We start from the raw sequence: 60948 nt of genomic DNA, 5'->3' as shown, positions 1-60948 counted from the left end.
TGACTGGAACACAGCCACACAATGTCTGAACTTATTTCCCTCAATTTGAACGTCATACTTCAAATTGAAGTTTGTTTAAATTTTTTGTCGTATTGAACGCTAACCTCTAATATTAAAACAGTTATAAGGGTAACAACAGACACACTTTCATTCCCCAATACTGACCACTAAAACAAAAAACCTAAATATGATTTTTTTCTTTTGTTATGAGACAGTTTTCAACAATTTCACTGCGTTGAAATAGGATTTATTTAAAATAGTTCTTTGTTTAAAAAACCAAAAGTTTTAAAAGTTTGGCTTTCAGCACATATCCAGGCCACTGCAACGGCCTTCAGAAATATTAAAATCGTAAACATCAATGAACACCCTAAGTCTTCCTTTAACATAATATGACAAGTTCCAGTCTAGTACTCTTTAAGGCAAAGTTGTGTCAGTTCTCGTAATTCTGACATCTTGTAGTGTTTATAATTTAAGAGATCAATGTAACATTCCCCCAAAATGCTGTTGTAAGCATCATCATTACTTCAAAACTGTGTGTAATACTGTGTACCAGGAAGAGAGAGAAGAATACAGAGGTCTGTCAATTCTGCATTGCATAGAAATAAAACTCTACTAAAATAAAACTCTTAAAAACGCTACTAAAAGCCTTTCATAAAAAAATGTAACAACTTTCTGCTTTAGTTCCCATGAAGCAGGAAACTGATCTCAAAATTTGAAGCCTTACATCACAATGCCTCAAATTCTACGGTATTCTTTTGATTTACACCAATTTTACATGAGGCTGATTGTCCCATTTTAAGAGTGGTCTGAGTATTGTGATTTTCTTTTTTTAAATAAATATTCAGCTGGAATATCCCTGGGCAAGGCCTTACCAATCAATATTTTAATATTGAAGGCTTTAGCATTTAAAACGATATTGTTTGAGCAGAAAATTCCCTTTAGCCTTGAGGCTTCAAGTCCCTAACTTTCGGACCAAAAGCTATCATTGCAATGGGGTGAAACTGAGAGCTGTGTGGTGGACTTTATTTCCCACCTTGGTAAAACTAGACTTCTGCAGATCTTGTAGCTCTGTCCTGTCCGTGTATTCTCTTTCAGAGTCTTACCACTTTCTATTGTAGTTTTCCGGGTAATTTTTAACGGAACTAACTATTGATACACGGCCTAATACAAAAGAAGTTGACAGGAGAAAATTTCAAATCGTTTGCTCAGAGATTATAAATGGACTGTATTATTGTTGTTGAAATGTCTGTCTCAAGTGTGAATCCGTTAGCAGTGAGCCTTGGGGTCCTTGGGAGGTCCGTGGGAGATACAAGAACTTGCAAACTTGGCTAAGGATGTGCAACATCCATCAGTGCCGCCCACGAGGTGTGCCGCTATCGCGTCTCTGCCAGAGTTCCTCCGTGGTGGAAGACGACAGGACTCAAGGCTCGGGAGGGCTGGGAAGGAAGGTGTCCTCAAAGCTTTGACTACTAGGGATTCTCTGGGACTTGGACCCTTTTAGAAATCACGTTGTTGCAAGTAACTATTTCTATTTAACAATGTAGTTTAAATTTATTTGCAGGAAAAACAAAAAAAAAAACCCTGAAACTGCTGCAAGTGCTTTGAAGGAGGGAAGGAAGCACTCAAATCCCCGTTGTGTACTGAATCATGTAGCCTGCTGGTGCGGACTCTAGAAACGGAGTCTCTGAGCATCTTGCACTGACTGGTCTCAGGGAGTTTGCCTCCCAGAACTGCAGAAATCGACATCAGTTTACATCCTTCGGTAGTGCAATCCTTAAAAAGCCCAGAGGTTAGTGCCTAACCACTTTAAGAACGCAACAGAACAGAACAGAACAGAACAAAGGCGACATTTTCCCTCACCAGGGGTGTCAAGAGTCCGACTGGTAGAACTCCACTTGGAGAACTCCGACCTTCAGTTTCTCGATTCCAACCTCACGTAGCTGCCCTGGAATTACGTGTGAGCCTAGAAGGACCAATTACGGCAATGCTCTTCAGGAGACGGGAGGCCTCTGCATTGCAACCAAGGGTGGAGGTGGCCAATTTTCACCCACAGTGGAGATACCCACTAGGCCAGTCCTGACATCAAGCTCCCGTCTAGGATTTTGGCAATAAAACTGAGTTTGATGCATTCCTACGCTAGGTTTTCTATCCAGTCTAGTAAAGTAAAGCACCTTTGGATTAAAAATATTGAGCTCAACAGCAACTAGACTTCTCAGTTTTGTATTTAATTTTCCTTAGGTCTCCATGGCTTAATAGTGTTCTGTTGCCAGAGAAAAATATCAATCTGTGGAGTCCAGACTTTCTGCTGGAGGGGCATATTTCAACCTAAAAGTACCTAGAGAGGGGAAAAAAAAGAGATCAAATTTGAATCACCATAGAATTACTGCCATGATCTGTCCAAAGTTATTTCCAGAGTCACTGGTCAAGATCTGGGTGCTGGGAATCTAGACCACCTGTTCTGACCACTCCCAACTCCCCTGGCTCCACCCCGCAAACTGGACGTTATCTTAACAAGTTTATCAAATCAGAGAAGGGTTGAAAAAGACTGAAGAGTTCCCAGTCTGTTTCTTCATCCTTTGGGAGCTCAGACAGCACAGAATTGGCCCCCTTCCTTGGGACAGGGCAAGGGAGGCCTGGCCGCCACCACAGGCCTCTGGGCTCGCTGCGTCAGGAGATGCAGCACCACCTCTATCAACGGGGGAGGGGGCGCGGCCACAGCCCACAGTCACTCCACCTGCCACCAGACCTGATTCCAAGTTGTCTGTAAAGCTCTCCAGGTGACTAAGGGGCACAGGCAGGTCTGGAACAACCCTCAAAAGTCTCCAGAAAGCAAGTGGCTGACTATCCGAGGTCGCACAGTGAGCAGTCGCAGGCTGGGGCCAGTTTTCCCAATGCCCAGCCTAATTTTTCCAAGAAAAACAGCAAGAACAAGCCTGGTGTGGTAACGACAGCAGACACACACTTGACTAAAGGAGACAAGAAAGAGCAGCAAAGGGGGAAGGAAGAAGATGCAGCACAGAGAGTGAGGACACCACGTAGCCGCCACACAACACCCACGGCCATGGCCACTGCCACTCTAGACGGGGGAAGAGAAGCGGGGACAGCGAGTTCCACCTGTAGCGCCTGAACTCACATGCCACGCCCTCGGTTCTCAGTTAAAACACCGGCGGTGGCACGAAATCACCCATGCTTCCTCCCCAGTCACGTGGCACAAAATAACAGACCAAGGAGCCACTGGGCCACAGCCAGCTAGCCACACTCTAAAATGAGGAGCAGGCTGAAATCACAAAGACAGTCTCAGAACCAAAGCAGCCCTTCTGGGGGCTGCACGGCCCATCAAGAGTTTCGTGCTTTTTCAGAGAGCATTTGAAAAACCATTTCTTGCTTGCTTTAAAAAAAAAAAAAAAAGGAAGTTGACTATTACTTTCACAGAAAGGACACTCCTGTCTGGAGCGCTCCACCTCGGGGGCCTTTACCTTGCCGGTTGAAGTCCATGGACGGCTGCTTGCAGTCCTGAGCGCGGTGACCGGTGGCCCCACAGTTGTAACACGACAGATTCCCGCTCTTTTTGTGACTGGAGCCGTTGCTACTGCCCACCAGGCCCTGGGCCTGGTAGACGCCCGCCGCCCCCATGAAGTTCTGCGCGGGCGGGACGGTGAAGGCCGACTGGCCGCCCAGCACGGGCTCGGGGCCCACGCCGCTGCCGTAGGGCGAGTGCACGACCGGGAAGGCGCCGCCGCCGTACTGCTGGGCGCCCACGTAGCCACTGCCGCACAGGGGGCTGAAGGGCAGGAACGGGAAGGGGAAGACGGACGGCCCCGAGAACGGGTGCTGGAAGTAGTTGGCGTAGCTGACAGTTAGGCCGCTCGAGCCGCAGCTCCCGCTGCAGCCGCAGGACGTGCACACGACGCAGCCAGGGGGCGGGGCGGGCGCGGGCTGCTGCTGATGGTGGTGGTGGTGGTGGTGGCTCTGGGCCGAGGCGGGGAGGTTTCCGGGGGAGCCGCCGCCGCCGCCGCCGTAGAAGCTGCTTTCGGGGACCGAGGAGAGCGCGGGGCTGGAGCTGGGGGCGGGGCAGCTGGGCACGGTGGCCATGCTGGCGAAGGACGTGGCGGGGTGGCTACCGGCAGAGGCAGTGCTGCCGTTTGCGCAGAAGCTGCCCTGCAGGGGGCCCACGGGCCCACTGCTCACCGCAGAGAAGGCAGCTTTGGTGCTGGCTGTGTACAGGGCACCCCGAGGGTTTACTGTGGCAGGGGGCACGCTGGTCTGCACGTTGCCGGAACAGGAGGTTTGCCCAGGCACGGCAGAATCTGCAGGGACAGGCGAGGACACCAGGAGTTTGACGGGTGGCCGAGCCACGTGGAAGACGGTGCTGGAGGTCCGTGCGGCAGCAGTGCCGGTCTCCACCGCCAGGGCCGGCTGCTGTGCCGGCTTCAGCACCCTGTCGAGGGCGGACGCGTGGACGACTGTGGTGCGGGGACCAAAGGGGACGGTGGGCGGCACAGAGCTGCTCTCGGTGAGGCCAGAAAGGGCCTGCATGGGCTGGTGGGGGGCGGACGCGGGCAGCGTGTCCGTCATGCTGCTGCCAAAGCTCTTGTCCGCTTTGATGCCGCTTCTTGGTCCAGAGACTTTACTGCGCTCCTCGAGAGACAGCAGCGAGTGCACAGAGGACGAGAGGAGCTTCATGTCCGCGCCCCCCCTTTCCGCCTTGTGCACAGAGTTCAGCATCCGGATGGGCGCGATGTGCGAGGCCGCCGTCATCATCTGCGGGGGCAGCGGGTGGTGGCCCGACGGATTGGAGCCTGCTTCGTTCTGCACGGGGAGGACCTGGGCTGTGGGCCTGGCGGAGCTCGAAGTGAAATGGTTCAGCAGCATCACCGGCTTCTCCTTGTCAGAGCCCTCCAAGTGGATCTCCACACCTAGAGGGGTGGAAACAGCGTCAGCCCGGCTTCCACAGACCAGGGCGCGGGCGGCACGGCGCGAGCCGCGCGGGGCGTCCTTACGTCTGTCGTTCTCCTCCGCGCTGTCCGAGCTCTCTTCCCGGGCCTGCACGCCCATCGGGCTCGGCGAGGAGCTGGAACACTCGGAGGAGCTGCCTTCCCGGGCCGTCTGGTGCGGGGTCTGCGCCACCTCCACCCGCAGCGCTGCGGACAAGGCACAGGTGACGGCCCAAAGGTGGCACCAAGGTCCACGAGCCGCGGGACACCGACGGGGGCTGAGCCAGCCAGCGCCGACCGCGCCCTCCTCTCCCACCCACATGCATGCCTATCGGGCTCCTCAGCAATCCCAAGGAGCCAGGTCCTGTCCTGTCCCTATTCATACAGGGCTGAGGCTCACAAGCTCGCCAGGCAGCAGACACACACGTGGCCGTGCGCTCAGCCTCCCCAAGCAAACGCTGCAGGACAGGAGAAGGATCCCCAAACCACTGGGTGCTACAACAGCCTACCTCCACAAACAGAGACCTCCGTTTTCTGAGGCCCAGGGACATAAGACCTTTTCAGTCAAATAAGCACTGAAAAGATGGACTGACGTTTTTTCTTCCTGGTTTACTGTCACTCTTGATATTTCTAGTGCGTGAGGAAAACAGCAGAACAGCTGTTGCCGTGGTCCTCCAGCTCCTACCGAGGAGAGGACGGCAGGCAGCAGAGGAGGAAGGCTGGTGGTGCGGCATCAAGGACGTCAGGACGGACCTGCAGGGCGACGGCCTAAAGCCACCTCTCCGCACCTGCCACGGTCGGGGGGGGGGGCGGGGGGAGAGGTTTTCATCTATTTTGCACGCTTCCTACTGTTTCCCTTTCGCCAGAGCAGTTTCTGGGTCTAATGCTTTTGCCCAAACCACTTCAGGCGAGTCACCAGTCTCCAGCTTCTAACCCAAATGTCCCTTCTATTTTCCTGTCGCAGAAACTATAAAAGCTAAAATAATGAAAAGTAACTCTTAAGTACGAGAAAATGGAAACAGAAAAGTCCCCATTTTGGGACTTCCGTGGTGGCTCAGTGGTCAAGAGTCCACCTGCCAATGCAGGGGACACGGGTTCAAGCCCTGGTCAGGGAACTAAGATCCCACATGCCGCGGAGCAACTAAGCCCATGCACCACAACTACTGAGCCCACGAACCTAGAGCCCGTGCTCTGCAACAAGAGAAGCCACTGCAATGAGAAGCCCACGCACCACAACGAAGAGTGGCCCCCGCTCGCCGCAACTAGAGAAAGCCCACGAGCAGCAACGAGGACCCGACACAGCCAAAAGTTAAATAAATGAATTTAAAAATAAACTAAAATAATGAAAAGTAACTCTAAGCACTAGAAAACAGAAAGGGAAAAGGGGCGTGACCTGTGGCCTGGCCCTCCTCCGAAGGGTCCCAGGTTCAGGCGCGCCCGGCCCCACCCACCTGCAGCATGGCTGCTTCGCACCGGCTGCACAGGCCCCACGTGGCTGGTGGGGGGAACGCGGGCCACTCCGCTGCTGCTGACTGGGGGAGGGGCCGAAGGGTTCAGGCACCGTTTCTCTGACTTCTCCCTGTGCGACAGGAAAGCACACCAACAAGCGCGCGTTCAGTTCTGCTGCGGAGCCTCTCCGTGCTTCACAGGCTCTACTCAAGACGGGTGATTGCCATCCAAATAATCTCCAGGGCGGAAGATAACGCATCCTGACTTGTCAGATTCACTCTAAAGGGTCCTTCCTCGCAAACCAAAGCCACATTTGTAGAATTTTAAGAGCATTAATTAAGGTTTGATAAGCAATCAGCAGTAATAAGTCCTAGCATCTGTTCCGCATGTTAGAAACTAAAATGAAGATACATTTCGTAAACAATCTCACTCACTTCTCCAGCTCCAGTTGAGTCTTGAGTTTTTTCTTTGCTCCCATGGTGAGGGATTCAAATTTATTTAGATCTTCTTCCGTAAGGCTCAGAAACTTCCACAGAAGAAACAAATTACAAAGTTTGAGAATTAATTAGGATTCTGAAAACAAAGAACTTGGAGTTTAATTTCATAAATGTATTCTACCTCTAGGATATGTAAACAGATCAAACTTAAGTAGATAATAAAAGACTGGGGAACACTGTAAAACATTTACTTGCTAAATGACTTGGTGTCCAGGGTCCAAAATATAAGACGCTCATTGTGCGTCTGAGGGTCACGAGCTGTGTCCACTGAGCCTTCAGCACAGGCGTCTGAGTGACAGCTGGGTGAAGACTGGGCACCTGGAAGGTCCGTGCTATGCGGGCAGGAGACTGAGACAGTGTTCTGCGTCTCAACTGCTGCAGAGATGCAGCGGGTGGAAGCGTCTCCCCTCCCGGGGCTCTCCCTCCAACAGACAGGAGCAGTCTTCTTTAGTGGCTCTTTTTTCTTGAGATCATGGTCATTTTAGGGACAACAGCAACTTTGCTGGGTAGCCAGTGATCCAGAAAAGTAGGTGCCATCCAGACTAAACGGTGACCTAACCCATGGCCTCATACTAAGAAAAACGATGATACTTGGTTCTCACAACGGTCCATAACATGATCTGTGATCTTAGCCTTTTCAACTCATACATTACGCTAAAACTTTTAAAACTGATCATGACCAAAGTTAGTAAAATCTGTTGTTTTTAAGACTTGTGAATCCTAAACTGAGAGTGTTGAAAATTTACTTAAAATGTGTTTTTTATTAGCAGTAAAAGCTTGATTTCTAGATTCTTCAATTGCAGATTTCTGGACAAATGAAACATTTGCAGAGATAAAAGGCACCAAGTCACTTTATCCAGCAGGGGGAGCTCAGAGTTCAAACATCACATACAGGTCTGATTTACTTTTACCAGTGACACTGAAACTTAAGAAATTTCAGAATTTTTTTAACAGTGAAAAAATGTTCCTTGTCAATACTGTACTGTAAAAGATAACTGCTATGTAGGATTGCTTGAAAGACATAAAATTCATCTATTCCTTTAGCTCTAGGAGGCTATATGAAGGCAGGTCATCAGACAACCCTTTTGCACTGGGCTCTTGTAAAAGGCTGCGCTGAGGGGCGTCTAAGAAAGGGGGACGCGGGGCCCACAATTCACTACCTCTACCCACTGAAGGGCTGCTGGAGACATAGCCCTCAGTCACAGACAGTGAGTGTCTCGTTTGGGAAGACCCCAAACTATCTTAAGAAAGCTGTTTGTTTACAAACAACTGTGATCCAGCTTTTGCTTCAGCTGCAGGTAGCCTCCAAATTCAAATCCATGGCCCCTCCAGCAAGCTCACAGGACTTGTGGGGACACGCATCTGCAGGTGTTAAGGACCAGGTGGTATGACCTCCACGACACATACACTGCAGAAACCCAACTCAGTTCCTCCAGGAATGAGGTCCACAGAATGACGGGTTACCTGAGACAACAAGCACATTCCCCCTGCCTGCTAGTAACCAACGTACCTTCTCCATCGTGAGCTGTTTAAAGACGGGGTAGTACTTGTGCAAACGCAGTTTCCGAAGCCAGTCTAAAATCCCATTTTGCTCCTGGGTCTGCGGGGCCTGCAGGCTAGAAGGCATCAAGATAGCGGGCGAGCTGTCCATCGGGGTCCGGTAGGCCAGAGCTGAGCCGGCACCCGCCGCGTGCGAGCAGTGGGGCAAGGCAGACGTGCTGGCCGAGTGCTGCACGTGATGCTGGGCGCCGCCCTGAGAGGACGGGATGCCGGCCACTCCGCACACAGGCCTGCGAGGACAGCAGACAGGTAGCTTTCAAAGACCATGGCCTCCACCGAGGACCAGCTCCTACAGCCTGGACTGCATCTGCAGCCACGTCCACTGCTGGCGCCAGAGCTACTGCCAACACCACCCTGGGGTGAACGTCTGTAGGCGTGGACGTGTGCATGCACGGACGTGTATGTACCCATCTCGATGCTGCGCTTGAGTACGTGTGTACATATTATATATATATATACACGTCTGTGTGTCACCACCAGACTTTTGGCTTTGCTGCCTAGTTTCTTTCTGTTGCTTCTATCACAGGATGATACTGATAATCATATATTAAAACCAACTCCAAAATCTTTAATATTCAAATTAATTGTTTTTTTGAAAAGTAAATTCTAGAAAGCTGAAGGAGCAAAAGCATCACTCTCTGTCCCTGCCCCTTCCACACTAAACTGCAAACTGACATATTCCATGTTTACACACTCCAGGTAGAGGGTGAAGAAAGTCAGCACCTTCAAAGACCTCATTACCTGACTAGAGCTCACAGAACCATGTGTGTGTGCACGTGCACGCGTGTACACACCGTCTGTGATGTTAGCCCATTTTAATGTTGGCTGTCAGTCCAGATGTGCAGTCTGTCTGTCACCCGAGCACTGCCACCATCACTGTCGGGCCCCGTGCTGGCAGAGGGACCTCTAGAGCAGCGACTCTGGCCCTTCATGGGCTTAATCACTCCCCAGGAGCTTGTAAAAATGAAGATTCTCAGAAATTTTGGTTTCCTAGAATGTGCAGGGCCCAGTAACTGGCATTTGCAATAAGGGTCTTTGGGAATTCTAATTCCAGGGGCTCAGAGAACCACTTTTTTTTTTTTTAAGAAATCAAAAAGTGGATTATCTCTATCCAATTCTTCTCTCAATATTATTATTCAAGACTAAGATCAAGAATGACTTAAACTCTAGAAACAACTATTTACACAAAATGAAAAGTAAGCTCTGTAACAAGGCTGACTGGAAATGTGTTGGTTACATGGTAGAAGTCTCACCTTCCAGACACGCCCATCATGGTACCAACTTTAGACAGGGAAGGGTTGCCAGGACCTACAAGTTAAAATAGATATAATTTATTTACAGATCACAAAAATGTTTCTACTTTTATTGAATTATATTTTACAAACTCACTTGGACTTTGAAGCTGTTGGATGGGAGATGAAGTGCTGAAAAATTTCTTAACATAGTCATTTTTTAATATGTGAGAAGGTAAAGAAGCCAAATACCTAGAAATGAAACAGAGTGGTTTTATCAGCATTAAAACGTGTTACCAAAAAGCAACTGGGAGAGAAATTTTAATTTTCAATTAAGAGATATATATAGCAGAGGAAAACTAAACAGAAGTGCCTTAACCTATATTTTTCTTGCTTTATTCAGTTTCATTCTTAGTATGATTCATACTGTTTCGTGGTGCCCCTTTCCTTATTTACACTGTATTACACTGTATGAATCGAGTCTTTCAGGGCCCACGACCTGGGCCATGAGCACAACTGGGGCCGTCACAGCTGCTGTGTGGCACTCTGATGTCGGCCCCAGTCCCTGGGGCCCTCTGTGCGCATGTACAAGACCAACGCGCCAGGACGTCATCAAGGGTCCAGAGCCACTGGGCCCAGGAGACTTTTTATTAGGTCCTCATTTTATCCTTTCAACTACAGGACAGAAGCAGATTTTATTTCATTAAGACCGTCAAAATTACATTAAATGGTGGCATACACTTTGAAATTCCTTCACTTATATATTCTCAAAATCATGCCTAGATTATTAAGATCCTTCAAATTCTCCATAACTGATGAAAATCCCTAGAGGCAAACAGGAGACCTGAACCATCCAGACCACATGTCACCTGAGGAGCCCCTCAGACGACTAGGCAGCTCACGTGTGGCCCCGCCCACACTGCAGAGGGCCATCGGCTGCTGCAGCACCGCAGAGGGGCTGCTGGCCGTGGCCTTGGGTGGGCTGAGGAGCATTACCTCAGGTCCGCTTCCAGATCCATGTGGTTTCGCTCTACATAAAATGAATCTGGGCCAGCTAAGCAAGGAATGAATTTCTCCAAATTTTCTTCAGGATACAGCTGAGATAACTGAAAGACGAAAAGGCACAGGAAGTATGTCAAAATTCATCTTACAGAACCACAACTCCTCACTGTGGGAAACCCTTGGGCAGGTACTGGCTGCCAACACCTGCTGCTGTGATTCTGGGAGCCACCTGGGGTTCTCGGTCCAGTTGGGATGCGGAAAGCAACAACCCACTACAACATCAAGAAGAAGATCAACACCCCGCACAGCTGTGCCTGCTCTTGAGCCCAGCAGAGGGCTGAGCTGCAAGGCCACCATGTGAACCGAATTCCAAGAGGGACCTGCCCCTCTGAGGACAGGGTACGTGAACTGTCTCAGCCGTGGCAGAGCCTGGGAGAGAGATGGCTGCCATACAAGCAGGTAGAAGAGATCGGCTGGGATGAGCACATCGCCACAGGCTGAGTGTGCATCAGACAGCAGTCAGCCCGGAGCCCAGATACAGGGGGCCTGTGTCCTCATTCCCGAGCTCCCTTCCACAGGCGGGGAGGCTGGAGAGAGTCTGCACAGGTGGCACAGGGGTGGGGCAGCTGCCCCTGGGGGTGAGGCTGGAAACCCCATGCCTTTCCCTGGAGGCTGCTCTCAATCCAAAGCAAAAAGCCCGTAACCCGCTGGGGAAGGGACGAGATTGCTCGTGCTCCCAGAGCTCAAGCAAAACCCCCCATTTCTGGGGGGTGAGGCAGAATGCCTTCGTGCCTCTGGAGGAGGAGGAGAAAGTCCTCCCGGCACCAGGTCACAGGCAGAGATAACCTGCTTCTCAGGGAAGATAAAAACAAAACCCCTCTGGCCCCAAGGAAGGGGCAAGAAGCCCTCCTGAGCCGAGTCAGCTGCTGCTGGGGAAGGAAGGGGCAGGGATGCTGAGAAAGGCCCCCCATGACCCTGTGGCTAGAGCTGAGGCTGCACCAGGAGGACGGGGAACCGCTCGACCCTCACCGCACGTCTATCACCAGGCAACATGTAACAGCAGTCTCCCCAGGGAGGGAGGAGTCAACGGAGCAGGGAGATCCCCTCTGTGCCACAGGTGAAGCAAGACCACTCCAGGCTCCTCTCAAGGCTCAGGGACCAGCAGGCCTCCCTGGAGGAACCTGAGGCCTGAGGTGCAACAGCAAAACCCCACCGGCTCTGCTCCTGGTGAGACCAGCCCGAAGCCCCACCGCTGGTCGGACGGATGCAGCAGCAGGCCCGTTTCCAGGCCAGCGTCTAGACATGACGTCTAACGTCCAGTCAAAATTTATAAGATAAAAAAGAGGGGGGACTCTATTGTCAAGATAATCATCGGAACCGGACTGGAAAATAACCCAGATGTTGGCACTATCAGACAAGGACTTGAAAATAACTGTGCTTAACATACTATAGGACTTCGTTTAAAAAAATGAACAACATGCATGAACAAGTGGGAAACTTCACCAGAGAGATGGAGACTTTATTAAAAGACGTATCAAACAGAAAAGCTACAGAAAACAAAAGAACCAAAACCCCCAAAACCATGGTACTAGAGATGAAGAATTCAGCTCATCAGCAACCTGGACAGAGCTGAGGAGAAACGTTAAGTAAACCTGAAGACAGGGTCAAGTACACATAACTCAAGGCCCAGGAGAAGAGAGAGTGGGGCAGAAGAAATATTTGAAGAGATAATGGACAAGAATTTTCCAAAACTACTGAAAGACAGCAAGGCAGATACCAGGAAGGGCAGAGAACCCAAAGCCAGGTGAGTGTCAGCCACTGCAAGCACCCAGACAAAAGAGTGGCAAGGTCCGCCAGCATCAGCGGAGTCCAGACAGGCGCTTTTTCACAAGACAGGAGGACAGGCACAAAGGAGAGGAGATCCAGTGCTCTAAGTGGTGCAGAGGAAACAGGGAACCCCCGGGGAGGATCAGTAATCAAGCCTAGAAAGCACGGCGCTGGGGCGTCCTTCAGTGTATGGCAGGCCTAAGTAAGAGGCACACTCAAACAACTGCCCAAGCTTCTCAAGCAGGATCCATCAACTCGATCTTCTCCTACAGGATTATATCCTTAATTTTGTAATCAAATTGCAAGCCACACTTTGGAGACACTTCAGCTATGTTATTCCACACAACAAAGGTGACTACTTCAGCTGCACAATTGCGGCAAAGATAGTGGTTCACTGCTCTGGTACAGGCCAGGCCAGGGGACTTTAGACACACAGGTGTGTACGTATATAACACGTGTACATGGGGGTAAAGAGGTAATTCTTTAGTAGTGCAGCTTGTTCAAGTGATATTTGTTGAATCAATTTGAAACCAAACAGGTTGTACATCATCTGTATTTCAATTTTAAAAAATAAAAACAAACAGGAAAATTCAATATGTAAACGGAATAAGGTGGAAAAAGGTGAAGTGTCTGCCCACTGCCGCCACGTGAGCCCCTCCCTCAGCCTCGGCCGAGCTGTAACAACCACCACCAGCCAAACACCCCTTGGGCGCCTTCACACTCACATCTTTCTGTCCCATCTCGTTCTCCGCAACCAGGAGTGTGGACCGTGGCCCTGAGGACCACTCGCCCTGTTGGAGCACGAAGCCCCGGCACTGCACTCACTGCACCCGCTGAAGGCCGCAACCACGGAAATTACTTGGCAGTCCAGGGGTCCGTGGGGAATGAGACCCTTTTAATTTTTGTAAGAGCCCTTAAATCACCTTACCTTTGAAATAAATTCAGTCACTTCAGAGGAAGATTTGGTTACTGATGTTATTGAAGAATCAGACCACAAGACCTTAAAAACAAATAAACAAACAAACCTTAAAAACAGACGCCACATACTTAATTCCCAAAACACTTGTCCAGGGATTCGTGGCCGGTACAGGCGCGGTAGTGGGACGAGCCCTAGTGCGCCTCTTGCATGGAGCGTTTACCTACCCCTCGGCTTGTTACAGAAAGAATGTTCACGTAACTCAAGTCCATTAACGCTTAACTTCCTGTTTTGCGCAATTATTCAGAGATCAGTGTATCACTCAAGCGTGGAGCCTAAGGCTGCTCCTCAAAGCGTTAGAAAGTCCCTGACGACCCCGACTGCGAGTACGTGTGTGAGCACATCATCCTCACGTGGACCTCCTCTGTTCAGGTCAGTCTACGCAACTGTGGATGCGGAATCAAGAAATTACCAGAAATGACCTCATCCCAACAGTAAGGACTCCATACATGTTCAGTGCTGGGGGCGTGCTGACGGGAGGCCAGGTCCCAGCCCTCAGGAATCGGACAGAACTGGTGGGGGGACACAGGCCAGGGCCGTCAGTACCAGAATAGCGGGGAGCATCCTCCATCGCAGGGGGCGGGGGGAGAATGCAGGGAGAAAACACCAGAAAGGTCTTTCTGGAAGTTCTACAAAGCCCGGTGTGTCTGTTTTTTCCTACGACAACAGCAGGCAGTTTTACTTCATGACTCCACAAACCGACTGTAAGTTCCCCAGGGCAGAGGGCTCTCCTGCACCGAGGAAAGGGTGAGCTGAACTCAGAAGGCGCGAGGACGACAGAGGGGACAGGATGAGAGGGGAGGGAAGCAGGGCCCAGCACAAGAAGGGTTAAACCACGACCGAAGACGTTTACCCTAAAACCCAGAAGCAGCGCTGGCCGATTTCAGGTCGGGAAGTGAAATGACTGAGTGTATTTTATCACCAATAGGAAAGCACTGTATGCACACTGAGTTAGAGAAAGCAGAGGTTGGAGACACCAAACAACTCTGATGCTCTCCTGCCACCCCGCGCTGGCCTTCATCTTCTGAGAAACAGCCAGTCGTGTTTGCTGGCTGACAGTCTCCGGGGCGTCCCTCCTCTGTTGAAATTCACGTGAGTTCCCCTCTGCTCTGGTGGTTCACATCACATAACAATCACTAAGGAATGTTTTTCAAGCCCCCACAAAATACAAGCCAATCAAGGAAAGGGACCTCTCTTCTTCATCTCTAAATTCCCTAGGCCTCCCAGAATTTATCAAGGCAAGTGCTGGCATTTTTAAATGAATGTGCTGTGCCATCCAAAATCTACCTACACTAAAATGAAAGTACCTACACCATTTTTTCTGTCTAAAATAATTAAATCTTTTAACAACACTAAAAAGAAGTTTGGGGAGAGTGAGCTGCTACCCACATAAAACACCAGTAACATCCACGATTAAAGGTGAGAACTTTCTAGCGTTAGATGTACGACCCAAAGTACTGCTGACGTGGTTTTCTAAGTAAAATATGCCGCATGTCACGTGGCACGAACGCACCCTAACCCAACTAAAGCATGAAGTCCAACACCCGAAGGGTGAGCACAGCACGGACACACCATTCTATGCTGAAACAGACAATCTGCTTCCCTGACAATTATATATTTTAAATAGGCACAGCTATTCTAGGTTGTCTGCTCCTGGTATATTTTTCTTTGACTTCCAAAAGGACTTGCTGCTCCAACCAAGGGCAAGGACTGGAAACCAGCAGACTTCAGCAGCACTCCGCTCTGCAGGTGACGCAGGTTGGCCTGACCCAGTCCCCTGAGGCAACCCCCTGACGCAGGTTGGCCTGACCCAGTCCCCTGAGAGGGCGGGCCCCTGGAGGGGCATGGACACGGGAGAGCAGCCTCTCATTGTGCCACGTGCTAGAGACACATGATCTACCACGTCCAAGACAGCACCGATCATAAGCTACCCCGCTGCTGATGTACCACCAAGAAGAAACACTGCCAATCAAATAACGGCACAGTATTTTTCTACCACCCATAGTCGCTCAAAGAGCCACTGAGACCTGCTGAGATGGATTTTAATGTATCTTAAACATACACAAAAAAGCATGGGGACTTCCCTGTGGCACAGTGGTTAAGAATCCGCCTGCCAATGCAGGGGACACGGGTTCGAGCCCTGGTCTGGGAAGACCCACACGCCGCGGAGCAACTAAGCCCATGAGCCACAACTACTGAGCCTGCGCTCTAGAGCCCGCAAGCCACAACTACTGAGCCCACGTGCCACAACTACTGAAGCCCACACGCCTAGAGCCTGTACTCTGCAACAAGAGAAGCCACCTCAATGAGAAGCCCGCGCACTGCAACAAAGACCCAACGCAGCCAAAAAAAAAAAGCACAGTATGCACAGAGTACATAAGAGTACTGAGGATTTCTTCACACTCAGAGTCTAACTCCTCTGACCCATTGTCCGTCTCAGCTCTCAGCACCCTCTGGAGAAGGGGGAGCAGCGTTTTCTTCACTCACACAGGCAGCAGCTCAGGCAAAGGCCCTGCCACTGCTCAGGCCACAGCCCTCACGTGAGCAAGCAGCCCAGTGCCACCAGACCTGCCACCAAACCTCTGAGGAGCTCTGAAGTCGAATACAAGGACAGGCAAAGCAGTCACAAAGAACAAGGCAGCCTGGAGGTGGCATGGACCATGCACTCAAAACTCGTTTTTAAAACTAAAAACTATCAACGATATTCTCAGTGAACTAAGAGCAGAAAGCATTGCCAAGAACAGGATGCTATGAAAAAAGAATTGCCAGGGAACAAGAGGTCTTTGTTGTTAAAAACAGGACAGCAGAAGTGAAAAATTCAATTTAAGAGATGGAAGATGAGGGAATCTTCCATAGGATAGAACAAAAAAGTCAAAGGGAAAGAAAATAGAGGAAAAATAAAAATAAAACAGAGGACCAGTCTTGAGGTCCAACAGGCAGACAGCAGGAGTTCCAAAACAAGAAAACTGAGAAAAACAGGACAGAGGAAATCAAAAGGAATGATTCAAGAAAAGGAACTCAAATTAATGGACTTAAGTTAAAAGGGCTGACTTGCGTCTCAGCACAGTGGATGATAACCTACACCCAAGCCTGGCTCTGAGAAAAGTGCAAACGCTTGGGACTAAGAAAAGATCCTAAAACCTTTAGAAATTATAAAACAGGGCCAACACTGGATCAGGAGTCAGAACAGATCCATGTTTCTCAACAGCAACACTGCAAGACAGTAAATTAGAAGCGCTTCCGAGTTCCTAAGGAAAAATGACGCCTGGTCTAGAACTGTATTCCAGTCACATGTCAGGTCAGATGGATGAAGACACTGCCAAACATGAAAGTCAGAAACTGTACCTCCCCAGGACCCTTTCTAAGAAGCTACTAGAACAACTACTTAAACCTAGAACTAACCCAAGACAACAGATGAGCTAAGAGCTGAGAACAGGGTATCAGCGCCGGGAGGGAGGAAGGGACCCCGCGGGTGATGGTACGGGGGCCCCGCAATGAGACTGCACCAGGCCGAGTCCAGGTTGGAGCAGGGCCGTAGCTCCAGAGATGAAACCAATGGAATGCCAGACGCATTTGAACACAACCAGGGAAAACTTTAGGGGTGAATTTGTTTTCTAAGTACTTGTTCACAAGCAACAAACAAACAAAAAGAGACAATTAACTCCAGGTAGAATAAAGTATCGGAAAGGAAAGGTACTAAGCATATGCCACATGGCTTGGGTAGCAACAACCTTCACACAGTCAGGCTAATTATCATACAAGCAATGAGGTGTATTATCACAAGAAACAGTTCCCTGCTCCTCCGGGTGATGTGGGCACAATTACTGGAGTCTATGCACACACAGAGCTGATGAAAACAAAAACTAAATAAAAAAAAGAATAGTTGTCAAGACTCATCCTTAGCTAATAGTGATAAAATATTCAGAGCAGTTAAGATTGTTTCAAGATGAAAAACTTTTAAAGAAAAGATATAGCACTAAAATAAAATGTAATGTCTGGGTTCTTAACAAAGATTGGCGTAAAAAGAATGGGTGTTTTAATTAGTATTGCTCCACAGTTCCTTTTAAGTCAATACAACTCTCCCGTCTACGGGCGTCTCAAGTGTTTGGGTAATCAATCTTCTGAGGTTTTTTTCCCACCCTGTCCTTTGTGTGTAATAAGTATACTTTTAAAAAGTTTTAGTTATTCAACAGTGAATTTGGAAAAGCTGGTAACATTTGGACATTTCACATGTACATAGATATAAAATAATTTTGTATTTTAAAAGATTTTGTCATCTTCTTCCTGTATTTGCTTTCCTCAGTAACTAGTAATTACAACTTCAGCAAAAACAAAACCAACTCCATGAAAAAAAAAGAACAGGAAACTCAAACTCCTGCTTGTAGTTCATTTGTTACTTACGTCTTCCTATAAAAGAATAACCTTTCATTTGTATCCTGGAAAACAATGACACATAAAAACTAAAAGTAGAGATAAACAAAGCTGAGAAAAAGGGGAGGGGGGGAAGTCGCTGACTTCTTGAATAAGTAAAAGCTTTCAGAAAAAACCGCTTCTAGAGTCTTCCTATACTGTTAGCAATAGAGGGTACATCTCACCGTAGTAAGGCAGACACTTCTAATAAAGTTCTTTATTGTTCTGGCCACAGTACAATAGCTATTTATATCCATGCTCAAAAGACAACCTATTTAAAGGACAATTTATCCTAATTATTTAGGGCTCTGTGGACAAAAATTAATCCTCAGGTAAATTTCTTCTTCTGTTTTTTTTTTTTTTGGCTGCATTGGGTCTTCGTTGCTGTGTGTGGGCTTTTCTCTAGTTGCGGCGAATGGGGGCTACTCTTCACTGCGGCGCGCGGGCTTCTCATGGTGGTGGCTTCTCTTATTGTGGAGCACGGGCTCCAGGCACGTGGGCTTCAGCAGTTGTGGCATGCGGGCTTCTCATTGTGGTGGCTTCTCTTATTGTGGAGCATGGGCTCCAGGCGCGTGGGCTTCAGTAGTTGTGGCCCGTGGGCTCTAGGGCACAGGCTCAGTAGTTGTGGTGCACGGGCTTAGTTGCTTTGCAACATGAGGGATCTTCCCGGACCATGTGTCCCCTGCATTGGCAGGCAGATTCCTAACCATTGTGCCACCAGGGAAGCCCTGGCGGGCGGATTCTTAACCACTGCGCCACCAGGGAAGTCCCAATCCTCAGGTAATTTTTTTAAAGGTTTTATTGAGTATAACTGACAATGAAATGCACACGTTTAAAGTGTACAATCTGATCAGTTTGGACATACGTATATACCCATGAAACCATCACTGCAATCAATATAATGAACATATCCATCACTCCCTCCCCAGGAAGCTATTGATCTGCTTTCTATCACTGCAGATTATTTTGCATTTTCTAAATTTATATAAATAAACTCATACAGTATATGCTCTTTTTTTCCGGTTTCTTTCACACAGCACAATTACGCAGTTTCCTCCATATTGCCAAGTGTATCAGTAATTCACTCCTCTATTCTGAACGTTGAACTGTGTGGCTACGATACCACAGTGTATATCCAGCCTCCTGATAATGGATATTTGGGGCGTTACAAATAAAGCTGTTATAAACATTCGTGTACAAACCTCTGTATGACATGTACTTTCATTTCCTTTGGTTATTGACCTAGAAGTGGGACTGATGAATCAGATTTTAGGGATATGTTTGACTTTTTAAAAAACTGCCAAACTGTCTTCCAAAGTAATCTCACCATTTTACACTCCCATGGCAGTCCCTCCACACACCTGCCAGCAGCTGGCGTGGTCATCCTGTCAACTTCAGCCACTGTGACGGGCGTGCAGGATTAGCTCACCGTGGTTTTAATCGGTGTTTTCCTAATGGCCAATGAAGCTGAACATCTGTTCACGTGTGCTAGTTGCCATCCATGTATCTTTCTTGGTAAAATGTTCATTTTTTTAATTGGGTTATTTTCTCATCATTGCATTTTGAGAGTTCTTTTTATAGTTTGAATACAAATCCTCTATCAGACATGCAATTTACAAATGTTTTTCTCCTAGTTCTGTGGCTTGGCTTAATTTTCTCCACAGTGCCTGTCAAAGAGCAAGTTTTAAACTCTGATGAAGTTTAATTCGTTTTGTCTTTTATGGCTCATGTTTTTGGTATCCTACCTAAGAAATCTTTGCCTGTTTAAGTCACAAACTTTTCTATGCTTTCTTCTAGAAGTTTTATGGTTTTAGGTTTTACATTTAGGTCTGTCATCAGTTTTGAGTTAATTTCTATATAAAGGGTGAGGTTTGATGAAGGTTCCTTTTTTTGGCATATGGTTATCTGCTCCTGAACCATTTGTTGAAAAGACCATCTTTTCTTCACTGAACTGCCTTTATACCTTTGTCAATAATCAGTTGACCAGGGCGGTGTGGCGTCCGGGGCCCTTAGCCCGAAGCAGACGAGGCCTGGCCTGCGGGATAGAGCAGTCGCCACCGCCAGTCCCCGAGCCCACCCCAGGGCCACCACCCTGCAAGGAGCCGCGGGCAGCAGGAGCCTGAGTTGCTGCCAGTGCTGGCACCAAAACTGACAAGCTGCTCCTAAAATTCACGTGGAAATGCAGTATCCCCAGAACAGCCAAGACAATCCTGAGAAAGAAGACCAAGCCTAAGAGGACTCACACTTCCCAATTTCAACGTCAAAGCCACAGTACTCAAGACAGAGCAGTGCTGGCCTAACGACAACAGAGATGAATGGAACGGAGAGTCCAGAAACAACCCCTCACAATTTCGCTCAACTGATTCTCAGCAATGGTGTGAAGACCCTTCAGTGGGGGGAAGAATGGTCTTTTCAACAAATGGTGCTGTCCAATAAAGATGTTAAAAAAATTATAGAATAAGCAAACAAACAAACAAATGTTGCTGGACAACAGGACGTCCACATGCAAAAGGACGCATTCGAACCCCTACCTCACACCATACACAAAAAATTAATTCAAAATGAATCAAAGACCTAAATGTAAAAGCAAAAACAATAAAATTCTTATCAGAAAACACAGGAGTGAATCTTTGTGACCTTGGCTTAGGCAACGATTTCTTAAATATAATACCAAAAGCACAAGGAATGAAAGAAGTAGGTAAACTGGACTTCATCAAAATTAAAAACTTTTGTGTGTCAAAGGAGAGCATCAAGAAAATGAAGAAAATTCCCACCCAATGGAAGAAAATATCTGCAAGCCACATGGCCCAGTAATTCCAGTCCTAGGTGTGTATCCAAGAGAAATGAAAACATTTGTCCACACAAAAACTTGTACATAAATGTTCACAGCAGCATTACTCCTAAGAGGCAAAAAGTGGAAACAACACAGAAGTGCATCAACTAACTGCTGAGTGGATGAACTAAATGTGGTCCATCCACACAGTGGAATATCACTCAGCCGTAAAAAGGGGAGCACTAATACATGATGTAACATAGAGAAGTCTTGAAAACATTATTTGCATGAAAGAAACCAATCACGAAAGACCACATATTGTATGATTCCATTTATGTGAAAAATTCAGCATAGGTAAATCCACTGAGGCAGAAAGTAGGTTAGTATTTGCCAGGGACTTGGGGAGGAAAAGTGGGGAATGACTGCTAATGGGTATGGGGCTTCTTCCTGGGATGATGGAAATATTAAAATTAAATTGTGATGATGATTACAAAATTCTGAATAAATAAAAAAAGCCACTGAGGGGCTTCCCTGGTGGCGCAGTGGTTGGGAGTCCGCCTGCCGATGCAGGGGATGCAGGTTCATGCCCCGGTCCAGGAGGATCCCGCGTGCCGCGGAGCGGCTGGGCCCGTGAGCCATGGCCGCTGAGCCTGCGTGTCCGGAGCCTGTGCTCCGTGGCGGGAGAGGCCGCAGCAGTGAGAGGCCCGCGTACCGCAAAAAAAAAAAAAAAAAAAAAAGCCACTGAACAGTTTAAATGGATGAATTTTATGTTATGTGAAATCTATCTCATCAGAGGTGTAAAGAAGAAAGTCAATTAGAAACTTTTAAAACCGTCTAATCTCTAAAATTGCCATCAAGGATATTCTCCTAAAGTCTTCGAAACCACCAGCTGAGCGTTTACATGTGAGTCTAGCTCGGGCCCACTGCCTCGGGGCACGGTGTCTCCTCCCTCTCAGCAGCGCCTTTAACAGGAGGTGCTAAAATCAGGTACTGGGAGTCTTCCAGTGTTTTCTTCGTTTCAGAATTGTTTGGACTGCTCTATAGTGTTCTCCTTATAAACTTTATTTTATTTACTATTTATTTATTTACTCAGGCTGCGCTGTGAGGCTTGAGGAATCTTAACTCCCTGACCAGGGACTGAACCCGCGCCCTCGGCAGTGAAAGCACAGAGTCCTAACCAATGGACCACCAGGGAATTCCCTCCATATAAATTTTAGAATCGTCTTATTTCTTTTTTTTTCTTTTAAATTTATTTATTTATTTATTTATTTATTTATGGCTGTGCTGGGTCTTAGTTTCTGTGAGAAGGCTTCCTCTAGTTGCGGTGAGCGGGGACCACTCTTCATCGCGGTGCACGGGCCTCTCACTGTCGCGGCCTCTCTTGTTGCGGAGCACAGGCTCCAGACGCGCAGGCTCAGTAGTTGTGGCTCACGGGCCCAGGTGCTCCGCGGCATGTGGGATCTACCCAGACCAGGGCTCGAACCCGTGTCCCCTGCATTGGCAGGCGGATTCTCAACCACTGCGCCACCAGAGAAGCCCCTCGTCTTGTTGATTTCTAAAACAGAAAAATGCTACTGGGACTTACTTTTGCTGGGCAGTCATGTAAGATGACAGAAAGTTTGTAAGTTTAACGGTACATGGAGTGATGTCCTCCCGCTGTCCACAGGTTCTCCCTCTTACAGAACTGTAGTCCTGACCACAGCGAGCTTGAGAGACTGGGTTAAACGCCCAAAGCTATGTAACTACAAGCCGCTTCACTTTTCGAGTGTGACAGGAGTCCCAAACCTAAGCACATGCATATCACACATTCGTATCCTACAAGCAGCCATTTATTTACGAGTAGGAGAGTGCAACTCACCTGCAGAGAACAAGCACACAGCTTAAGCTGTGCAAATGAATGGTGCGCTTTATAAATAAGAAGATAGTTGTGTTTTTTAAAAATCTTCCTTGTATCTTTCCTTTGTGCCTCAAATTACCATCAACAAATGTGTGGGCAGTAAATCCCTTAGGGCATATCAAGTTAGTATCCCAAAAGAAAATGAGTGGGACTGCTGGCTAGTGAAGGATTATCACCTTCCTAAACACAAGAATCCTTTTATCAGTTATCACATCAGGAAAAGCAAGCTTTTCCGATAACCAAACCTTTTTCTGTAAGTACCAAAACACTTCATTCAGCTTAACCATTTGGGGTCAGAAGCGTCTTAAACTGAACGTTAACCTGTGGGACAGTTATCTCAGAGCCGCGACCGGCCTCCAGGCGCCTTTTGCAGCTGTCCACTGCTTTCAGAAGACTCACGGCGCCCCATCCTGCCAGCCTGCCGCCTCCCCACCCTGATCACAAGGCCCTCCTCTGGGGAAAGGCCAAGTGTCTACCCTGCCAAAGCTCATTTCTTTGCAGAGAGGCTGTGGACTGGGGCCAAGCCCAGTTTGATCAGACGGGCTGTGAGTGGGATCTGAAGGGCTTGACCCTCAGCAGTTCCCACACAGGCAGGCCCTGTGCAGGGGGACCACGCCCGCCACCAGCCCCTCAGGGGATATCCGCCAGCCAGACTGCAAAGGAGAGGAGCCAACACACCGAGCGTTTCAGGGACTCACTGGGCTCCCCAACCCCAGCAGGCCTTGAAGATGCTGGGGTCCTGAGGTTCTCTGGTTGCTGACACTTGGCTGCTGGTCGCAAGCTCTAGACAACCTCCAAAACCGAAGGGAAGCCTTTCCCATACATTTTGAAAAGACACATCTATGGAGTAACAACTGATTTGCACAATGCAGGACTTCCCAAATCAAATGAGGGTTTTATCCTTGTGGTATTAAAAGTACCTGAAGTATTTTGATGTAGCTACACTCTTTGCAAGGTTAGTAAGCTGCACAGTGTAAATACTAGATACTAACCAGAAGCTGCTATGCCTGAGAACACTCCCCAGTAAAGCTGGAAGCAGATTTTCCTTATCAACCAGTTTCCAACGATGCCTGTGGTCAAAGGAGAACCCCGCACAACAATGGGGTAGTAACAGAACCCTGGTGACACAGCCAGCCACGCACACAGCTAAGCGGGACCAGGAAACTCAGTCTGGCCAGTGAGACATAAGTGGAAGTGTCTAGTGGCTTTTTTTTGCCACATCTCGTGACATTTGGGATCTTAGTTCCCCGACCAGGGATCGAACCCGCGCTCCTGGCAGTGGAAGCGAGGAGCCCTAACCACTGGACTGCCAGGGAAGTCCCTCTAGTGGCTGTTTTTAAGAATGCTCCATGAAAAAGAGGCAAAAGTAACCTTTCACTCTCCTCTTCATCCCATGTCCTGTTGCCTGGAATGAAAACGTGAGGGCTGGAGTCCTAGCTGCCATCTTGGACCATGAGGCTAAGGGCCACCTCCCAGAGATGTCAAAGCAATCACCTGGAGGGAGCCTGGCTCCCTGCGTACTTTATGGAGCACAGCTGCCACTCCAGCCCCGGGGCCGACTCCTTGTACACTCCGATGTTGTTCAAGCCACTGTTATCGTAGATCTGAAATTCTAATAAACAGTATGCCTCAATTTTCACAATTCTCTACTTTAGCCAACTCTGGTGACCAGCCACCAGCAGCTGAGCATGTCAGTCTAGAGAATGTTCCCCACACACACCAAGGAGTTTCTGTCATCCAGGAGGTACAGAAGAACAACAGCTCATCTTTGCAGGCACTTACTATATCCAGACCCTGTACTGAGTGCTTTGAGTGAACTGTCTCATTTAATCCTGCCCCAAACTCCATCCTGTTTGACTGAATGGAGGTGCTGGGGTACAGAAGTCCAGCATTGTCCTCGGTCACACGGCGAACAGGGACACAAACAGGACTGCGCACTCCAGGCTGTGCCCGAGCCCAGCCCCTCCCCTTCGTGGAGCCTGCTGAGGTCCAGGGGGAGCAGCCCCCCAGGCCCAACAAGCCCACCGTGGAGATGGTCCACCCGCAGGGCCCAGTCCCCACTTCTATCTCCCGCAACAGTGGCACAGTGCTTCGCAAAAGACTCGTATTTAGAGAAATAAAAGTACCACTTCATGGTAAATGTTTCCTTCCTATCCCTTAGAGGAGAAAAGGAAAAAAAAACTTAGCATCTTACCTCAAAGGAACATTCAACATTTCTTTCATTTTTTTTGTGTGATAATCCCTTCAGGTCTATCTTTTCAACACTCACTGTAAAGGTAAACAAAACAAAACAAAACAACAACAAACAAAATTATAAAAATGAAGTAAGAGCTTGAAGTACATATGATTAGTTTGCATCGATACATTAGCAACTTTTCACAGTACGGCTCCCAACGCCCGGCCCCGTCTCCTCTGCGGTGGGTGAGCTCGCCAGGAACGAGGAGGCTGCTCGCTCGGGAATGGAGGGTGAAGTTGAAAGTGACACAGAAAAAACAGGCAAAAAATAAAAACAAATCATAGAAAAGAAAGAGATCGGTGCTTGAAAATGCACAAGGGCACAGACCATAATTATAACTGAAGATTAGTTATGATCTGTTCTCATTTCTGAAAAACTAATGCTCAACATTTTCCACTGTGATTATTTAGAGACAGCTGCCCAGAACCTCTCACTGGCATCTCCTCGTCTCCTCCTTCTAGGACAAAGCCAGGCTGGAGGTGTGAGGACAGCAGCTGCGGAGGAGACCCTGCAGACCCCTAGCGCTGCCTCTGCAAAACAGAGCCAGGATGGGCAGAGGCCGCAGTTGCACAGGTGGACAGGGATGAGAAAAGGCAGTCACCGTCAGAGAGTTCCAAAGCCATCACCTCTGCATACCTCTCTTTTCACACGCAAGGGTGCATTTTTTTTTTTCTCCTCAAAAAGAAAACGATACAATTAAGCTTCTAAGCCCTTAAGCTTTAAGATGCAAATATTTGAGCACAAATATCTGTTGAAAATAAAACAGCACTTATCAAACATGATGTAGTTTCCAAACTCCCAAACCACATTAAGGTACGTATGTCCTATTTCTGATTCAAATACTAAAGTTTCGGAAGTACCAAGTTAACTGATTCTTCAAGCTTATGAACCTTGGGCAGGCACGGGCAGTCAGCTCTTATGCAAAGACCCCGGCAAATGAGGGAGGCTTTACTTTCTGAACAGCACACACCCCTTCTTGCACTATTTTTCACCAACATTTCCAGAGGTCCCTTGGCTCTGCACTATGGGGATTTCTACAAAGCTTCAAAACCCGTCTAGCAGGACACACTCAACATAACCTATTAAGGCTATTAAGTTACACTTTCTGCAGACGCCCCATCTCCTGGTCGGCCATACCCTCCATAGTTTTCTCCGGGCCACCCCCAGAAAGCTTTGTCCTCAAAAGTTTGGAGGGAAAATCTGAGAAACTCCTTTTTGTAGGCTGCCCATGTACATTTAGCATATTAAAGGCTCTGAGAAGTCCTGCAACAAATAAATCTACATCTTTAAACCACAATTCCTCAACTGCTTTGGCCACAGAACTCTCTCCTCCCCTAACATGTCTGAGCACCCCAGAGAACAACGAGCGGCTCTGTGCACCGGGCTTCGGGGAAGGTTCTAACTCTGCACTGCCCACTGCTGCAGCCACTGACCACACGGGACCACTTAAGTTGGTACTAATTACAATTGAGTAAAATTAAAAATCTCACTCCTCGGTTGCACTAACCCCATTTTAAGCGCTCCCACACGTGGCTAGCAGCTACCACACTGCAGCAGACACAGAAGCCCGGTCATCCCAGGGAGCCCTACTGGGCGGCGCTGCTCTAAGCGAGGGGCAGGCAGGCTGCAGCCTGTCTGTCTGTGTAAACGGGCTCTGGGGCACACGGCCACGCCGTGGGCAGACGTACCGTCAACTGGTGCTCTCCACCCGGCGACGGCAGAGCCCGGCGGTGGTGCCAGACTCCGCACGCTTCCCAGAGCCAGAAATACTGACTTTCTGGATCTTTGCAGAAAAAAGGGTGCCAATCCCTGCCCTAAACCAACAACTGTTCATTCACCAACTCGTCTTACAAAGCTCCTGCTGTGTACCGGGCCACGTTCCAAGGGCTGGGCACACAGCGACCAGCACCGTCGATGTGTTCTCGTACTCACAGAGGTTACGGCCTGGTGGGGAAAAGAGCTTCCACGCCCTGAATTTTTCCCATGAGTCTCTCTAATTTTATAAAGTTACATCAGGGTTGATATGGATCTTGGGAGACACTAGAACCCATTTGGTTTAGAGTATTTTAAGCTTAAAATAGCATCTCACAGGAAGGAATTACTCTAAAGAAAAAAATAAGAATGTTTTCTTCCTTTCTGGCAAAACAAAGAAAACACTACATTTAGCGGCTGTGCACTGCCCGACCTCACTCAGTGAAACTACTCACTGTTCCTGTCTGACTTCCCCAGTCAGATTGTCAGCAAATAAACAGCTCTTATGTTTTCCCAATCACTATTTTTAAAAACTTACCCACAATGACCTCACCCTAATCCAGATCCTTTACTTTTTTAAACAACAGAATATACAAAGTCAATGAATACAGAAAAATGTTATTCGGCATTTTCCCAGGCCACAGAACACCAACGTGTACCTAAAAGTTCCAGGACTGAGTATGAGGATTTATGAAAAAAAAAGAAAAAACCCCAACTGGACTGAAAGCGGGAAGTGACTCATATCTGGACAGGAAAATGTGAAAAGCAGATGAATGTTACTCAGCTGTTTTCAAATAAAAGAGGCATTTTGGACCACAGGACTGAAACGTTTGCGAGACCTCTTCAAAATCACCAGCCCACCTAACTGGGTGCTCTCTGTCCGTGCCATCGGCCCTCTGCAGGCAGCTGCAGCGGCCCCGGTACTGCCAGGATGGCTCTGGACCAGATACATGGCTGGCCGACAAGCTCTGCTGCTTTTCTCTTGGTGCCGCGCCCACTGTGTGGCCACTAGGGGCTCTGAGGGTGGGAGGACAGCCCGCTGGGGCGGGGGCGAGGGGGATGGGAGAGATCGTGCAGACGGACTTCTGTAGCAGATGAGAGTGGCGACGGTGGCTAACACAAGGGGCGGCTGGGGGGTGCTGAACTGGGCGGGCTTCAAAGGTGTGTAAGCATACTCTCGATTTTGGTACTATTAGAGACTATGTTTATAAAAATAAAAACATGAAAAATGCTTATAGTATTACCTGAAAAATTATAAACTGTATGTATAACATGATTATAGTTGTTTAAAATGTTAAAGAAAGATTGACTAAAAATAAGTTATCAAAAATGATAGGGTTGGGCTTCCCTGGTGGCGCAGTGGTTGAGAGTCCACCTGCCGATGCAGGGGACACGGGTTCGTGCCCCGGTCTGGGAGGATCCCACATGCCGCGGAGCGGCTGGGCCCGTGAGCCATGGCCGCTGAGCCTGCACGTCCGGAGCCTGTGCTCCGCAACGGGAGAGGCCACAGCAGTGAGAGGCCTGCGTACCGCAAAAAAAAAAAAAAAAAGATAGGGTTAATTGTGTTTGGTTGTGGAATTATGGGTAGTTTCCCTGCCACATTTCTGTAATGCGGTCTCATAATTTTAGAGTGTTTACCTACACGCATACAAATTTGCTGACGGCCCACTTAAAGTCTACTGGTAGATAATGCGGCCTCCCTCCCTCCCACCACCCTGGTGAGCCCTGTAGATGGTGTCATCTGTCACAGTCCCAGTACTTTCTGAAAAGTGCCAGCAAACTTGTGTCAACTTGAGGGGCTAGATACCAAACCATCACCTGCAGGGAGAGAACACATCCAAAGACAGGATTAGCACCGACTGGAAAGACCCCGAGCCCGTACGGGCGCGGTGGGAAGAGCGCTAGGGGGCTGGGAAGGACGTGAGCCTCGCTGGGGTCCAGACTGTGCAGAGGCTCAGGGCAGGGCACCCAGGGCTGGGACCCTGGGACTCGAGGCCACCAGCCTGCTCTCACGTAGAGATGCGAAGAGCAAGGTGGTGTGCTGTTTGCTTTTAACATTTCGTGTGTTCAAACCTTTCTTCTTTTCTTATTCATGACGTACACTAGGAATTCTCCTCAAATCTTACAAGTTAGAGCGCACCGCCTTCACTAAGATGTGTAATTGCACTGAACTACCATTTTTATAATTGGATCAATGCCTAATTTAAAAACCAGAACACTAACGTAACTGAAAAAGGAGGGAGGGAGGGAGATGTGCGTAGAAGAGACTGTAAAAGGCCCCGCAGTAACAGCCCAGGCAAGCATCCCGAAAGGCCTGAGCGGGGTCTGGAGGAGTCACAGACGATTTTCACACCGCCAGGACCAGAAAACCACTCCCCGGACCTCAGCCCAGGGAGCTCCTGCTAAAACCGCCACAGCCTAAGGGCCACCTTCGCTCAGCCTAACTGCCACAGCCTAAGGGCCACCAAGGGCCTTCAAACGATCTACAGGAGCTGATGGCCGGCCACCTCGCACCGAGAAAACACGGCACCTAGAGGTGACGGCTTTAATATGTCCCAAGAACGCGGCACTCCTTTGGAACATTTTCCCTAAAGTCTTCTGGAAAAAACTGGTGGTTGGTAGTTTTCTGCCAATTATGTGTTTTACTTGATTTCAAAGTATCTTTATTAAATAGCTTAATTCTCTACGCTCAATAACAAGAAACCAAAACTGTGCCAAAAGAAAGCACAGTAAAGAGGGTATCATTCATGAGTAAAGGCAAAGATAGAAACAATCATGTTCCAGCACAACACCTTCTTCTCTCACGTCCTATACAACAGTACTCAGTGTCTTCAGACTTAAAGAAACTGAACCAGACTAATATTTGAGATGCCTCCAGCTTTACAATTGTTATTACTGAAATCTAGTTTTCATCTAAAACTTGAAAACCTGTATTCTTAAAAGTCTCAGTTGAATAATGATGTTCCTAAAATATCAAGTTACTTTCTCACTTTCATTTAGTTGTCTGTGTTAACGGGAATAATTTTTTAAAACACTGCTTCATTTAACTGTCCTTAAAATTCAAACATTCACTACTATGCTGATTAAACTGATCCTCTTTCCTACATCTTTTTAGGTCATGTCATATTTAAGAACTCTGTAACTTATTTTTCTTTGATTTTTTATCATCTAGCTACCTGGCACTAATTTGATTTGTTAGTTCTCCAGAAATATAGAAACAAAAGCAGTACATGATCCAGAAAACATAAAGCTGATAAAACATATTTCTAAAGTAGCAAAAGTAGGAAGTGAACACACATTCCATTGGAATGGTTAGTGATATGGCACTTGAATCTAGGGGCCTGAGGAACTCACTTGTTTATGTATTAAGGCAAACGTTTTATTCAGCCTCAGTACCCACGAGGCACAGGAGCAGCCGTCAGTGATGGAAAACTGACACAGTTCACAGCAGTGCTGTGGGGCTAGACCTCAAAGGGAAGGGCCCAGCGGGCAGAGTGACATGGCGGTCAAGACCCAGGTATGACAGCACCTGTGCTGGACGAAGCTGTGTGGTGGCGGAGACGGGTGACAGGAGGCCAGGGCAGAGAGGACAGACCCACAACCCACTCGGCAGGGCCAGGGAAGCCCAGGGGCTCTGCAGCCAGACAGGATGTCTGAAATGTGACACTTTCCAGCCCCGTGACCTTGGGCGCAGTTATTTTATCCCTGAACAAAACGAGCTCTGTGGGACTGCGGCATCACCTGGCGGGCTTCCACAAACTCCAAGCGGCTTCCCAAGGAAGGCTGCACCTGAAAATCTTCACAATCAATAGTACAGAGAAAAAGGTAACGCTTTCACTTCATGTGTACTTGAGTCTCCTTTTCTATTCTCTTCTAACACAAGTGTTGGGATCTCAGGGTTGAGATCCCAGCTTACCTTAGGAACGCTGCTTACCTGAGACTCAGTTCTCCTGTCTATGAAACGGGGACTGTCGTTAGAACGAACCAGCTTATACCTGAGCCCCACAGGTTCTTAGGAAGACCAGATGAGTTAATGTCTGTAACGAGCTTGGACACCACCTGGCAAGAGCAGTCAGGGTTTCAAACTGTCCTTACTGCCGTCCCCTGAGCCTCAGTACGGAAGAAATACAAAAGTCTGACCTCTTTACAAGCTAAATTGTGTCACTGAAAACTTCTAAGAAGCAGAGACAACCCACAACAGAAGTGGGATACAGAAAAGACAGCAAGAAAACTTTAACAACACTCAGAGTGGCTTCAGACTTTCCGAAGAGCAGTAACAGGGCACCGGGGAAAGTGCGAACAACAAAACCAGGTTTACCTGATGGTCAATTTCCAGGCGGAGGAGGCCACCTTCCCCGTGACCACTGGCCGGAGAATACCGTAGATAATTAGCAAGGTCTGACTACTGTCTAAGGATTATGATGTCTGAGAGCAGACAGTAACGGTCCTACCACAGATCTGCCTTCCCGCACCCAGGCACACGGGCAAGAGAGTGACAGACACAGCCGTTCAACTGGCAATTATATTAAAAAACAGGAACGAGGGGAGTCTTGATAATTGTGCCTACAGGAAAAAGCACAATGGTGAAGGAAAGGCCTTCCCCTTAAGACTGCGAGGGTATAGGACACAGGCTCCAAAGGTGCGGGGACAGGCTGGGGACAAAGGAAGCAACGCCCCATCGGGAGGCGCTCCTCCCTGGGCGACACATGCAAGGAAGAAGTGCCTCGGAGTGAGTGCGCGACAACCACCCACCCGGAAACTGAGGTCCTGCTGTGTCTTCAGAAAGACTGACCCTCCAGCTGAGCCAGAGGTGAGCCGACCACGCGCTCCCAGGGCTGCTAGGAGGGCGATCTTCCCCCACACACACCGAGCGCGTTTCCAGGCACCCGCGCCCGGCTCTAGACCAGGAGGCCCGGAGAGCCCTGTCTCTCCCCAGCGAGCCCCCCAAACCCCACACAGCTGGCCTGGGGCCAGCCGGCCCGACTCTTGTCTAGTGTGGCTGCACAAAGTCAGACCTTCAAGAACCAGGGAGCTCGGCCTCCGTCCAGACGTGCCCTGCCGACTCCAGAGCTGCACTGTCCACGCTGAGCTAGCGCAACTGCATGAAATAAAGCTAAAAGTTCAGGCCCTTACTCGCGTGAGCCACATTTTCCAGGCTCGGAAGGCACGCGTGGCTGGTGGCGACTACGTCAGTGCAGAGAGAACATACCGTTACTGCACAGAGCGCTACAGGACGGCGCTGCCCTACAATTCAGGACCCACTGCAGTGTGGGGCGGGGAGAGGCACAACAACTTTCACTCTTTCCCCCTTAATAAACATCAAGACGTGAGATGTTTACAGCCGAGATCCACTGGTGTGTAACTTGCAGAATTTAGAAAAACAGTACATCCTACTAAGACTAGCATCCCCAAAGACCTGAGAGCATTTAACCAAACGCCACTGCGAACATCTCCTCCTACATCCGATGCTGCTCCCCTCTGACCCGGCAGACCAAGCGCTCACCTCTGGAGTGCTTCCCTCCAGGCCTCTTGGGCAGCGACTCCTCAGTGGAATGCGCGGATGTGTGCAGGGCGTTCTCCAAACTGTTACCGACACTGCTGACGGGGGTCTCCGTCCTGGGAGTGACCTCAGGGGACAAAAATAGAAACATCTTATTTTCTTCCATGTAGTTCATATGGAATGATTTCCATTTTTATTTAAAAGACATTTCAGTTTATTGTAGCTTCAAACTTTTCTATAAAATGTGTATCACTAGTGCGACTGCAAAGCACTTCCGGCGGAAGACAAAACTTTCACCAACCCAGTCCTCAGCACTGGAATTTAAAAACATCCCAAGTTTGAGCAAACGTGGAAGTTCACGTCTTGTGCCACTGGTTCACGTGCTGGATAGAAACTGTTAACCAAGCCATCAGGAATCATATACCTAAATCTGAGGCACAACCTGATTGTTTATTTCTTCAAATCAGAGAGTTTCCTATAAAATTAATTACACAGCAGGACTTGATACAGTCCTTCTATAAATCTTGAAAAAAAAATAATAAAATGCTCTTTAAAAAAACCCAGTAAAGAACAGAATACAACTTGATCTATTTGGGGGTACATTTTTAAAAAGCAGATTCTAAAATTACATTACAATTCCATTTCTGGGAATTTGTCATACGAAGTACTTACACGTGAGAAAGATGTGGGGCGGGACGCTCACTGCAGCATTTGTAATAGTAAGATACTGAAAACACCTTAAACAGCTACTGAGAGAGACCCAATAAATAAAGGACTGCTGCCCACAGATCCCCACTCTGCACGGTAAGGAAAGCTCACCCAGACCAAGTGTCCAAGACAAGCCAGAAGGAGTGTTCCGTGCCCCCTCCCGTCTTAGGGTTACAGTGAACGTGTCCATGTGTAAATAAACAGTCAGGGCCCGGAAGGATACGGCAAACTCGTACCCATAAGTGATTTCAAGAAATGAGAGGAGGCTTTCTTGGGCAGGGCGGGGAGGGTGCAATAACTTTCTTTTTTTCCCCGTAATAATGACCAGTATTTGAAAATTTTATAGCCAAATATATTTACTACTTGTAGGATTTAGAAGAATAAAAATGACCAATGCTTTAATGTCTTCATATTCACAATTTAATGTACATCAAAATTTCAACGGACAGTAGAGAAAAATTAAAATTTTAAAGTTTGTCAAAAGAGGTGAGTTTTAGGGCTTCCCTGGTGGCTCAGTGGTTGAGAGTCCGCCCGCCAATGCGGGGGACACGGGTTCGAGCCCCGGTCCGGGAAGATCCCACATGCCGCGGAGCAACTAAGCCCGTGCGCCACAACTACTGAGCCTGTGCTCTAGAACCTGCAAGCCACAACTACTGAAGCCCGTGTGCTAGAGCCTGTGCTCCACAACAAGAGAAGCCACCACAATGAGAAGCCTGTGCACCGCAATGAAGGAGTGGCCCCGCTCGCCGCAACTAGAGAAAGCCCAAGCCCAGCAACGAAGACCCAACGCAGCCAAAGATGAATGAATGAATTAATTAATTTTAAAAAAAAAAGGTGGAGAAACACCATGCTACATACACAACAAAGGAGAAGATTTGGGAAAAAGTGGAGCATGCCTTCTGGTCCCAACCCTGACCCATGTCAGGAAGCTCTCTGGCCTTCACTGTCCCTGGTTCTCCTTGTTACCTGGACAGCAGGTGGGCGGCAGCACAGCCCTGTGCCCTGCTGTGTAAAGCCCGGGCCCGGGGCATCAGGCAGAGGCAGAGGGAGCGGAGCAGGCGGAGGTGGCACCACTCCTGCAGGGCAGGACGGTACATGCCATCTCGGAGACGGGACACCCAACCCTTCACAGATGGAGCCGCAGCGACACCACAGGCTGCCCACAACAAGCTCCACCTGCTCTGCCTGCCAGCTTCTGGGCAGGAAGGCCTCCTGCTGTGCACGGGGCCATGCAAGGACCCCACGCAAGGACAGCAACTCACCGCAGGCCTGGTTAGTCCGCAAGTTTATGTAGCTCAAGGAAAGATCTCCTCCCCACCCAGTATTCCTCCAAAAGGCCAATTCATTTGATAACATTTACCAAGATGTTATCAAGACAGCTACATTTTTCAGTTACTTATATTTATAATTTAACTAAATTGGATTATTTCCTTTAGGTGTGGCAAAGTTTCTTTCATCATCCAATGGTCAGAGTATTCCAGAAATGAACTTCTCTCCTATTAAATAAGATAATAGCACTAACAGGTACAAGTAATTACTCAAAGAGCAAGAGTTTAAATTCCAAACAGTAAATATTACTTTGGCAAACAACTCAGGAGGTTACTATTTTCAGCTATACACTGAACATAATGGCAGCAGACTCCCCGCATCTGACCTGACTCCTAGGAACCCCCCTGTGTTCTCTTAGCTACCCTGGCAAGTAATTCTAAGTCCTGGTCCTAAGGAGAGAGAGGCTGAGCTGTCTCAACAACCGACAACGGAAACACTGGGCCTGCTGGCCAGTGAGGAACCTCTCTGCCCCAAGCAGAGACACACATGCCCCTGCCCACCCTGCAGCAGCCCAAACGGCCCGAGCAGAACGCCATGCTCCAGACTCTCAGCCTGTGGGGAGGTGGAGGCAAGAGTAGGCCAAGTGCCCTGCAGACCCTCTGGTTAACACCGTGGCTGGAGAACGCAGCTTGTGGAGCAGGGGAAGCAGACCCGCATGGGGTTCTCAGCCCCGCCTGCACGCGGAACCCCGGGGCACTAGAAGAATGCAGGCCAACACCCCGCCAAGCCGACCAGGACTTCTGGACTGCGGCCGGAACGCTGGTGTGGTTCTTTTGTTTTGTGCATGAAGCTCCCAGGGCCCCACGTCCAGGTGTCTGACTGTCCCCAGAGGAGAACAGCGAGCTCCTTCCCTGGATTCACAGGAAAAACTACAGGGTGTAGGTCAATGTGCCGTGGCTACAAACAGAAAGGGAAAATCTGTGAGTTCCCCATCGAAATGTATGCACTGCATCTGACATAAATACATGAAAGAAAACTCTTTAAAACTGTAAATATTGGGGAAAAAATACATGTTTTCCTCGGTACTTTTTCCCCAAAGCATTTCTTCCTAGTCTTCCAAATGTTCACTTTTTCCAACCAAGCCTTTATCTTTGCTCCTTTGTTTACATTGAAAGCTGTCTTTACTTGCATTTCCCAGAAATGCTGTTTGGGGTTATTTTTGGTCAAGTTAATTTGCCCCATGTGACCTATGCAGTTCAGCTCAAGTGCTCTCTGACTCAGGCTCACAAGCAGGGCCCAGTCAGCAGCTGGGTGGACGCAAGAATAAAGACTCGCTCGGCTCCCAGTGTCGCCTTCTGCTGCTGCGGGGAAGGCGCTGAGAAGATGCTCTCCGACTCCAGGGCCCAGCTCAACCCTGACGGATGTTTCCCATTGGGCTCAAAGTCCCTTTCCCTGCAAGCGGCTCTATTTCTAAACGACGCCCGACGTGCTTGCCGGCCAGCTCACCTCCCGTTTCACCTTCACAGCCGGCCTCTCCTACGGCCCATGGGGTCTGGCTCCTGTCACGGCCCTGACATCCCCCATGGCTCCCCTCCGCTCCATCCACTGCGGCCACCGGGGGTGGGACCGACGGCCGGGAGGCCTTTGCCCCACCTGTGCCCTCAGCCGGGAGCCCCTCGACCCCATCTCATGCACGGCTCCGGCTCCACAGCCACGGCCGCAGCCCACTGACCATGCCACCATGGCCAAAACTTCATCTGGCAAAGGTTCAGCTTCCTCCACTGCACCTAGCTCGTAGGTTTTTTGTGAGAATTAAATGAAAAGCATTTAAAGTAGTTAAGTGTGCTGGAAAAACAGCCAGGACTCAGTGAGATGTTAGCGGCTGTTATGACCATTGCACGTGCCGGCCAGCCATGAAGGCCATTACACGGGCTCAAGTGCCAACACACGGCGCTGTGAGGACACGTGGAGGCGACACATGCCCACGAGGTCCCACAGAGAACTCCCCTGGGCGGCCTCGAATCCGGGGGCAGGGTCCATGCTCGACCCCACTGTCCGCACCCCGAGTGCAGCACGCAGAGCTGCACTGCTGACCACACCTAGGGTCCAGGTCCAGGGAGCCCCACGGTGTCCACATCCCCGTCCCTGGAATCTGCGGGCGGCCTCCCCCTCTAAATAGACACGCCACCTACAGATGGCCTCTTCCGTGACAAGCGATCAGCACACTGCAACTACAGGTGGACAAATGCCCTTACGAGCAATGCGCACACGTCACAGGCGAGCGACCTCGTCCCCAACCAGCAAGTGCAAATCAGTGCAACTGTCTCAGCAGCGATGAGGTGTACGTGACCAGCTTTTATTACATTTGTACCTTTGGGCCCACTAATCCCGCTGGGAGGAATCTATCCTAAGAATACAGCCAGCGATACAAAGGTTTGTGCGCAAGAAGGTTCCTCTTAGCTTTAGAAGACAAAAACAGGGAATTCCCTGGCAGTCCAGGGGTGAGGACTTTGAGCTTTCACCGCTGAGGGTGTGGGTTCAATCCCTGGTAAAGTAAGATCCCGCAAGCCATGCGGCACGGCCGAAAACAAACAAAAAATGACATCAATATCCAGCAAGATTTAATATTTAAGTACGTAAATAAATTGACACCCAGGGGCTTCCCTGATAGCGCAGTGGTTAAGAATCCGCCTGCCAATGCAGGGGACACAGGTTCGAGCCCGGGTCCGGGAAGATCCTACATGCCGCAGAGCAACTAAGCCCGTGTGCCACAACTACTGAGCCTGAGCTCTAGAGCCCACGAGCCACAACTACGGAAGTTCTCACACATACAGCCCGTGCTCCGCAACAAGAGAAGCCACCACAATGAGAAGCCCGCGCACCCCCTCGCCACAACTAGAGAAAGCCCGCGCGCAGCAACGAACACCCAACGCCGCCAAGTAAATAAATAAATAAATAAATTTACATCCATATGATTAAATGTTATGCAGCCTTTAAAAAATAATTTCAGAAAATGAAAGGCAAGGAGAACACTCACACTTAGACATGTGAATTTTGTAATATATAAATCATGTAGATACATATATTACAGGCATTGAAAAAAGAAGAAAACGTGCCATAATTTTAATAGTATTTACTATCTGAGCGATTAAAAATATACTTTTCTGTTTTTCAATTTTTCTGGAAGGAACGATCACTATCAGAATTAGGGGAAAAGTTAAAGACACTAAGTCTAAATGAGAGCACCTTCCTACGAGACGCAAACAGCATGAAAAAGTCCAACAAAAGCAACTCCTAAAACCGCAACCGCTCATCCCTCGCACGGCTGTCCTGTCTCCCCAGGCCTGGCGCTGTCTGGGAGCTGTCGGAGGTGCTGAGCAGCACCGGCAGGACAGGAAACCCGTGGTCCAGGGAGGACGGCGGAGCTGAGGCCTCATGGGGCCGGAGTCAGCCGAGCAAACACCTGCAGGAAGGGCTCCCAGGAGCAGGGACAGATGGGTCGGGGCCCCACGTCTCCAAGAGCTGGGCAGGAAGGCCTCCTGGGCTGAAGCTCAGGAACACCAGGGACCTCCAAGCACAAGCATGAACTCCAGCAACTACAAACAGAGTCCCTGATTTTCAACGTGTTTTCCAAGTACCACCTCTATACTGGAAAGAGCAACATGTTAAATACTTCTAAGTCAGTGGGAAAAAAATACATAAAATCAAAAAGAAAAGTGATTTGTAAGCATTTTACTAAAATAGTGATTATGTGTCTCTAAAACCCAGAACGAGAAAATAGATAGTTTAATAGTGAAAGCTATTTGCTGACTTAGGACAAGCGGAAGCCAGAGCTAACCAAAAACCATTTTCCACATAAAAACACTGCTTTTAATATTTCTTACCCTAGGGCTCTGCTCATTAAAAAAGAGAAAAGGAGGGAGAAAAAACGATTACTGCTCAAAAATCTCAGCACAAGGTACCAAGTACGTAACCAGATGAGTTCCAGCAAAGCGGCTCGAAAGCCATGCTCTTCCCTAGCCGCCTTCAGGGCGGTGCAGCCCCACTGCGCACCCAGCCTCACTGTGCACATCGGGAAGCTCAGCAATTCAACTTCAGGCCACCCTGCAGCCGGCAGCCGGCGGTTAAACCAGAGCCCGGCAGTGGGGAAAGGCGCCCGGAGCCTGTCACCTAGCAGGGGCCACCATCGTCCTGCTGGAGACATGGCCGAGGCGCAGGGCGTAGCAGGACAGGCTTCGTCTGAACAGCCGCACTGCCAGCCTCTCATTCAAAGGTTTATTTTAAACAATGTCGACAGCTTAGGTGTACTCTCCTAGATCTGAACAGACAACAGGCAGCAAATTTAAGGCGGGGGCGGGAGAACATTAAAAACAGTGGTGTCGAGAGAAAGGTGCAATGTTAGCAGGGAGGACCACGAATGACGCAAGGGGTCACGCAGGGTCACGCAGGAGTATTATTATTAAACCCAGAACTTCAAAAGGCAGAGCCACGTGGGATCTCAATAAACTCTGAAGACAACACTGAATGTAAAATACATTCAGGGGCTTCCCTGGTGGCGCAGTGGTTGAGAGTCCGCCTGCAAATGCAGGGGACACGGGTTCGTGCCCCGGTCCGGGGAGATCCCACATGCCGCGGAGCAGCTCGGCCCGTGAGCCGTGGCCGCTGAGCCTGCGCGTCCGGAGCCTGTGCTCCGCAACGGGAGAGGCCACAACAGGGAGAGGCCCGCGTATCGCAAAAAAAAAAAAAAACCCATTCAAGAAGGCATCCCCTCCCCCTTTAGGAAAAACGTAAGGCATGTGACCGGTGTACTCGTGGAAACCACTTCAAATGCAGGGCTGCGGTCCTCTGCACAGCAATGTCAATTTCAGGTAGTTTCTTCTCGTGGACATCACAGCCAAAGTCGGTCCTTTTTACCCTCAGGACTTTTGGCATTAAGTGCATACTACACACCATATTGTTAGCGTGCACATTTTGGCCAGAGTGTGCTTAAATATTGGGGTTTTCTTTGAGAACCTGAGTCAAAGTCTAGTCATAATGAGTAAACCGGGCTCTAATGACCATTTTGGTTCTTGACGTAATATTCAAGCACCAGAGATTAACCTCGCAGAGCAGCACATGTTCCAGTGGTTGCTGTACGATCCCCCAGGGTGCGAGCCACAATACAGGTTCAGTCCAGAACCCTGGGGCATCCAGGATGGGGGACAACAGGCACCCAAAGCAGCTGGAAATGAGCAGGAGCCACCCAGCTGAAGGCAAGGACCTATCAAAGGTCCAGAAAGCATGAGTAGGCCCTGGGGATTTACTTCTACAGGAGCCACTTGAGCAGACGCCTGTTACGAGCACAGCCAAACTGCTCAGTCTCTCAGGGCCAGGTAGCTGTTCAGGGAAAGATCAGGCCGGAAAGGGCCCAACGCATGATCAGAGAAGACACTCAGGTCAAGAAATTCAAGAGGCACCTCCAGCCGCAGATATCAGCAGACCCTGCACATGAGAGGCACACAGGTATGGGCGCTGAGCCTGCCCTTTCACACATGAGACCCTCCTCAGCACCCTGAGTGCCAGAACATTTCAACAAGCATCTTATGTGCAGTCTCCAAAGGACATGCGAATCTCAAGGCACCAGGCCAGCCCATTTCTCCGCCTCTGCCCAGAGCCTCACCTTTACAGTGACGCGAGTCACAGCAAGCAGGAAGCACTCCTTCACAGCTATACTTCCTTGGGGAGCATTACTCCTTCTTGGACACATGGTCTACACTGAGCACAACACTTGGATTACAAAACACAGGTGGTTCTCCATTCAATAACAGCTGAGTAGTCAGAGCAATATTTTGCAGATAACCATAAGCTCTGGACAAAGCATATAAAACAATGAACCGACACAGCCAAACACAGGAGAAACCAGGGGGAGGTCTCAGCTTGGAAGTGAGACGTGCACGGATGAGCTCATGTCCAGCAGGCCCGGGCCTCACCAGAGAGAAGAGCAGCTGAAGCTCAGGGAGGGCCCCAAGCCTCACCAACTCGGAAAGCCAGAGATCGGAATGCTGGTGGACTCCAGCAGCTGGAAAGCGAGAGGGAAACCCCGAAAGGAGAGCGCCCGGAGGGGAACAGCAAATTCTGCATATGACTCCTGCCCACACTCCACATGAGCCCTGAGCCGGGCGCCAAGGGCAGGCTCCGGGTGGTCACCCCAAGACCAATCAACTGCACAGACCGCAGCAGCCAGCGGACACCGGAGAGGGGCCTGGGAGCAGCCCAGCCAGGTCTACTACACCAAACAAACACAACTGGGCACCAACACCCTTCAGGAGGACAGAACAAAATGCAGAGTTTCTACAATGCCTCACACACAAAGTCCAAGAAGCGATCTGTAATTACCAGACACGTAAAGAAACGACAACGAGACCCACACAGAGAGAAAAGGAGGGCAGGCACAAGACAAGCCGTAGCTGGGGCCCGAGGCAAGGGGCGAGAAGCGGCTGCTGTAACGAGGCTCCAGGACGGGAGGGAAAATATGCCCATGGTATACGAACCAAGAGGAGATCTCAGGAGAGAAACAGAAACTGTTTCTAAAAATGGAAATTCAGGAAGCAACCAATGTCCTTCAGGAAGTGAATGGATGAATAAACTGTGAACTTCCAGACAATGAACTATGACCCAGCTCTGTAGAGAAATGAGCTCTCCAGCCATGAAAAGATGTGGGGGAGGCTTAAATCCATGTTCCTAAGTGAAGAAGCCCATCTGATCCCAACCATGTGACATCTGGAAAAGGCAAAACTATGGAGACAGTCAAAAGATCAGTGGTGGCCAGGGGTTGGGGGAGTTATGAATGGGTGGAACACAGAGGATTTTAACGACAGTGAAGATACTCTGTAATACTGTAACAGTGGATATACGTCATTACACATTTTCCAGACCTATAAAATATACAACACCAAGAGTGAGCCCTAATGTAAACTGTGGACTTTGGGTGATTATGATCAATTTTTCTGGGAACCTAAAAGTGCTCTAAAAAATTGTCCTGGGCTTCCCTGGTGGCGCAGTGGTTGAGAGTCCGCCTGCCGATGCGGGGGACACGGGTTCGTGCCCCGGTCCTGGAGGATCCCACATGCCGCGGAGCGGCTGGGCCCGTGGGCCATGGCCGCTGAGCCTGCGCGTCTGGAGCCTGTGCTCCGCAACGGGAGAGGTCACAGCAGTGAGAGGCCCGTGTACCACAAAAAAAATAAAAAATAAAAATAAAAAATTGTCCTAAAATAACAAAGAAAATTTTAATGGAAATTCTAAAACAAAAAATGCTATTTCTGAAATAAAAAACCCACTGGGTGGCCTTAACAGCAGTTTGGAATTAATAGAAGAGTCAGTGAATTTCAAGACAGATCAGCAGAAAGTGTCCAATCCAAAACACAGAGAGAGAGAAATATTTTGGGGAAAAAAAAAAAGAAGAACAAAGCTTCCAGAACCTGTGGAATAATATCAAAAGGTTTAACATACCTGCAGCTAGAGTCCCAGAAGGAAAGAGATGGAGACAGGAAAAACCATGGAGAAATTATGGCTGAAAATCTCCCCAATTTAGTAAAAGACATAAATTTACAGATCCAGTAAGTTCAAAGAACAGCAAACAAGATAAATTCAAGAAAACAACACAGTCAAGCTGCTCCAATACCAAAGCCAGAGGTGATCTTGAAACCAGCCAGAGGAAAACAGCACTTTGGATACAGAACCATAAAACAGATGATGGCCAGAAGACATGTCTCAACTTTTTTAAAAGCTAGAAGAAAAAGAACAGTCAACAAAGAATCCTACATCCAGTGAGAACACCCTTTAACAATACAGGGCAAAACAAAGCATTTTTGGATAAAAGAAAACAGAATTTCTTGCCATCAGCCCTGCACTCCAAAACATGCTGAAGAAAAGATTTCCAGACTGAAGGGATATGGTAACAAACTGGTTCTTCTGTAAGAAATGGCAAATACATGGGTAAACATAAAAGACTATATTTTATTTTAACTTAAAAAAATATATTCCTATTAAAGCAAAAAATATATTGTAGAACTAAACAGCATATACAGAAGCAATACATATTTAACCACAGCATGAAGGACAGAGAAACCTTACGGGGACAATACAACTGCAAGATTCTCACTCTCCACATGAACTCCAGGAAGGCAGACTGTGAAACTTCAGTAACCCCTGGACCAGCCACTAAAAATCATGCAACAAATGGAGTCTGTGAGTCCCCTTAAATGACGTTCCAGAAAAGGTGGAACTAATCAGTGGTGGGGGGAAAATAGAAGAGAAAAAAAAGAAAAAAGGCAGGAGGTAGGAGATAGCAGGGTTTGGTGGCAGTAAAGGTGGGAACTGACCCAAAACAGAATGAGGACATTTTCTGGGGTGACAGTAACGTTCTGTATCTTGGTAGGGGTTCATTCATTTACCAAAACTCAAGTGGTGAAAAACACTCACTCACTCACATGATACACTTAAAATGTGTGCATTTTGTGCTACACCATGTTAACAAATTGAAGAATAAAAACCATATTATCATCTCAATAGATGAAGAAAAAGTTTCTGATAAAATTCAACATCCATTTATGATAAAAACTCTTCAGAAAGTGGGCAAAGATGGAATATACCTCAACATAATAAAGACCATAGATGACAAACCCACAGCCAACATCATTCTCAACAGTGAAAAGCTGAAAGCTTTCAGCTAAGATCAGGAGTAAGACAAGGATGCCCACTCTCGCCACTTTTATTCAATGTAGTTTTGGAAGACCTAGCCATGGCAATCAGAGACAAAAAAGAAATAAAAGGAATCCAAATTGGAAAAGAAGTAAAACTGTCACTCTTTGCAGATGACATGATACTATACATAGAAAATCCTAAAGATGCTACCAGGAAACTGCTAGAGCTTATGAATGAATTTGGTAAAGTTGCTGGATACAAAATCAAATACTATCCTATGCCCCAGCTGCTTAACTTCATTAAATTCTTTAATTCACTGTGTATCTGAAAGCTCCTGGCAATGGTGGAAAGCTTTTATCCCAGAGGGGTGGGTGGGGGAGTGGGAGCCAGAGTCCACTTCTGTCAAAATTCATTTTTATTGGTGGAGAATAGACACTTATTCCAGTTGTTATACTTGAAGTCTCTAATAAAAAAAAAAGAATTTAAAATTAAAAAAAAAATCTGTTGCATTTCTATACACTAACAATGAAATATCAGAAAGAGAAATTAAGGAAACAAGCCCATTTACCATCTCATCACAAAGAATAAAATACCTAGTAATAAACCTACCAAAGGAGGCAAAAGACCTGTACTCTGAAAATTACAAGATGAAAGAAACTGAAGTCGACACAAACAGGTGGAAACATATACCATGTTCTTAGATTGGTAGGATTAACATTGTTAAAATGACCACACTACCCAAGGCAATCTACAGATTCAATGCAATCCCTATCAAATTACCAATGGCATTTTTCACAGAAATAGAACAAAACACTTTTTAATTTGTATGGCAGCAAAAAAGACCCTCAGTAGCCAAAACCACCTTGAGAAAGAAGAATGCAGCTGGAGGAATCACACTCCCTGACTTCAGAGTATACTACAAAACTACAGTAATCAAAACAGTAATGGTATTAGCACAAAAACAGAAATATAGATCAACGGAACAGAACAAAAAGCCCAGAAATAAACCCACACACTTACAGTCAGGAGGCAAGAATATAAAATGGAGAAAAGACAGTCTCTTAAATAAGTGGTGCTGGGAAAACTGGACAACTACATGTAAAAGAATGAAATTAGAACATTCTCTAACACCATATACAAAAATAAACTCAAAATGGATCAAAGACCTAAATGTAAGACTGGATACTATAAAACTCCTAGAGGAAAACACAGGCAAAACACTCTTTGACGTAAATTGTAGCAGTATTCTTTTGATCTGTCTCCTAGAATAATGGAAATAAAAACAAAAATAAACAAATGGGATCTAATTAAACTTAAAAGCTTTTTACACAGCACAGAAAACCATAAACAAAACGAAAAGACAACCTATGGAATGGAAGAAAATATTTGCAAACAATGAGACCAATAAGGGATGAATTTCCAAAATATACAAACAGCTCATGTGGCTTAATATCCAAAAAGCAAACAACCCAATCAAAAAAATGGGCAGAAGGACTCCCCTGGTGGCGCAGTGGTTAAGAATCCACCCACTAATGCAGGGGACACAGGTTAGAGCCCTGGTCCGGGAAGATCCCACATGCTGCCGAGCAACTAAGCCCGTGTGCCACAACTACTGAAGCCCGTGCACCTAAGAGCCCGTGCTCCGCAACAAGAAAGCCACTGCAATGACAAGCCCACACACCGCAATGAAGAGTAGCCCCTGCTCGCCACAACTCAGAGGAAGCCCGCGTAAAGCAACGAAGACCCAACACAGCCAAAAATAAATAAAATAAATAAATTTATTTTTTTTTAATGGGCAGGAAACCTAAATAAGCATTTCTCCAAAAAAGATATACAGATGGCCAACGGGCACATGAAAAGATGCTCCACATCACTAATCATTAGAGAAATGCAAAACAAAACTACAATGAGGTATCATCTCACACCCGTCAGAATGGTCATCATCAAAAAGTCTACAAATAACAAATGCTGGAGAGGGTGTGGAGAAAAGGGAACCCTCCTACACTGTTGGTGGGAATGTAAATTGGTGCAGCCACTATGCAGAACAGTATGGAGGTTCCTTAAAAACTAAAAACAGAGCTACCATATGATCCAGCAATCCCACTCCTGGGCATATATCCAGAAAAGATGAAAACTCTAATTCAAAAAGATACATGCACCACAATGTCCATAGCAGCACTATTTATAATACCCAAGACATGGAATGTCCATCAACAGATGAATGGGTAAAGAAGATATGGTATATACACACAATGGAATATTATTCAGCCATAAAAAAGAATGAAATAATGCCACGTGCAGCAACATGGATGGACCTAGAGATTATCATACTAAGTGAAGTTAGACAAAGAAAGACAAACGTCATATGATATCACTTATATGTGGAATCTAAAAAATGGCACAAATGAACTTACTTACAAAACAGAAATAGACTTATGATTACCAAAGGGGATAGCGGGGCGGGGGGACAGGGGGACGGTACAGATAAACTAGGAGGTTGGGATTAACATACATACACTACTATATATAAAATAGGTAAACAGGGCCTCCCTGGTGGCGCAGTGGTTGAGGGTCCGCCTGCCGATGCAGGGGATACGGGTTCGTGCCCCGGTCTGGGAGGATCCCATATGCCGCGGAGCGGCTGGGCCCGTGAGCCATGGCCGCTGGGCCTGCGCGTCCGGAGCCTGTGCTCCGCAACGGGAGAGGCCACAACAGTGAGAGGCCCGCATACCGCAAAAAGAAAAAAAAAAATAAAATAAAATAGGTAAACAACAAGGGCCTACTGTATAGCACAGGGAATTATATTCAGTATTTTGTAATAATCTATAATGGAAAAGAATCTGAAAATTCTTTATATACATGTATGTATGTATAAGTGAATTGCTATGCTGTACACCTGAAACTAACAAAACATTGTCCATTAACTATACTCCAATTTAAAAAAATGGTTAACAAATATAAAATAGCTGGCCAGCAGAAAGCAGCCACATAGCACAGGGAGATCAGCTCGATGCTTTGTGACCACCTAGAGGGGTGGGATAGGGAGGGTGGGAGGGAGACACAAGAGGGCGGGGATATATGTATACGTATAGCTGATCCACTTTGTTATAAAGCAGAAACTAACACAGCATTGTAAAGCAACTATACTCCAGTAAAGATGATAAAAAAATAAATTAGTTAAATTAAATTAAAAAATGGTTAGGGCTTCCCTGGTGGTGCAGTGGTTGAGAGTCCGCCTGCCGATGCAGGGGACGCGGGTTCATGCCCCGGTCCGGGAAGATCCCACATGCCGCGGAGAGGCTGGGCCCGTGAGCCATGGCCGCTGAGCCTGCGTGTCCGGAGCCTGTGCTCCGTAACGGGAGAGGCCACAACAATGAGAGGCCCGCGTACCACAAAAAAAAAAAAAAAAGGTTAAAACAGAAAAATAAAAGTGTGCAAGTCACAGAATGTTTTACCTTTAAACTAAACTATACATACACTGAGCTGTAATACTGAGGATATCAACGAAAGGTTACTGAACGAATAAAAATGAATAAGTAGGGGTGGGGTGGCTGGGAGAAGAACTACATCACTACGACAAAAGGTTCCGAGGAACAATCAGAGCCGCCCAGAGGAGGCTGGGCGCCCGCAGCTCACACAACTGCCAATGCCTCCCACTTCCTACTCCACGAGCCACAGAGCTTAGCCTCCTTTGTCTTCTCATTTCATATTCTTCAGGGTTTTCCTCTCAGTTTTAATGATGAAGTAAAAAAACAAAACAAAACACACCACTTTTAACATAATTTTGGTGTCACATAATACACACAGCTCCTTACTCATGTCACCTCTGAAGTTACTCATCCTTAAGCCCTGTGTCTGTCTCCTTGCTGCCAGAATGGGGACAGGACGGGATGGGATGGAACCTCCCTCACAGGCTCACTGGGCAGACGGCGCAACCCATCAGAAGCACCCTGCAGAGCGCCCCGCGAAGGGCACGTGCGCCTCTTGTGTGCGTGCTACCTGTCCTCTGCTCATCTCTTACTAACGATTCTAAAAGAAAAAGAGGCATTGTGATTGGTCAACCAGCCCCCCCACACGAATATGAACAGCACACTGGTTCACGAGCTTCATACCCAGTCTTGAAAGTACACGGAAAAACCCACACAAAATAAGTGTTTTCAGAAAAATCCCACCCTGCAAAGTACCCATACCAGAAACATACTCTGCCAGGAAGCTGGCGACAGGAGGATCATCCTCCCACAGGGAAGAACGGAGTTCCGAAGAGTATTTTCATACTTAATTGCGTCCAGGTGGAGAACACGCACCACCCGGTGCTTCCCACACAACCTCAACACCCAGTACGTTCAAAGTATCTCATTAATTTAATTGACTTTATTATAGCTAGGTTGTTACCATTATTCCCAGGCTTAATTTTTATTAAAATGCCCAAATGTGATGGGAGAAGGGACTGTTTTTCTTCCCCACAAGTTAATTCTCCTCCTTTTTCAAAGTTATTTTTTCTAGTCTAGACTATAATATTTCTAGAAGTAGTTCCTACATATACATGTTTTAATTAGATTCACTGTGAATCAGTAAGAAAATTGAGGATACAATTTCTTTCTAGCAATTCTACTGAAGTTCTTATGTAAAAGTCCCAAATAACTAGGAAATGATGCTATAATGCTCCCTTCTTATAATGAATCTGATGTCAATGTTTAAAGTATAAAAGACATATACACTAACAACTGGGATGATAACAGTCGCTCGGTTTACTGCCGTTCTATAGCACATTAAAAAACATCTAGGCTTACCATGGTTTACAATTCTGCAAACACTAAAGGAATATAGTGAAAGTCTTACGTTTAGAGATACAAGCTCTAAGCTATCTCTCCAAGACGACTTGATCCACGTGCACAGCCCCACAAGTGACCAGCCCACCAGAGCACTGGAAGACCACACGCCCTGTCCCCAGCTCTCACCTCCGCCCCAGCTCTGGGTGTACTTGTCTATAAACTTGGTTTTGTCACAGCATAATATAAAGCCAAACCATTCCACTCAGAGTGTTTCTCCCAACAGAAGCTTTTGCATGCTGACTTTTGAAAAAAAACAAAGTAGGATACAGATGTTAAAATTCACTAGAATCTACGGCTGTGTAATGCGTAAGAGAAACAGCCATTGGGTAAAGGCTATGGAGAGTGTGAGTTGGTAACAGATATTACTAATAGGGCCACAGAGAAGAAAAGCACCAAGGAAGAAAACGTGTTCACTGGGGGGGGCCTTTCATAAACACCAACACGTCCCTTCCACTGGGTTTTCACAGACGCTCAGGACACAGCTCCTACTAGGTGGCAGGGACCGCTGGCCTCTGGGATTGAAAGACAGAGACACAGTCTCTGCCCTCCAATAAGGCAAAGTTTGGTGATGAAAACTTAAAGAACCCTACTACAGTAGGGTAAGGGCTAGGACCGAAGGAGCCAGAAGAAGGCTTATTTAATATGTGTGCGCCAGGAAGTGTGGGTTGGGGTGCCCCAGGCGGCAGGTGTCCCATCTGAGAGAACAGTACCTGCAGAGGCTCAGGGCAACGAGGCAGCACAGTGAACAGGAGCAATGTAAAAGCTGAATGAATATAGCCAGGCAAGGGGCAGGTCACAAAGGACGCAGCACACCATGCTAAGAACTGCACGCCAGAGAGTAACCCTCCTACGGGCATCGTACCAGGACCGTGGTAAGATGTGTGCCATCTGTGCCACCCTGGGAACTGCTGTTAGAGGCTAAGAGGGGCCCAGGGCGACTACGGGGTGTTACAGTACACAGACCCAGGCCAGGGAGACGAGTACGTGTGGCACTAGACTACAACCAGGTTAAGGTCGGCACCTGAACATGTCACTGTTATTTCTAAAAGGAGTTAGGGTACCGAAATTTCTGTTTTAAATTTAATCCAAAAACAAAAGAGAGAAGTTACAAAGTTGCCTCTTGTAGACTTAAAACAATGGCATCAGTTAATTCTACAAAGAGGTCTTCACTCACTCACATTCCAGTCTGCTTCTTGACTTGGGATGAGGCGGGGCCGCGCGGGGCTAGGGCTGTGCTTGTCCCCAGAGGATGGCTTTAATCTGTGCCCTGAATCCCTGATAAACCACCCCAAATCCACCTACTAAGGAGTGTCCCACAGATGTAACCATCATGCCAAGTGTGTTAGGGAGAGGTGAGGGGGGAGAGAGCAAGGGACAGACAGACAGACAGACAGACCGAACCAACGCTGACCTGGGCTGCGGCAGTGCCGATGGAGAACAATAAGTCTACGGAGATGCTTGGGACCTGAGAACAAGCTGGTTGAAAATGAGAAAGCAGGCGTGGGCTCCTGGCTGGGGATCAGGACAAGGGCGCAGCAATAGAGGATGGGAAGAGAGGACCTTGCCTCTGGACACACTGAGCTCCCTGCGCCATCCAGCTGTAGCTCAGTCCCCGCTAGTTAGAGATTTGGGGGTAACCAGAGAGAGCGGCAAAATCACAGCTGAATATGTCATGAATTATAAAGTAACAAGAGAAGAGAAAGGAGGAGAGAAGCCTGAGGAATACCATCATCAAAAGGGCAGGAAAGCAGGAGAGAAACGGAAAACAAACGCTCATAGAGCAGGAGGAAGTCAGCGGTGCCAGAGAAGTAAGGGAGGGGGCCCGGCTCCCAGGCAGCGGGTGACTAGGCCCCGCCCAGACCCTTTAACCCAGCATCTCAGCAGCCCCATTTGTATAAAAAAACAAAACAAAAAAAACACCATCCCCTGGGGAATTCCACTGCGCAGGGAACCCACAGAACAAATGAGAGATGTGAAGGATAAGGGCTGAAAAGTAGCCAATGAATCTGGCAAATAAGAGGTCATCAAGATAAAGACATCAGTGAGACCCAATAGAGAGTCTAGAAGTAAACCGAAGCATACTTGGGGAACACGCCATACCGTAACAGACAGCACTTCAAATCTGAGAGGGAAAGGATGCATTATTCAACAAATGGCACTGGGACAACTAGGTGGTCATAAGGAAAATATAAAACCAGCTTTGTACCTTATACCAAATAAATTCCAGATGGATCTGTTAAATGTAAAATGAGAAACCACACAAGTTTTGTAAGAAGACACCACAGGGAATGGTTATCGTGTATAACGCATGATGTGTATGTGAGCACAGTCTATGCATATGTATAGTAATATGTACGATGCATTATGTATACTGCATCTAATTGTGACACAACACCCAGACGCCAAATGAGACTGGTAAGAATGACATTAAAAACCAACAAACAAACAAACAAAACTGCATGGTAAAGTCTTGGAAAAAACCCAAACATGGAAAACAAATACCTACAACTTCCACTAAAGACAAAAGGACAATTTCCTTGAAACTTAAAGAGCTCCTAAAAAACAATAAAGAAAAGATCAACAACCCAACAGAAAGGGGCAAAGGATACGGAGAGCTCAACAAAAATAAATAAAATGGATCACCTGCAAACATGTCCCTGCACTGAGCAGCATTCCTCGCCTAAGTGCCTGGCAGCAGCCAGCGGTGCGCTGACGCCCCGCGGGAGGGGAGGGACGCAGACAGGCGCTCACACACGCTGTGGAGGTCCCACAAGGTGCAGCTCAGCAACACCCCAAATAATTACCTAAGCACAGACCATGTGACCTGCCACCAATCCCACGTCCAGGCTTCTGCTCTGGAGACACACTTACCAACGTGTGAAAGGTCATATACAGGTGACGTGTACATGATATGGAAGTGACAGACATTGTTTGTCACAGTAAGATGGGAACAGTGCTCATCAGTAGAGACGCACGGGGCAGCCACAAAAGAGAATGAAGCAGCTCTGTGGACTGACGTGAGAATGCTCATCAAGAAAGACGCCAAGAGAAGCAAACAAGGGACAGACCTGTGTGTGCAGCAAGACACCAGTTACCTATTTGTAAAGACAGAGAGTCTTTCTGGAAGGTTCTACAAGGAACAAAGTGGGGAACGGAACTGCATGGGTTCCTGGGTAAAAAAAGAGAAAAAAACAAAAACTTGTTTTATTAATGTGAAATAAAAGGTATCAACAACCAGGTAAAGGAAAGGAACCTTCCCTGATTGCATGGGGGATGGGGGGGGGGAGAAGGGGATGTTTCATTGAATATTCTTTTGTAGCTTTTCAATTTTCTTTTTACCTCTCATTATCTATTAAAATATTTTTTATTTGAAGATTTATTGGGTTCCCTTTAATAAAAACTGTTCTAGTTGAAGAGGCTGGGGGCAGAAGCCAGGTTCCGGGAGGCTGGCTGTATTCTGTATCACTGGGTTTGGGTTTGGGTTTGGGTTTGGGTGTGTGTGTATGTGTGTGTGTGTGTGTGTGCGCGCGTGTGCGTGTGTGTGCGCGCGTGTGTGCGCGCGCGCGCGCGCGCGGGCAGAACAGCATGTATGGGAGATCCTATTTGTATTTAATTATGTATATATGATGTTTTCAAAGAATACATAAGTATATATTTATATAGGCATTAGAACATCAGAAGGATTCACACTGAACTGTTGAAAATGGGCTCTCCCTGGAGAGCAGGCCTGCTGGCTGCTCTGGGGCAGGACCCGGTCACAAAGGAACTAAGACGTGAGTGGATGACTGAGGGGACACATGGAAGGAAGGGTCTTGCTGTTTCCACGAAAGTGCTGATGCTCCAAGTGGGAAAACGGTGGAGGTCAAAGGTTGGTGTGGGGAGGTGGGGAGGTCAGGAAATAGCAAAGCACAGCACGTGACCTAACAATGTCCCTGAGGAAACAGGCAGGTGTGACCAGAAGAGAGACAGAGGGACTGCCTGGGACAGAAAAGCAACCTCTGCCCCAAAACGACAGGACGGGTACAGATAACCTGAAAAACATCCACCCCAAGCTCCAGTCCCCCAGAGGTGAGTCCTTTGGCCCTGCCTCTGAGGTCCTGGCCATATACTCTGTCAAAGAGATTATGTGAAATTAGCAATTATTTGAAAGATAGTCTGTCTTGCTTTTGTCTTCTCTTCACTCTAAATAACTTCAGGTCTTCTAACCCAAAACAAAACAAACTGCTTAAGAATTAACCAAATATTTTATTAGTTCTCGATGATTGCTTTTCCCTTTTGACAGGAAACACTGCTATAATATGTTAGGTCTCACAGGGCAGCCATAAAATAGAGTGGCTATTATACATAGGGAGGCTCCCACAAAACCGCTACAGAGACTGGAGAAAAGCTGTCTGGTTGAAACCGACTTCTAAACTGCATATGTCAAGGGTAAAGTCAAAAATCAGAAACCCTTCAGTAATCTGTAAACCAGTTAGTGAACTTGGGGCAACAGTTCCTACTCAAACTAATGAGAGAAGTAGTGTTCTGAGGGGGGTTCTCAAAAAAAAAAGATACCCAAAGGATCTTTTTTTCTAAAATCCAATCCATCTAAGGCAGGAAAAAATAAAAAGAATACTGAAGTAGAGACTATTTTTCCTAGATGTGATAAAATTTTTCCTTTGATTTACTAACAGTTTCTAAGGAGGCCAGCAGTCAACAATTTAGCAAACAGAAAGGATGTACCAGCTCGGGTCCCTTCTCCCAGCTTCCCCTCAAGTTGTAAAACTCGTAAGTGAATTTGTTGGGAAAATATGTATATTAATCCAAAATGTCCTCAATCCAAAAGGTAGGTAAATAAAGTATACAGGACTGAGAAGAAAAATGGGTAAAATGAAGCCTAAGTAAACAATGAACTTCAAAAACTGCAGAAACAAGGCTAATGTTGATGTTTATCTGCAATTACGTTCTAACTTGTATCAGTAATGCTACCCCATTGCTCATCACACCCTAATATGACATGAAACTTCCAGCTTCTACAACTATACTCCAGAACACATGTGGAACAGGTACTCAAAAATGTTTGTTGAGTTAAATAAAGCAAATGTGAACTAGCTCGTGTCAAAGTAAATAGCCTTAAATTAACCTGAGGGCAAAAGACAGTCATTCAAGTGCCACACAATCTGAGCCATTATACAGGAGAAAAACAGCAGGACTGCAACTCCAAGGAGAGGCGAGGGGTCTTCATTTTCAATGAATACACCAGCAGCAGAAAAGCGATTAAAACTGTACCCCAGGATGTCTCAATTCCTTACCATGTACTTCACTACAAAACGAGGACACTCTTTGGGACCTATAAAAGCTGGCCAAAAAAAAAAAGTCCAATCTATCTCGGGACACCCTCTCCTGCAGTGTGATGAAGGAAGCCAGACTTGCTTGGAGACTGGTGACCTTGGACCTCAGCTGCCTGGAACAAGTGTGAACAGGGAGCCGCACTGGCCTTCCAGGCACAGCTCTTCCTTTAACCTGAGTGGGAACAGCAGCAGCTCCAGGCAAAGTCCCTTCTTGTGGTTTCAGACTACTTTCAGCTCCAACGGTCCAGGGTTTAGGGTTAAAGGAGAAACCAGAGGAAACCATTTCTACCGCACAAGACAAACTACCAGGTGTCTCACCTCTGAACTGCAATGATTTCCAACAGCTTACGAAAAGCAACGAGACAAAGCAAGCTCTCCTTGCCTTGGGCAAGAGATTATTAGCAGGTTTGTTCACCGTATCTGCGTGGACCCCAAGTTTCTCGGGCACTCGGCCCACAGAGGAGGACTCTGGAGCTGTACCACAGGACACACACCCAGAGGATGGCCATCACCCACCACACTCCTGCACTAAGCACTTTAGAAACAGTTTCGACACCCTCTGGAAGTAGGTCCGTGAGGATCCTGATCACGAGGATTCCGGAACGCGAGGGCAGGAGGGGCTCACAGCGTGACCACGGAGCTGACCATCAGTCCTGAGAGCAGAGCGGCCTCTGCCACCTCTCACTGCAGCTCCTCTGGGAGGCCAGGGACAGACCTGCCGGGCGCTGTGCCGACGCCCAGCAATCCGCCAGGTGGACTCTTACCGTGAGAGCCAGTGCCTCTGGACGGCCGTGTGTGGGCGACACTCCGGAGACAACTGAGCAAGTGTTAGGTGGAAGGGATTAAGACACGAGCCTACTAGCCATGAGTGAAAAAGTCTAGAAGCAAGCACCGGAGACAACTCACAAACCCATCAACTGATGGATGGACAGACAAAACGGGGTAGAGCCACACAACAGAAATTACTCAACCTGAAAGGAGTGAAGTGCTGACACAGGCTCCACAGAACGTGAGTGAACCTTGAGAACAGTACGCTGAGTGAAAGCAGCCAACCACAGAAGGCCACCTAGTGTGTGACCCCATTTACACGAAATGCCCGTAACAGGCAAATCCACAGACAGGAAGTAGATTAGCGGTTGTCACGGCTGGGGGAGGGTGAATGGGAAGGGACTGCAAATAGGTACAGGTTTCTTTTAGAGGTGATGAAAATGGTTATGGCTGCACAGCTCTGTGAATATACTAGAAACCACTGAACTATACACTTCAAAGGAGTGAATTTCATGATATACGAATTAAATCTCGATAAATAAATAAGCATATGCCACAGCACTTTATCACTTGTACAGAGAAAAGATGGTAAAGGATAAATTTAAACTTTTCCAAAAACTATGGCTTTATAGTTAAATGAAATGGAAAGACAGTTTTTCGCACTGCACACCTGCAGCACCTAAGCTGCTGAGCGCAGGGAAGCCACCCACTCTCCCTGCAGCCTACGAACACCTTCCTTTCTGAAAGTAAAGATGTCTGTTTTACTTTCTTCACACTTTTAAACTTCTTCTACAAGTCCTTGGAGCAAGAAGAATTTTAAAATGACCCAGTGAGACTTTGGAGAAGGAACTGCAAATACTGACTATATCAGAAAATTTGGTTGCAAGAAGTATGTCCCTTTAAATAGGATAAAGAATAAAAAACAATCAGCATCTTTATCTCCAAAAGATAAACACAAAGTCTCTAAGCTCAAAGAGTTCAAAACAAAACACAACATCTTACAAAAGAAATGCAAACAGAGCTTTAAGGGGCTGCTTTTTCAGGACTGCACTAAATATTAGATTTAGGGATACTAACAAGGCAAAAGGCTTACTTGTTAAGATTTCACGGGACTTGTGCATCAGTGTCAGGCATAAATTTGAAAGCAGCAAAGGAACAGAAAGTTAAATGAATACGAGTGAAGTTAAGTTCAGCAGTGACACAGGGGATGTACTAGGTAAAACTAGACACCATGGGCTTCCCTGGTGGCGCAGTGGTTAAGAATCCGCCTGCCAATGCAGGGGACACGGGTTCGAGTCCTGGTCCAGGGAGATCCCACATGCCACAGAGCAACTAAGACCGTGTGCCCCAACTACTGAGCCTGTGCTCTAGAGCCCGCGAGCCCCAACTACTGAACCCGTGTGCCACAACTACTGAAGCCCACGTGCCTAGAGCCCGTGCTCCGCAACAAGCGAAGCCACTGCAATGAGAAGCCCGTGCACCACAACGAAGAGTAGCTCCTGCTCGCTGCAACTAGAGAAAGCCCGCACACAGCAGCAAAGACCCAATGCGGCCAAAAGTAAATAATAAAATAAAATAAATAAATTTATTAAAAAAAAAAACTAGACACCATGATTGTTTCTGAAACGTGGAAGCAATGGCCCCAAGGTTACTCATTATAACCTCATTATTAAATGTCAGGCAAAATTCTCCAATTTCTCATGGATGAACAGAAAAAAAAAAAAAAAAGCCTGCTCCAAGTAACTACATATTCAAAAATCAACTTAGAAAACACCAAAACTCCAAAACATAAATATTTCACTCCCTGACAACGTGCCTTGCTTAAGTTAGTACTCCTAGGGAATTCCCTGGCGGTCCAGTGGTTAGGACTTGGCGTTCTCACTGTCAGGGTCCGGGGTTCCATCCCTGGTCGGGGAACTAAGATCCTACAAGCCCAGCATTGTAGCCAAAAAAAAAGTTAGCGGTCCTCTATGGAAAGCCAGAGAGGACAAGGCCAAGAGAGCACTCACAGAACATCTCCTGGGCGCTTCACCTGGGACCTCATGGAACCCTCCAAACGAGCCCATGAGACAGGTAACCTGCCTTCCACCCCAAAAGGGAAAACCAGGAGAGAGGATTCTGGCCAAGGTCACACAGCTGGTCAATTCCGAGCCCCTGCATCTCATCAAAGGGGTTTCTGGCTTGACAAAAAGTCTCTCTTATAAAAGGTATTTTTGTTCTAGCTTTAGCTCGCTGCCCCGCCTAAATAATCGCCATCTTCTGCTTTTATAAAGTGATTCATCCGTATACACAAAGGAATCCCCTTCAAGAGGTGAATATGACTGGTGTAAGAGCCACAGTCACTATCAGTGTTTACTAACACGAACAGAGGACTGAGACCTCATGAAACTGGCCACCAGGGACTGAAACCCCATGAACACCAGCACCCCAGAGCCTACTGAGTGCCCTATGGACAACCACGTTTTATAGGACCCTGCTTTCCCTTTGTTGTAGCTGGAAAAACATTTTTAGGATGGGATTTGAACACACGCTTAAAAAAGGAAACCAAACTCTCAGAGGTGGTTCATATCTCAAAAAAGATACGACAAGCTAAAAGCCAATGTAGGGGGGTTTTCCTGGTGGCACAGTGTTTAAGAATCCGCCTGCCAATGCATGGGACAGGGGTTTGAGCCCTGGTCTGGGAAGAGCCCACATGCTGCGGAGCAACTAAGCCCGTGCGCCACAACTACTGAGCCTGCAGTCTAAAGCCTGCGAGCCACAACTACTGAGCCTGCGTTTCACAACTACTGAAGTCTGCGCACCTAGAGCCTGTGCTCCACAACAAGACACTGCAATGAGAAGCCCACGTACCACAAGGAAGAGTAGCCCCTGACTGCGGAAGCCAGAGAAAGCCCGCGCGCAGCAACGAAGACCCAATGAAGCTAAAAAAAAAAAAAACCACCAATGTAGGTATCACAACCCCGCCTCAAAGGAAATCATTAAAAGCCACAATCCACAGTTGAAAGAGCTTAAAACCACCACTAGCAAACCAGAGAAACAAAACTTTAGTCTCAGACAGCGCAGACACTATCAAAAAGCACTTAGACTACTGGTACGGCTGCAATCCTTTACTACCAAAGTCAGTTTTAATCCCAAATCACACAACACACGTGGTCAAAGAGACATCCTTTTGCTTGGAGCACAATTCTGGCACAGGGTCCCAGGGGGCTGTTAAAAAGACACTGGAGCCCCAAATGCTTTGTGTTTACATAGTTTTTAAACATTTAGACAAAAGTTCACATTTCTAACTGAATGGCCACTCTGCCCTTCCTGTTTAATTTGGAGACAGGAGATCTTTTAACTAATCCTAGTTGGACTCTCAATCATCCTAGGATTTGTTTCTAAAAAGGAAGGCGGGTCACGGAGAAATAACTGTTTCACATGCGTTGAAGGCTCCAAACCTGCTTTTCCGTCTGTTACAACAGACCGGTTCTTACACACAATATAAATACAGACACACGTACACATTCAGAAATACACATATACACTCTATACACATATATACGTGCGCATACACACAATGCACATACACTCGAGCAGACGTGTACTCACGTACACGCACACACACGTGCACACGGCGGCCTGCGGCCCACGCCGACCCTAACCTCCTCGGGGCGACGCCGACCCCACCACTCCCGGGAAATGGACACCTAGGCCGTGGGAGCCCCAGCACAGCACCCCGCGAACGTCTCCTATCGTTACAGCGCCTTCTAATCTCCACCTCACTAGCGGCTTCCTTTTCTGATAATAAACACCAGATTTGGAGAAACCAAGAGGACACGATGTGTAACGGTTATCTGTCGCCCAAGAGCCCGATGAAGGGGACAAAGGCCTTATCGCGCTTCCAGCTTCCCGCGGAAGACGTGTACCGAAGGCCCGGCGGGCCGCGAACTCTGCCCGGGGCGTCCTTCCCCAGTCCCGGAGCCCCCTCCCCCGGGCCCCGAGCAAGGCGGGTGCGATGGGCCCCAGGGGACGTGGGGTGCCGGGCGGGGTCTAGGGGTGCGGGTTTGGAGTGCAAGGAGAGAATAGGGGGTTGAGGTGAGGGTGGGGTCTGAAGTGCAGGAGGGAGGCGTGGGACACGGAGTGAAGTGCGGAGTGGAAGCCTGGGGTGACGAGGAGACGGTGGGGCGGAAGCCTGGGGTGTGGGTAGGGGTTTGCGGTGATGTGGGGTGCCAGTGGGAGCTTGGGAGCGAGGTGTGAGGTTTGGGGCTCCGGCGGGGTCTTGGGGCGCGGGCACGCACCTTGTGGCAGGCCGGGCATGTGGGCAACGCGCTCTTGCCCCCGGGGCCCCCGCCGCCGCCGCCGCCGCCGCCGCTCAGGCTGCTCTGGATCTGCGTGAGCTCCTGGCGCAGCACCTGCTTCTGGTGGAAGCTGAAGGCCGGGTGGTTGGAGGCCATGGTGAAAAGCAGCAGGAACTCATCGCCCGTGCGGCCCTCGTTGAGCTGCAGCCCGTAGTTGTGGATGATGGAGTCGATGTGCGTGAGCGTGCGGTAGAGCACGCCCGCCGCCTCGCGCTGCTCCGAGCCCAGCAGCGCCAGCGACACGAGCAGTTTGCTGCGCACCACCTCGTCTGTCAGGTTGGTGAGGCTGCCCAGATCGGCCGGGTTGTTGGCCTTGATCTCCGAGTCGCGCAGCGAGTGGTAGTCCTTGCGGGCCAGGTCCTCAAGGCACGAGCCGAGGAAGCGCAGCTCGAGCGGGATGCACAGGTCCAGCAGGCCGCACAGGAACTCCACGCGCTGCGGCGACGGTAGCTCCGAGAACCAGCGGTACACGCCGTCCCTCTGCAGCGGGCAGCGCTTCTCCACCATGCTGCCGCCCGCGCCGCGCCGCCACGCGGGGCCGGGGGCCGCCGCCCGGGGCCGGGGCCGGGGCCGGGGGCGCGGGCGGGCGCGGGCGGGGGCGCGGCCGGGGCCGGGCGAGGGCGAGGGCGGCCGGGCGCCGAGGGCCGCGCCGGGGCCGGGGGCGCGCGGCGCGGGCGAGACCCCCGCCAGGGGCCGGCGGGCGGGCGCGCGCGGGACGCTGGGGGGGCCCGGGGCGGCCGGGGCGGCCGGGGGCGGCGATCGGCCTCGGGCCCCCCGCTCACGGGCGGGCTCCTGGCCCGCGCCCGTCCCCGGCGGCGGCCAGTGCGCGGCGGCGGCGGCGGCTGCTCCTCGTCGTCGTCGTCGTCGCCCGGGAGGCGGCCGCCCCCATCTCCCCCCGCGCCGCAGGGTCTGTCACTGCGGGCCGCCCCCCGACGGAGCCGCCCGGGCCATGCCGCCGCGCCGCCGCGCTGGGCCGACGGCCGTTACCCGGGACGGAGGCCGCGGCGGCTCGGAAGCGGCGCTCGGAGCGGACTCGGGAGCGGGCGGCGGAGGGATCTGCGCCGGCACTTGCCACGGCCTCGCGCCTTTGCTCCCAGCGCCGCGGACGGATCCGGGCCGAGCGCCGCGTTCGCAGCTGACGGGCGCCGGGACGAGGCGCAAGTGGGCGGGGAGGCCGCCTCTCACGACAGCCAGGCGGCCTGGCCCGCCCCCCGAGCTGATTGGCTCGGGCTGCGCCTTCTCTGCCCATGATTGTTCCGGGTCCCCAATCCGATTCGCCCCTGCCCCGGCCACGCCTCCCCGGGGCTGTCGATCACGTTGGAACCGCCCCGGCCCGCCCCGCGGCGGCCGGCGGAGTCAATTGGCCGGCGGGCCGGGCGGGCCGAAAACCCGAGGCGGATTTCTGGTTGCTTTTGTTCACACAGATCTGCGTGGAGCATTGTTTTAGGTGAAAGCGGGCGTCCGGGCTTCCCGTTTTATTCCTGAGCGTCACAATAGGAAGGTAGCGAGTGTCTTCGAAAAGCCGCTGGAGCGGGGCTCCAGAGACCCGCGTCCCCATCCCCCCTCTGTCTCTGTGAAGCTGTGTGACCTTGGGCGAGTGGCTTGGCCTCTCTGAGCCCTGGGAGCCTCCCCCGAAAATGAGGGTGATGACAACCGCCCCCGGGGCCCGTGAGAAGGTCGTGAGCTGACAGAGGCCCGGCGCCCGCTGGCCTGCCTTGAGATGTGACGGGAACAAACTCTGTGAGAAAACCTCATCCAAATGGAGCCATTAAGTCGGCCTCCTTTCAGCGGGTTACTTCCTCAGCTCTGGGAACCGAGAGGATGCAAGCACACCGGCCAGGGTCAGGGAGCGTTTGCATTGGCACGGATTGTGGGTTGGGGACAGGCGGGGGAGAAGCTGGTGGCCCAGACTCCTATAACCCTATAGCTGCAGGCAGCGGTCCGCCATCTCCAGATAAGGAAACCGAGGCCCGGGAGCAAGAAATTCATTCTTCCCTGCCCTTTCAGTAGAACCTTTCTTCTGACGTCCTGTGGTCTAGGACGGGGCCTGTTCCTGCATTTGTTCAGCAGCTCAACGGGGGCCTGGTGGACGCCAGGTTCTGAGCCCTGAGGGGCCCCTTGCGAACAAAGCCTGCCCTCCCGCCTTTGGAGCTGACAACCTGGTCCTGGGCAGTACACAATAGAGATTGATTGAATAAATGAATGCATTTCTTCAGGACATGGTCCAAGGTACTAGAAACTTCCTAACAAGACGTTCTGCAACCTCTGGATTTCAAAGTTGAACAGACATTGCAGAGCCATACTTGGGGTGGGGGGAGAAGATTCGCTTCCCAATCCCCCACCCCCTCCACTCCTGGGACAAATCTTCCCTGAACCACCTGGTGTTCTTGGCCGGTGCGGGAAGGAGCAGGCATCCAGGTGAAGGTCAGCGTAGCTTCCCAAGTGTATTAGGTCCTCATAGGCAACAGGGGCAAGGCTGGGTCCAGCTGGCTCTCCGCACCTTACTTCCCCAGTACAGACTAATTTCTACGAATAATTTAATCCTTCTTCTCTTCGTCCTCACTTTCTCAAGTGATTCCAGGGAAGTAGCCGCATTCCAAAATCTACGACATGAGGAAGTGAAGGAACATGAAAACCAAAACAGTTCACCTTTGCTTTCTTTTGATAAATTAAGTTCCTTGGAGTGGAAAGGTCTTGGGACCTTATCGGTGCTGGGGTTTTCCTCAAACCCAGCCCTTCCTGGCTGTGAAATCCCTAAGCTCCAGTGCCAGTCGACCTGGGTTCTACTCCCAGCTCTAGCAGGCTGTGGGACCTTGGCCGTACATTCAACCCCTCCGAGCCTCAGTTTCCTCATTTGTAAAAGGCAGCCGAGAACCCCGCCTCCCAGCTGGCAGTGGAAGTCAGAGATGCTAATGGGAGCCCTTGACAGCTGGGACAACTGAGCCACAAGTAACTGGATCAAGATCTCCCAGCC

At 48.6% G+C, this 60948-nt stretch overlaps 1 protein-coding gene across 1 annotated transcript; it reads right to left on the bottom strand.

Annotated features, from left to right (window-relative positions):
* Positions 1–231: 231 nt before the first annotated feature.
* On the bottom strand, positions 232–58516 carry ZCCHC14 (zinc finger CCHC-type containing 14). Its single transcript, XM_082607565.1, has 13 exons — positions 57915–58516; positions 32049–32172; positions 24752–24825; positions 13430–13501; positions 10669–10778; positions 9830–9924; positions 9694–9748; positions 8391–8670; positions 6818–6909; positions 6386–6513; positions 5001–5141; positions 3477–4916; positions 232–2335 (listed from the first exon to the last, which is right to left on the bottom strand). Exons 1-13 carry the CDS (start codon positions 58479–58481, stop codon positions 2280–2282), a joined length of 3234 nt encoding a protein of 1077 aa, XP_082463691.1. The 5' UTR covers positions 58482–58516; the 3' UTR covers positions 232–2279.
* Between the last annotated feature and the right edge of the window lie 2432 nt (positions 58517–60948).

The sequence above is a fragment of the Mesoplodon mirus genome (genome assembly GCF_964341445.2).
Source record: "Mesoplodon mirus genome assembly, chromosome: 19".
Taxonomy (NCBI): domain Eukaryota; kingdom Metazoa; phylum Chordata; class Mammalia; order Artiodactyla; family Ziphiidae; genus Mesoplodon; species Mesoplodon mirus.
This window is presented reverse-complemented; position numbering and strand designations above follow the sequence as displayed.

Excerpts from the sequence above, each read along its gene's own strand:
- ZCCHC14 (XM_082607565.1), bottom strand. The coding sequence starts at position 58,481 with ATGGTGGAGAAGCGCTGCCCGCTGCAGAGGGACGGCGTGTACCGCTGG. Across the intron at positions 32,173-57,914 it reads CATGCCCGGCCTGCCACAAG|GTCACTCCCAGGACGGAGAC; the intron begins GTGCGTGCCCGC and ends TTGTCCCCTGAG. Across the intron at positions 24,826-32,048 it reads TGGAGGGAAGCACTCCAGAG|TGAGTGTTGAAAAGATAGAC; the intron begins GTGAGCGCTTGG and ends TTACCTTTACAG.